This window comes from Pelobates fuscus, chromosome 10, assembly GCF_036172605.1.
Source record: "Pelobates fuscus isolate aPelFus1 chromosome 10, aPelFus1.pri, whole genome shotgun sequence".
NCBI classification, from domain to species: Eukaryota; Metazoa; Chordata; class Amphibia; order Anura; family Pelobatidae; genus Pelobates; species Pelobates fuscus.
The window spans coordinates 97,933,387-97,994,334 of record NC_086326.1 but is presented as its reverse complement, the minus strand read 5'-3'; the positions used below and the strand labels follow the sequence as shown (position 1 = coordinate 97,994,334).

The window sequence follows — 60,948 nt, the reverse complement described above, 5'->3', positions numbered from 1 at the left end:
AGGGCTTTCTAGTAGACTAGAGGCGGACTTAACCCTGCAATGTAAATATTGCGGTTCATGAAAACTGCAATAATTACACTTGGAGGGTTAAGGGTAGCGGGAGTTGGCACCCAGACCACTCCAATGGGCAGAAGTGGTCTGGGTGCCTGGAGTGTCCCTTTAATACCCAGGTGAATCTACGATCTACAAATATATACTGTTGTGCAAAGACTTTGGATTCTGCAAAATCTGGTATACTGAGTACAGCGTTAATTGCAGTCACAGGTTTATCTTTAAAACCACAATTCACTCTTTGCAGTAATTGTTTTACTATGATTAAAAAAATGTTTATACATGTAATTTTAACAGGCATTATTCACATACAGAAACATAACACTTTCTCAAAGAGACTTTTTGTTGACAAAGATGTCCTACATTGCTGCTACTCACACCCAGAATAATATCCATTAAATAAAACAGTAACTACTGAAATCTGCAATATACTAAATTAAATTACTCTGAGCAGCTGTGGAAATCCAAAAAGTATACACAAAACGACTTTATTGCACTCTCACAACTACTTAAATCTGTTCTCACATTTTGAGTGCTACATTAGACACTTTTGGTTCAACAGTAGTATTTTACATAAACTATAAGACTCTAGGAGAGTCCGTTTCTGATATTTTGATTGAAAGAAGCTGGATTTGCCCCAACCTTTTTACCATTAAAGTATCCAAAATAGCAGCAGCTAAACAAACAAAATGGCCCTCTATCATATGATATTGGGTGCGTGGCCATACAGCCTGAACACATCCAAAATCATGTCAGTATTAAGACAATTATTCACAGTCACGACTTCTGGAAAGGCATCCTTTAACGGTTGGATTATTTAGGCTGAATAAAAGCTAAAATGGTATATATTAATTTACCACGGTGGTGGTGGAGTTTTTTTTTTTTCTTTATTATTTCAAAGCTTCTGAAAATCTAAAGTTAATGGTTGGATTAAAACTGGACTTCGAACATCTGTTTCATAGTGATATAGTCCAGATTATCCGTGCAGGGGTATTGTTAACGCAAGTAAAGTACGTTTAGAATGAAAAGCCAGACTGGAGACCGTTTGCAAGTCAGCTATACTTCCAGTTCGGTTTCTGTGGCCTGACATATCTCACTGTAGTAGATAACCTTTATAAAGTGTTATGGTTGAATACGAAAACTTGCCGAATCTATCCTCTTTCACAGCTGCCTCTAGTGAAACTGTAACGTTGGACAATGTGTTGCTTTCTACAATTCTCGAGTTTCTGATATTGCTAACAGAACTGAATGTGCAGCAAGACTGTCTGAAATCCGGTATAATCACAGGAGGTATAGTTAGGAGAGTCACTTTTGGTTTTTGGCTTTCCAGTGTCCTACAATGGTCTAACATGCAAATTGAACCCTGGAAATACTGCTAGGTAATAGAATGCACAGAATTTAAATAGCAATTAAGTCTTACCTGGTTTAGGGTCTATGTTCCTTTTTCGCTAGAATTGTAATAAACATGAATGGGGAGATGCCTTTATTCCTAGAAGGATGCAGGTTTGTGTACCATTATATGCAGTTTGCACGTTAGACAGTAAAGGGAGGGGGAGAGAAGTACCACCAAACCAGTCTTGTCAAAGTTTGAAACACAGCATTAGCCCGTCTCCCACAGGCAGTATGCTTAGAGCAATCCGGGCATCCCTCAGAATGGCTTCACTCAGCTGATGCATGGCTTGTACAGTCACAGATTTACTGTTGAGTTTAAGAGCTGCTCCATAGCATAACACCTATCACAAAATGACAAACAATGTTAAACATAATGCTCAATTTTGTGTAATTTTTTTTTTTTTTTTTTTAAAAGCCACTTTTAATTTGCATAATACGTTCATCTTTTCATGTTAAAAGGTACACGTTGGGAACTAAAACAACTAATGTATGCAATATGTTTTGGCTTCTTTATAGGGCATATCCCCCCCGCTCATTGAAACATGGATAGTTTTTGCAAAAATAAATGTTATGCAGCGTATTGAATAATACAAGAGATATGTATATAACACACGTACACCCCAATAGGTAAAAGTATATAAAATAAATTTACCAGATGTATGAATGTAAGAAGAACCCTCTAATCTTGTTAAAAATATAAACAATACAATTTACAAAAAGAACTAAACATAGAAAAACATAGTGTAATAAATTCAAACACCAGAAGTGCGCTGATTCAAATTGCACTCACAGGATAAAAGTGCAGTACAGGCATATAGCGATCTTGTGGACTTGACGGATATCTGTAATCTTCTTTTTGACCTTATTGAAGAGGGAGAGACACACAGGACATAGTGCACCAGTATAATGTAAAACAATATTATTTATTAAATTGCACTCACAAGAAAGTGGTTGAAATCCAGCATATCAAACACTCAAGGGTTCACAGTGCCAACATCCTTCCTCCCGTAGCGAGTATTGAGAAAAGCCGATGAAAACAACATAAAACAATCAATAAAAAACAAATCAAATAAGAATAAAAATTCAATAAAGTGCTGTCGTAGTCCCTCCGCTCTACGCGTTTCGTCCTAAACCGGACTTCCTCAAGGGCAAATGAAGGTCTGTAATGAAGTAGCACGAGATACCGGATGTAACTGTGTGAACTGCTGATGTGAAAAAGAGGCTTGGAACTCATGAACTGGATACAGGTGATGCGATTCAATATGACGCAACGTGATTGGCCATTTAGAAGGCGGGATACTTAACATCTATTTTAAAAAGACGGACGGAGAAAACTTCATTACAGACCTTCATTTGCCCACTGAGGAAGTCCGGTTTAGGACGAAACGCGTAGGGCGGAGGGACTACGACAGCAATTTTTATTCTTGTTATTTGATTGTTTTATGTGGTTTTATCCGGCTTTTCTCAATACTCGCTACGGGAGGAAGGATGTCGGCACTGTGAACCCTTGAGTGTTTGATATGCTGGATTTCAACCATTTTCTTGTGAGTGCAATTTAATAAATAATATTGTTTTACATTATACTGGTGCACTATGTCCTGTGTGTCTCTCCCTCTTCAATAAGGTCAAAAATAAGATTACAGATATCTGTAAGTCCACAAGATCGCTATATGCCTGTACTGCACTTTTATCCTGTGAGTGCAATTTGAATCAGCGCACTTCTGGTGTATTAATTTATTACACTATGTTTTTCTATGTTTATTTCTTTTTGTAGATTGTATTGTTTGTATTGAATAGTAAGCCTGCCACCTTAGCCCAGTGTTGAGTGTGTTAGATTATGAAAGTGCTGTTTAGTAGAGGTTATATTTTAGATTTACGGAGATTGAACTGCATGAAATACATGATTTCACTAAGTGGAGCTTATCAAAAAGAGAGAAAAAAAAGTTTTAAAAAAAACAATGATGGGGGGCGGAGCTAACGGCGTTCAGGAGCAGACGCCATTTCACCCAGCTCCTCGATCATCGCCAGAGAAATCGCCAATACTCGGCGACACGCCATAAATCCAGAGCCGCAATAGCGATCCTTGCACTGGGATCCGCATACCGGACCTGTGGATGCCTTTTTTATGCCCGTCGGGCACGAAAATCCGGCGTAAAGTGCCTCGGGCCTACCGAGCGGGACTCCCGCGGCAGCCACGTATTACCTCTTGGGACGGAGACTTCTGGGACACAGACCCACAAGCAGCCGACATACCTTGGGGCATACCCGAACCCTCGATGGGCCGTAAATCACAAAAAACGGCTCCGGCCGTGGCTGCCTCAAACCATGAAATCAGCCAGATGCTGGCCTCGACGCCCCGCATGCGGCAGCCTTCATCCCCCCAGCGGGAAACTACAACTGACCCAGTGGTGGATGAGGTACCGGGGAATGGAGCACAGGCTACGCCTGAAACTGAACCACCTGTAACAAAACGGGACATCCATGATCTCCTGGCTCACTTCCAGGACATGTTCTTTGCAGAACTCAACCTGGTTAAAGCAGAGATGCAAGCCATAACGGAACGCCTCCGAGTATCTGAAAAGGACTATGCGGACATAAAAAAACACATGGCCACCCAAGGGAAATCTATAAAGCAGCTACAAACCTCCCACTCCCAAATAGCAGCCAGAATGGATGCATTGGAAGATAAAAGCAGACAAAACAACATCAAGATAAGAGGAGTAGAGGACACTGTACCAGCAGAAGAACTACCTCACCTCATCAGGCGACTCACCGCAGCCATCGTCCCAACTAAGCTCGCTAAACAGTTCGCCTATGACGGACTATACCGCATCGCAACACCCTTGCAAACGCCAAACTCCCAGCCTAGGGATGTTATCCTCTGCTGCCGATCCTTTGCGGACAAACAACGTTTACTGCAGGCACTGCGGGGGAAAACCCCATTCCAGTTCGAGACTCACTCACTCACATTTTATCAAGACCTAAGTAAAGCCACACTCCTGTGGTGGAAAACAATGCGCCCTATCACGCAGCCCCTGCAAACCGCTGGCATCCCTTACAGATGGACAAACTCAAGAGCACTGCTGTGCACCAAAGAGGGAAAAACCTTCAAAGCTACCAACCCTTCCGAGGGCCCGCAATTCTTACAAGCCCTAGGCCTGCCGGTGCCCGACCCGACGACTCTATCCCAAAGGGTATGGGACATGGACAACATACCTCCTTTCGTTGCCGGAGGGGAACGGGACACTGTTACTTGAATATGACCTGGACTGTATAAGGTTTCTAGTTTAATAATAGCACAACTGTTCGGAAATTTTCCACCATATGCCATTACATACATTAACGCACTTGGAATTGCCCCTATAGGCAATCTTGTTTAATGTTCTCTGACCGCTTCCACATTACTATGTTCTCATGCTCCTGACGCTACTACACAAACGACCTCAGAGGCCCAACCACTTGCTCAGCCACTACACACACTCACTCCTACGAGACCGTCTGATACCAACACCTGCTTATCCCCCCCCCCATATACCACCCCACGAATCGGGGGAACTAAGGCCCACACAACACACCTGGGCCGGAACCCCACAAGCTGAACTGGCAAACAGACCACTACAACCCTTGCAGAAACGCGACTACGGTTCCACACTGACGTCCTCTAGCCCCATTACATTTAGTTACCTGTGCCAATCAGAGAATGACACATTTACCTTATGACGGGATAGCGCATCCTATAATGGCTGGTTTATAAACATATTGGGCACTACACCTCATGTTCCCTACATACCTACGTTTACAACACACAGATGTAACTCTATAAAACTGTAATTCACCTCCAAACTTCTGGACCACTACCTTCACTAAATATAAAATGTGCTGTCTTATCTGCCATGTTACAAATTGCTACTGACATATTGTTAATGTACCCGCTGTTGTGGCGCTACAAAAAAATCTGTTACTCTATGCACAAATAAAATAAAGAATTGAAAAAAAAAAACGATGATTTTTTTTTCCTCTCCATATTTACCAACTTTCCTTTCCCTCATGTTTTGCATACCTGCCATAGCCAGCCACTCAATATCCTACCCTTAAGTATTGCACGTCATTAAAAATGTTTTTTGATAAATTACTCTCGGAGGGCGCCAGGGTACTCCTAGCACCGTAGCCACTACAACAGGCTGTAGCAGTTATGGTACTTGGAGGTGCTTTATAGTGATCTGCACCCAACACGGGTACATGCTCTCGAGCTATAAGACTGCGTCCTATTTCTCGGAAATCAAAAGTGAAATTAAAATTCCTCCATCAACATTCCATCCAACTTCAAGCCTGCTACATTCCAAGTACATCACTCCCATCCTCCGGAGCTTGAAAGATGCTCAGTTAATAAAACTGTGATTAAGCGAATAGCAGTCAGATGTATTGCTGTTCTACTAAGCTTATTGACTTTTTCCACTCATCATACTTGATGATTGGAACTGTGGTGGGGGGTGGGGAGGGAGGGGGGGGGGAGTTAAAGGACATATCCAATAAACCATGCTGGACAGAATTCATGGGAAGAGAAAAAAAAAAATAGCCATAGGACAAATTGAGAAGCGCCTACTTTTTCTGATCTAGTAGGGGGTTGTTGTAGCTTTGGAAATATTAAATTTTTAAAAATTAATTCATAGCATTGAAATGAAAGACTTTTTAATAAGTGAAGCCCCATTTCATCCCCTTACACTATAATAATATCCCATAATAAGATTCCAAACTATTGCTAGGGCAAAGAGGTACTAGCTATAGACCGTTTAGAAAAAGCTTTGTTCAGGTATACTATATGAGTCTTGCAAATTATTATGCTGGCAGCTGATCTATTTTTCAGAGATTTGTCATAAGAAGTTTTGGAGGTGACAGGTAGAGCGAGAAACTGGTCATCTATATTAAGAGCTAAAAAATTGGAGGCTTAATCTGACGTTTAAATATTCTTGCGGCGATAACCCACTTGAGCACAGCAAATTGCTTGGATTCCAACTGGATGAGCTGATTAGTCAAATGACTGACAGGAAAAAAGGAACACCCCCAATATAAAAGAAAAGTAGAACAGAAGATTTGTCAAGAAAATGGTCTTTTTTTTTTTTCTGGTACCCATTTTGTAGATTCAAAGCTCTCAGAGACCATATCACAGCATCTAGAGACAAAGGGAAGTTCTGCAACAAAAACAATGAGACATCAATGAGAGAGTTGTGATATCAGTGTGGCGGATATCATGAAAAGACCATCACACTATTCTGGCTCTCTGTTCCTCCTCCTCTCTTTGCTCCGTTTGCAGCTCATAGCATCCGGAGAACCCCTAACGCTTCAGTGGTACTTATCTGTGTTTCCCTTGGAACTCCGGCATGGCAAAAAGGATCACCTTGGCCTGGTCACCCTTCATCTCAGGGTTTTGCCCCTTTTCCAATGCCCAATTAGAGCACTCTTTGGAGAGGAGTTACAGTATATCAGAAGGAACAATGGCTACCTATGAGCCAGGTGGAGCCCCCCTTCCTCGACCGGCCTCAGACCCTGTTAATGTTACCGGCAAATGACCGTAACCACCTGGAACTAATTTCTTGACTTGTGGAAGTTCATAACTGTTTTCTATATGATTTCGCCTCTCTGTATGTGAGGGATAATTGACTTGGCGAGAGATGACTCAATTATATCCCAGACACAGAGGCGCCTGGGTGGGATCTGTATGTACTGAATAAAGACTGCATTTGGAACAATATACTCTCAGAACCATGTGTCTAGTTACTGGGAGAACAGAGCTATATTCACTGAAGGTTTCATTTCTATGAGAGGAGAGTTTAGCAGAGGTAACCAGTCAGGATACCCGGGTTCGGCTACAATCAGACCTTAGGAAGGAAGGCTGGAGTTTTTTCTTTTTTTTCTTTATGACTTCTGGAGAGCACCCACCCCTAAGGAATAAATGGTCTGTCATAACATCCATGCTGATTCCTTCACCCTTCTTCACATGCTCAGAAGTTCAAACAGGTAAATAGACAAGTAGAGAAAATCCACAAGCAGAATATGGTTGATTCAATGTTTTGTTTTTTCCTTTAACCCCTTAAGGACACATGACATGTGTGACATGTCATGATTCCCTTTTATTCCAGAAGTTTGGTCCTTAAAGGACCACTCTAGGCACCCAGACCACTTCAGCTTAATGAAGTGGTCTGGGTGCCTGGTCCAGCTAGGGTTAACCCATTTTTTTTATAAACATAGCAGTTTCAGAGAAACTGCTATGTTTATTAATGGGTTAAGCCTTCCCCCTAATCCTCTAGTGGCTGTCTCACTGACAGCCGCTAGAGGCGCTTGCGTGATTCTCACTGTGAAAATCACAGTGAGAGCACGCAAGCGTCCATAGGAAAGCATTGTAAATTCTTTCCTATGCGACCGGCTGAATGCGCGCGCAGCTCTTGCCGCGCGTGCGCATTCAGCCGTGGGGCGGAACGGAGGCGGAGAGGAGGAGAGGAGGAGGAGAGCTCCCCGCCCAGCGCTGGAAAAAGGTAAGTTTTACCCCTTTTCCCCTTTCCAGAGCCGGGCGGGAGGGGGACCCTGAGGGTGGGGGCACCCTCAGGGAACTAGTGCCAGGAAAACGAGTGTTTTCCTGGCACTAGAGTGGTCCTTTAAGGGGGTTAAACTGGTAGACTGGATGGTGTCCATTGATTTAAATGATTCTTACTTGCAAGTTCTGATATCACCAATAAGCAGAAAACACCCAAGATTTTATATCTGATATGAAAGAAGATGTCTCCACCTCCAATTCAAGGATTTCCTTCTGAAGGACATTTCAGTGGTGACAGTGATACCTAAATCGCACGGCTGGATTATCCACTGGGTCAGTTCCCACCTAGTTTTCTCAGTGAACACAGTTTTTCTACCAACAGAAAAGCAAAGCAAGTTGAAAGAGGCAATAAAATGTTATAGAAAGAAGACCTGAACACCTGTTTCTCTTCTTCAAGGGCTTTGACAAAAGATGTCAAAAATCAAACCAGCATACTGGTCAGGTGGATTAAAGAAGCCTTTTCACTGGCATTGAAGACATTCAGTCTATGTCCACCAATTCAAACTCACTCCAACAGGACCATAGCTACTTTTTTAGAAATGCAAGGCTGTTACATTTACTACATAAATCTTTAAATCAAATGTTCACCAATCATTACAGATTGAACATACAGACCTCCAAAGACTCTGATTTGGGGGCACAAGCTGGAAATAGTGAAATGAAGACATGACCTCACCGTTCAGTAACACTTATCAAATCCCTGTGGTTTTAGGTACTGCCTCTGTCTGTTGGGGGAAACGTTAATTTTACTTATTATTTTTTTTTCTTTAAGATTATAGGCTGTACAAGTTTCTTTTGCAAAAATAAAAGGCCATTTGTCCAGAGTGTAATACTAATACAGATTACACCCACCTGACTGGGTTTTAATATCGGAAGAGCTTTAACAAGCAAACACAACCATAAACCAGAGTCAAATAATAAACAAAAGGGACGGAACATTATCACAATAGCAATAGATCACAGGAAATTCTATTGTGGAACTTTAAAATTCCTCCTATACATCCCACACCTTGTGGTTCGAGGCCAGTGTAGAATGCAGTAAACTAATCAAGCAGTTGATGATCATGAATTTAAGCAATGACACTCAGCTGTGGTCTAAAGACAAGCAAACAGTTTCTAGCGTCCTATGAACCCTCAAAATTATTTTATTAAAAATCCTTTTATGAGTCACGTGAGAGCATTTATAGGTCATCAGAGAAGAGCATGTCCTGCACAATGCGTGATTTCAGTCCTACACAAAGCCATGAGCTACACTCTTAATTTGGATCAATCAGGGTCTATAATGTGGTGAATTAAAGCTTATATATGTGTTTCTTTGCATTGTTATTCACCAACGTGAGAATTTAAAGTCCATTTCAAATTTAAGGCCAAAATAGTAAAACTGGAAAAATTATCTAATTTACCTATACTTCCAGTTCGGCTACTTTGCCTTAAAATGTGAAATTCACTTTGAATTCTCCCTTTAGTGAAAAACCCTGTTGGTCTAAAACATATATGGTTGTTCTCTTGGTCTTATTTATTTTCCAAAGTGCCAACATGTGTCAGAAGGGGATTATGACATATGAAGAAATAATCTAAAACCTTATGGGAAGTTGGTAAAATTACTGATATTTGGGGACTACAGAACCAGGAGCTTATGCGTAATATAACAAAATGATATCCTGCCTTTTAGACTTTAAATTTAGAAGAAAAAAAAAAAACGGAATACCTTATCCACCTTGAGTTTGACTTCCACACACGTATCAATCATTCCTATAATGTGTTGTGTCAGTTACACACCCCTCCTGTATCTTTGGCACCCACTCCCCCATTTAACTCAATCTCCCCCTCCCTATGGCTCTGACCCCCTGTTGCATGGCCTAACAAACGGTGGTAGAAAATCTATTTTATCCTTGACTCTGTTTAATAGGAAGCTGCTCGCTGCTTCCAAATAATACATTTCGTAACTAAGGTATCATCTATAATGTCCTGAAACTCTTCTTGGTACACCTCATTGGTTTTATTAATTAATTAAACAAGGTTTTCAAAATGTTTTTTTAAATGACAGCATAACAGTTCATGTAAGTATTTGGTGTGCTTTCATATTGCATTTGAACTAGTTACCAGCTAAAGATCTACTAGTCTGCAAGGCGTTGCATCAAATGTTCATATTTTCCATATAGTCCAATATAAGGGAGTGAAAATGTTGAGGGACTCACCCCATCTATAGCTAAAATGCCTCCACTTCTCAAAAGGCGCAGAGATTTCTCATAACATTTCCTGCAGCTCTGCTCATCGGCCATGTTGATGAAGACTAGGTCAAACTTGCCAGCTTCCCCAGCAGAGAGCAGGTCATCTGGAAAGAGAGACAGTACTTCAGTGGAATGTCAAATCATTTTCAAATTGGCATGGATACAGCTATCTGTAGCGGTTATGGCGCTTTGAGTGTTGCTACGTCATAATTGATATGTACATTCTAATCTCTACTCCCCCCCTGACCCCTTCTTTCTGTACAAAATACCTGCTAGCTAGTATGACATGCCATTCAATACCTTGTCTTGTTGTTCCATGTCGTTATAATTTTAATAAACGTAAAAGAACACTCCAAATACCATTACCTCTACAGCGTGCTGTAGTGGTTTTGGTGCCAGGAAGCCCTAGTACAGTCCCAGTATAATCTTTCAAAGCGTTTCAGCACAGTGTGACACTAAACTGGGTACTGCAGGAGAAAACATATGATCATGTAGGTATTCATTTAGTAACCAGGAGCGTCAGTTGAGCTTTCTAAAGAATGAGATGAACAAGCTGTATTGAACGGCCAGTGGCTTCTCATGCTTAAAAAGGTTAAAAGCAGCGCAGGCACTCAGTGGGACCCAGGTAAGTGTCAAATCGTGCTCAAACTGTTTTATAGTTTGTACTGGCAGACGTCTGGCACCATAACCACTACTGCTGGATAGAGTAGTTATGGTGCTTGGAATGATCCTTGGTGGAATAATTTATTTCACTGTTCACTCTTCTGCTGACAGAATTACCGAGAGTCTGCTCTGCAGATTTCACTATTATTTCAATCTTGTTATCCACGCCAGCCTGGGGAGGAAAGACAGGACAAGTCTTAGTAAGAAAGCTCTGCAAGTTAGGAAATATGTCTTACACATAACTTACTTTAGAATTTCAAACTTTCCTTTTTTCCCCTTGTTAATGGACCAGGACTAGAGAAGCACTTTATACTATAATAATCAGATCAGGGCTTCACTGCTCTACTTCTACCATGTGGCAATCTCAATGACAGCGCTCACAGAAAGTGATAGAACGTTACATCTTTACAAAACTCTGGATACCGAGTGGAAAACGCAAGTGGAACCTGAAGCTGTCTCTAGTACAGCATTTAGGGCTATCTATCATCACCACAAGAGGTTTCTTCCCAGTCTGCCATTTACTGCCCAATCTCTGCTAATGCACAATGTTTCCCATATCACACACAGAGCTGACAAGAAGTGAAGCAACTAATCTTTGTAAATGTAGCTCTTGTGAATGTTAATTCCCACAATGCTCAGCCAGTCATCAGGCAGTGTCAACGTAGCATAATGGAAAAAGGAATCTATAACAACTACAAAACCAGTGTGAAGAAATCACTTTCAAGTTCTTTAGTTTATTTCCTTTTCTTTCATTCGGTATTTGTAACTACAGTACAGAGACCACCCCCTGGCTCGTTAACTTCAAAGCATACCTTTAATTAAACCCTCTCCCTGTGCGGCCGCCGTTCGTATTGTCGAACGCCACGTGGCTGAGAAAACGGCATTGTGCGAACAAAGGCAGCAGGACTTGATTGTCGAGTGTCTGGAACTAAAATCGGACACTTGACTTCCCGAACACTGGTCCCAAACACACGAACGCTGGATCTTCATTTCCCGAACAGCTAGGAGAACGCTGTTCTGTACTTTTGTTCATTTGTATGAGGGGAACAATCGCTGCTAGGATCCAGGGGGAACCGTTCGTGGATTTATTTGGTTTTTACAACTTTACGAAATAGACCGGCAAAACCACCCATACTTGTGTAACTGTTTTGGGCAGGAGCCTCGCTGTTAGCCGGTCACCTAAGACTTCCATAGAATTCGAAAACCCCTGGGGGGGCGGAGTCTGACAGCCGATCAGAGCAGACGCAGGGTAGATGGGCTCCGTGGATACCCATTGTAACCCAACGATTATCGGCCACCCAACCCCTAAAAATAGCACCCAGGCGACCCAGAACGGCAATGGGGAGGAAAACAAAAAAACAAAAACCAGACCGACCCAAACAGGGGGCCAGCATACGAGATCTCTTCCAAGATGGCCGCCGACCTCGAGGATTTTTCTGACTCCTCGGGGGATTTCTATCCAGATGACGCCACTATCAGCTTACCTCCAGAGAGACCCAAATAACCGACACCAAGCCCAGCGGCAGCAGAGCCGAAGCTACCTCAACGCGGCAAGCACAAGATATTGCAAAGCTCAAGCAGGAAATCCAGGCTCTTATACAAAAGCAGGCCAAAACCGACCAGCGCTTCGCGGCAATGGAGGATGCCAGGCGCCGCAATAATTTAAAGATACGCGGAATCCCGGAGGATATTCCAGCAGAAGAAATCCCACACCTCCTGAGGCGGCTCTCGGGAGCTTTGCTGACACCTAAACAAGCCAGGAACATTGGCTTTGAGGCAGCCTTCCGGATCCCGAAATCCCGGAGAGCCCCTGCGGCGGCCCCCCGAGATCTAGTGGTGAGATATAAAATCCCGACAGACAAGATGGCCGTTCGGGCAGCCCTGAAGGGATCCACCACCTACACCTTTGAAGATATGACATTAGCCTTCTACGCGGACCTGTCAGGGGAGACCCTGCAATGTCGCAGGTTCCTACAACCCCTCACCTCACTGCTGCGGGGCGAGCAAATTACTTACAGCTGGCGCAAACCATGCACGCTTTGAATCCAACATGACAACCAGACATACTCCATTTCGGACATTTAAGAAGCAACCGCCTTGCTGCCCCTGCCCACGGAGGGGCTGTCATCCACAGCTGCACCTGAGCAAACAACGGCAGCACAGAGATGGGACCCGACGAGGACAGTTCCCTTCATCCCACGGGGAACCGGGAAAGCCGCACTCGCAGCAGCTACCACCTGAGGGCCGATCAAAACTCCCCCACTGTAGGACAATACACTACAGGCGACAACCTGGTTCATTGTTGTTACTCTCCCCACCCAAATGTGAAACGCAACCCAAGGACTGGCCTCTAGGGCCCCTGTAAAGGAATGCTGCGAACATAACAGTAGAAGATGCCCCAATTACCTGTTTCATAAACGTCTGGTATTTATTATTGCCTTACACACGCAATGTTAGACATCAGGGAGTTCAAATCTCAGGGCACATCTAATATCACACACCTGCAAATGAAACACCACACAGCCCAGCTACATCAGTTACACTCGCAACCACTGGGCAGCCCGACAGACTTGGCCATCAAAAGCCCGTCCACTTTTTCACACTCCCCTCCCCCCCCCCGGATACCAAACCTACATGGCAGGCCAAAAACCACCCGAATCTCTCTCACAAGCACCCCACACACAAGGTCCGAAGGACGACCACACACATCGGGTACCGGGAATGCCATGTTTCCAGTAGTCATCTAGCCAAGGCATACACCAGCAATAAGAGACACACACACACACGACATTACGCAACTAAATCATCGCTCACTACACGACCTATGTCTTGCCATCACTTCTTGAAAGCCTTCAGAAACAATACTACTTAAATAAATATAAATTGTGCAGTCTAAACAAAGCCATATTATTGACCTAAGTTGAATGTTATTATTGCGCTTGAAACAGCTGTTGTGGCAGTTCAGGCATGTCTGTTACTGATTGCACGTAAAAAAAAAAAAAAGAAAAGAAGAATTCGAAAACCCCTGAACTGATCTGGGTGATTTTTGGATATGTTGGTCACCCAGATCAGGGCTATCAGGGGATAGGACTTTTGTGGGGGATACCTTATGTTTTAAGGGGTGTTCTGAAAGTTGGGTAACATTTTACTTTTTCTGCCTGGAGATAATGAAGTTATTACTTTATCAGCCCTAATTATCTCCAGGTCTAGGGGAGGGAATTATATGTTTGTACTGGGAGTGTTTAACTATTTCTCTGTTCATGATTGGTTATATGATTTATGTCTTGTGGGTGGTCCCCTTGCACAGGGACTTGCATAAAAGCCGGTGTGGCATCATTTAAAGTCAGTTCTGTTATACCCTTCTTCTAGACGTCAGCTGATGTTTAGGTATCTGTCTACTTCACTAAGGGAATCTACTTGGGAAGCAGTTATTCGTATGGAGATCGCTTATTTTATTTGTCGAACAGAGAGTTATAGTCACCGATACTCTGGCCGTTAGGGAGGAAACTACCGAATGGGTATTGGATATACCAGGTTTCCTTACAACCAGTTATTAGCAGAGTCATCTCACACATCCTCAGCCAGACATTAACCATCTTTTACATTATCTATTAAAACTTGTCTGTAATAGTGTATTTTAAAAAAAAAACAAACAAAAAAAACCTATATATTTGTATGACTTCTAAAAAAAAATTATAAATAAAGAGAGAAGAAAAATAAATGTGGCAATGGATTAAGGAGGTCTGGAAACGTATGGACACAATTCGAACAAAACCAGACACTTCTGACGTTTCGGGCATAACCCTAGCAAATTGTTTACGGTCAAGCAAAATGTAAACAAGAGCCTTTACCAACAACCACTCTTCTATACACGGCCGGCATATCTGCCTGTTAATAATGAGCAATCATTGAAAAACACCAGAGTCTTTTTTCATTTGTATGTAACCTGTGCAACTTTCTGTTTTCTGTCAGAGATGGGCTATAACAACCTACTATACGTATTGGATCACGTCTACATGGTTTATTTAAACTGGGGGGTGCCCCAAAAGTAGAGGTTTTAAAACTACAGCTTCCATGATGCTTTATCATTCAAAAGCATTCTTAAGGAAAGAAAAGCACTATGGGAATTGTAGGTCAGCAGCATCTGGGAATCTACCTTATGTGCATCCCTGATTGAAACCAGCTGTGCTTGGTTACAGTACATTTTTTAAAAAATGGAGATAACAGCTTGAAGAATTGATAGACACACACACTGGTAATCAAGCTGACATGGACTACAACTCTTCTAATGCTGATCCAGTCTAGGAAAACATTGCATCTGAAGTTCCGAGTATGGGGTACCTCTCTCCAGAATTCCTTTGCATCACTGGAATTTTCAGTCTCACTGAAACTCGCAGTTACCTTCCCATCAGCTGGCAGCACCAAGGCCAGGACCAGAGGATTGTAACCACAGCTCCTCCCTGTGGGGAAAAAACGAGATAGCAGAGGTTGGCAATAAAATAATTAAATAAAAAAAACTAAAACATCAACACAAATATCATATAGTAGTGATGAACAGTGGTGAATTACCTCAACTGAAATGCAACTTATATGGTAATTTCAATAAATGATATGGATTGGTAGAGAACCATTACAGCATGCAGTTGAAAACATATCTGGGGTCCACCAGGCACCCGTTGCCACCCCTAAACTCAATAATAATCCTTATTCTGGTGACTATAGTGTCCCTTTAATCTTTAGATTTATACTAAAAACAAAAGAATCCATGAACAAATCATTTTGTTCCATAATCTTACCCTGCCTTCAGTCTCACCTTACATGCTCCCAAAATACTGCTTTATATGACATTGTGACCATTTCTATAGTAGAAATGTGACATTTGAACTACAACTCCCAAAACCCCTACTGTGACAAATAACGATCTATTTATCCTACAAGGAATGACTGGATCTCACTGCACCAAGTTGCAAATCATAAGGATTGGTTCAAAGGCAGGGACTTCAAATGTGAGTTTCCTTTTTTTTTTTTTGGTGAATTTTTCCAGTTTACTAATTTTAAACCATATGATTAACAATATGATTAATTCAGAGAAATATAAAAGATATTTTTTCCACAGTGAGATAGAATACATAGCAAGGCGTGGATGTTAGGAATGCATCATATGAAAATAATTAACCCAGAGAATGCAGATTGTGAAAAAAGGAACTTCCTGGATATTTGTGGGTGAAACAAACATGGGAGTAAAGTCTGAGAGAGTATTTAATATAGTGCATGTCCTCGTTCAAAGAGGAACAGTACACGTGAATAGAACGGTTTATTCTACTAAATGTAGGAAGGAGGCCGATCAGCTGATTGCTTCTTTCTCCTCTCGATATGTACAAAGTCTACACACCTAGCAGAATTTTGCATCCATGCTGGTAGTGGGAAATTAACTAATTAACAATGTCTGTCTCTTTCAGCAGCAAATGACAGCACTTTGCTTGTGTCACATATTTAGTTTATGTTCTACTCAGGTCTATGGAGAAAGGATCTTGGTTCTAGCCCCTAAAGGCACCCAGAACACCCCATCAAAATAAAGTTGTGTTGGTGCAAAGGCCCTGCAGTTTAAAACTCCGGCTTAGTAGAAACAGCATTTTAGAATTAACGCACACTGTCTTTCTAACAGCCACTTGAGGTGCCTCCAGTTTTCAAACAAATGCTGTTCCTAGAGAAACATTTGATGGGTGCAGTGTAGCGATTTGCAGGCATACGCACTAGCCTACCAGTGCTTCCACTTCAGGAACCATTGGTTTGGCTGAGATCATTAAGATTGATTACCTCAACCAAAGAAGCGGGACTGGCAGGGAGGAGAGCAGTGTGGAGTGGAATGGAGTAAAGGTAAGTAAATATGTTTTTGTACACAGTGGGATTAATCTACCCCGCATATAAGAAATTGGTAAACACAGTTTTAAAGAGCAGGGCCCTCTAACCAGTGTGTAGCTATTATGGCAAACATTTATGTAACATCTCCTAAACATGTCTGTATTCTAGTTGTATTTTGCAATAAGAAATACCTCGGAGTGTCTCGACCCCTGATCTTTATATTTGCCCACAATATCACATCCTTTACTTTAATAAATGTGATGCCCACCCCAGCATCATTAGGGTGTCATTAGGCAACCCGGATTATTTTTTTTCCAGCCTGACTCATGTCAATTCTGTGCATATTAAACGTCTGGCACGCAAGCACAACCCTTTAAATAAATCTGGTTGCTGATAAAATCAGTTTTTTGCAAATAGCTGATGTTCAGAGGTGGACACCTTCTTAATTTTATAAAATAATAATGGCCTTTTCATCCTTATTAACTATCAATTGAATATCAATCTTCATCTTACTACATTTATAAATACCCATTAACAGAAAACATACAGTAGTCACTGGAGTATGATTTAGGGAACAAATCAATGAGTGTGAGATGTATGTGTGTTGGGAATATTGAGTACGGCATATACAGGTATTCTCACCAATGTCCAGAACCCTCCGAGACTTTATGAGCTTGGCGAGGTTTCCCAAAAGCTGCGCTGCATCACTGCTTACATCACGTGGCGTGATACTGAAGAGCTGCTGGAAATACACACAAGACTGTCTGTAACTCAGCTCTGTACTATACTATAACAGTAATTATTTTATAACGTAGTTACAGAAAAGGCCTGAAAATCTCTGGGAATCCATTGCAGATTACATTAGTTCCTATAAAAAGTAGGCCTAAATAATAACTGACAGAGGACCAAAAAAATAAAAATGTAATTTATTTTCACATACAGTTACTAAAATCAACCTTTATACATTGCACAGAAAGATTTAATTTGTGTATCCCAAGATATAAATTATCCATAAAAGTATTTGTCATCAAAATAATTTATTTATATAGTTCATAACTTCACTAAACCACGTGCTCATCTACAGTTTTTCATATATAAAATGATAATAAAATATTTGCATTAACGTGTTTCCTGTGAGCACACTGGCCATTCTGTATTACCGTCTACTCTGTATTTCCTATTCTACGCACATTTGAATATTGTTTGTTAAAAAGCACAGATATTGAAGTAAATGGTGGTGAACTGTGCTTTTAAGAAAGACCATAACTAAAAAATAAAGTGCAACCAAGTCCAGGTATAGTGAATAGATATACCGGTACATTAGAGATCGACCGATTATTGGTTTTACCGATATTATTGTCCAATATTCAGTATTTTCGGCAATATCGGTATCGGCCAATTCAGATACCGATATTGCCGATAATACCTCCTTGGACCGCCAGGCTCATTACAAACCCGGCGGTCCTGGGGGTGCCGGCAGCAAGCCTTTACTCACCTCCCAGCAGCTCCCCAGTGTAACTCTCGCGAGACCTGCGGCCGTCAGATCGTTGCCACGTGTTACCATGGCACGCGGCACGCTGGCCGCGAGAGTTCCACTGGGGAGCTGGAGGAGCTGCTGGGAGGTGAGTAAACGCTTGCTGCCTGCCCCCCCACAGCTCAGCCAATGCCACTGGACCACCAGGGATTGCTATATTATTTTATATTAGTTTATATAATGTAGTGTGTGTTTGTGTAGTGTGTTTATATAATGCAGTGTGTGTGTGTGTGTAGTGTGTGTATATAATTCAGTGTGTTTGCATAGTGTGTGTATATAATGCAGTGTTTATATAATGCACACTACACAAACACACTGCATTATATACACACACTACATTCACTATACACACACACACTACACAAATACACACACTCTGCATTCATTATATACACACACACACACTTTGCATTTAGTATATACAGCATTCACTTTACACACACACACACACACTGCATTCACTTTACGCACACTACCCAAACACTCTGCTTGCATTACATATACACTACACTAATACACACTGCATCCACTACACACACACACACACACACACTGCATCCACTACACACTGCATCCACTACACACACACACACACACACACACTGCATCCACTACACACACACACACACACTGCATCCACTACACACACACACACACACACACACACACACACACTGCATCCACTACACACACACACACTGCATCCGCTACACACACTGCATCCACTACACACACACACACTGCATCCACTACACACACTGCATCCACTACACACACACACACTGCATCCACTACACACACACACTGCATCCACTACACACACTGCATCCACTACACACACACTGCATCCACTACACACACACAGCTCCCTGTCTAAACACACTGCATCCACTACACGTGGCATGTATATTTTGTGCATTTACCTTTAGAAATAGTTTTTATTTTCCAAAATGGTAAATGTACAGAATATCAGCAAACTATATCGGCTATCGGCCTGAAAGTTCACAGAATATCGGTATCAGCTCTAAAAAAATCAATATCGGTCGATCCATAATATACATACATGTAGCTCTTTGAATTGTGAGTGTTTCCTTTTGTATTTGTTTTAACCTGTGCTCATTTTACAATTTCATACTGCACAATGATCTGTTTTTTTCTCCTTCCTGTTAAAGATATAGACTCCCTAAGTATGGTCATTGCCATATCTATGGAGATTATATATATATATATATACACAAATACACACACACACACACACACAGACTTGAATATAGTATGTTTAGCCAATTGTATCTGTATATTGCTGTGTTATTTTAGAGAGTTGTATGAATATAGTTGTATTTGGTGTGCATCCTTTATTCAGTTATATACTATATTATCTAAGCACTTGGGGAGTGCGTTATGCAGCTACTGGCTTGATTTGTTTGTGTACACTCCACAAACTACTGTACTGTAGCTTATGTAAACCAACATATTACTACAAAGTTGGGATAATTGTATTAAAGTGATTTTTGTAAAGAAAATTTTGAATGACAAAACATGCAGTTCTCTTATCTGCTGCCTTTACAAGCCTTCCCCTGCTAACCCCACCCAGGCTTTATGTGGCTGTCCAATCACAGACTTCCTAATGCAACTCAATGAGAAGTCTTTGCAAGGCAGGTGCTCTGGGCAATTACTGCCTTTTCAGTTTATCTCTACTGAGATAAGCAAACCAGGAAGTAACAGGACCGTTTGAATGATTGACAGCCAGGAGGGTATAACAAGGTTAATTTATAAAACTGACAATTTTTTTAATTAAAATCTGCATTTTTTGTAAAATGCAAAAACAGGACACACTTTACACATAAAGCACTTCAGCAAGCTAAAGTACTTCATGGCCCTGGAGTGTCCCTTTAAATAGATTGTAATATCAACATAGATGAGATCCAAGTTAAATACATCCAAGTTTTGCCTTCTTTTGGATCAACAGCAAAAAATAAATGTGAGGAAGGCTGAACTTGATGGACGCAAGTCTCTTTTCAGCTATGTAACATAGCTACCAAGGTGTCCCTATTTATACTTAATCAATACCAAAGGGATAAGGTTTTATACTAAACTGCAGACTCTTCTGGCTAAGTAAAGGATTCCTGATTTATGAAATGTGCAGTTGCCCAGGTTCTGGATGATTTCTTATTGTGGGGAGAGACTGGTTGCGCAGCATACTTATTGTTGCTATTATAGTATTAACACAATCCAGCCAGACTTTTGGTGGTGTATAAAACTTCAAGAGCTTGAGCGTTACAATATGAATCATAGCCTCGGCATTAAAGGGAAAACCTGAAATATCACACACTTGATGTACAAAATAATATATAAAGCATCTCTTATGCATTACAAATAGAATTAGGAGATCCTTGACTGCTGAGCAAATAAATTGGATGCGCAGAGACAAATAGATGTGAGAGGTGTGTAGATGCATGGCTACTAGATTAACTATGGTGAAGGGCATCCTGCATGAACAAATTTAGGGCCTACGCTGCTTGACTTTATTTCCTTTTTAGCAACATATTCATATACTGCCTGCTATTTAGTAATGGGCAGGAGGAAGCCATGTCTGTCATTTAGTGTAGAAACATAGAGGATGGAAGTTATACCATAGTTTATGTGGTCATATTAAACATTAACTAGATCATCAGATTCCTGTCTCCACTTATTAGCCTGTTCTATGATAGCAGCATATGTCTCTGCTCCATCCATCTAGACCAGGAGTAGGCCACCTTTGGTACTCCGGATGTTGTGGACTAGATCTCCCATAATGCTCTTGGAGTCATAATGCTGGCAAAGCATCAGGGGTGATGTAGTACATCTTACCTGGAGTGCCGAAGATTGCCTACCTCTGTTACAGACTATATGTATGGTAAGTTAATAGAACAGTCCAATAAGGCATGGTAAGAAAACAGATCTGTGCTACTAAAGACAAATGCTGCAGTTCAGTACATCCTGGTCACATAAAGGTATTAGTAATCTGGATAATAAGCTCCATGGCACAGCCAGATGTTCTGTACTCACCTGTCTTAGCTTTTTAGCAGCTGGATGTTCACGCAATGAGAGGCGTAGCAGGTACACTCTGCGTGGATCATCCTGACCCTCAAAAATCTTCTGGGACTTCTTACTCCGGAACAAAAAATACTTCTTTCCTAAAAGGAAATAAACAATTCATCAAAAATAAAATATATACAAATAAAAAGTAAACTGCAAACATAGTTCTGGGCACCACCTATATCTTTTTACAGCAAGTTGGTTTGATAAAAGATAACCTTAAAGCATTTTATATGCATTATATTAAAGTGACTGTCATTGAAAGTCTCCTCTAATATGTCCGCTATAATCACATACCCAAACCACAATGCTCTCACAGCCACTTCCCTTGTACAGCTCCCCATGACAAGATATAAATAAATTGCTTATGAAACATTTTTAAAGATTACATCATAAACAATTCAATATTCCAAAACATGTTAATACCATTATTAGTTCTATCAGACCCTTGTATGAATCACCAAAATATATAGAACAGCCAGGCCCTTTTTAACGCACAACACCCACAATACAGGTTCTAATATTGCAGCACCTTGTCACTCAAAGGAACACTCCTAAGCATTTTAAAAAAATAAATAAATTAAATCACTATTTAGTAATTGAGCATTTCTTAAAATCTTTGTTGGAGTTTATGCAAAAGATAGCATAAGACAAAGGAGGGACTACTTTGTCTTACGGTAAAATCATAAGTTGACAAAGCTTGACAAAAGGTGTAGCATTCCCAGTCACATTTTGCCACTAGCGACGGCTGTGGGAGTAAGTGGACAGCATCAGGTAAGTATAACTTACCTCCACTGTACTCCCAGGCACTGCACACGTATATATGCCAAGAGCCCAGGAAGTACACATTACATATGATAGCTGCAAATTTGTTGGTGACAAGGTTCAATTCAGGTAGACAATCCAATCAATAAACTGTGCTAATGAAATGCAAATATATTATTTTCTTACCTTCATTTGTTATCCTGGCTAGTTGATTGGACAGTGCTCACTCCCACTCACTCTCACAATGCATGTGGTAGAATTTAGCAGTGCAAAATAGCCTGTGTGTGTGTGTGTGTGTGTACGCGTGACTAATTTTCTCAGCATTATTCTAGACAGGGCCGGATTAACATAGGGGCTGATGGAGCTGCAGCTCCTGGCCCATGGAATAGGCCCATTTAAAAAAAACAAAAAACATTTTTTTTACATACTACTCTTAGGTTTTGCCACCTGACTGGTATTTTAAGGCACATCCTGTATTTGAGGCTGCCTGGCCGTGATGGTATTGCAGTAATACCGGCAATACAAATGCAAATATTTTTCTCAGTATAAACGGAGATTACTCTGGAATACCAGCACTGGCCAGTAGGGGGCACTGTGTATGGAGAGAGGCAGGTAAGTTACATATCCCTCCCTGCCTCTCTCTACTCACTGATATGCAGGGGAGCAGATACACAGCACAGAGAGTCCAGACAGCAGCTCCCAGCCTGCAGAGACAGACTACAGCTCAGGGAAGTGAGGGATGAGGGGAAAGGCATCAGGGAGACATGAGGACACTGGAAACTAGGGGTCACATGGTGACACAGACACTAGGGGACACTGGGAGATGTGGGGACACAGACACATGGGGACACTGTGAGACATGGGGACACTGAGACACATGGGGACGCTGTGAGACATAGATAGACACATTGGGACACAGAGACACTAGGGACACCATGTCTCCCAGTGTCCCCATGCCTCCCAGCCAGTGTCCCTAGTGTATCAGTGTCCCCATGCCTCCCTGCCAGTGCCCCAGTGTCCCCATGGCTCCCAGTATCCCCAAATGTCTGTGTCCCTATGTCTCCCATATGTCTGTATCCCCATGTCTCCCAGTGTCCACATGTCTCCCAGCCAGTGTCTGTGTCCCCATGTCTCCCAGCCAGTGTCCCTAGTGTCCCCATATCTTTGTGTCCCCATGTCTCCCAGTGTCTGCATCCCCATGTCTCTGTGTCCCTAGTGTCTGTTACCCCATTTCTCCCAGTGTCCCCAAATGTCTGTGTCCCCATGTCTCTCAGTGTCCCCATGTCTGTATCCACAAGTGCCCTCATGTCTCCCAGTGCCCCCACGTCTCTGTGTCCCCACGTATCCTAGTGACATGGGACACACTGAGACATGGGGACACTGGGAGAAATGCGGACACAGACACTGGGAGACTAGGGGACTGGGCGACATGGGGACACTGACACTGTGATGCATAGGGACACTGATGCCAGGCTGGCCTTCCAATTCTTTGGACAGACATACCCCCTTTTTGGGCATGTTCACCCCTTTTGGCAGTTCTGGTCATGTGATTTGCATCAGTGGCCTACTCTTTTACCCCGCCCATTGGCTTCCTGCTTCACTGGACACTGCTGTTGGTATGGATTTACTTGAAAGATGAAAGCATAAATTAGATAAAGAGATTAGCATAGAGTATGTGTTTTCTTATAGCTGCATCATTTGAGTTTCCCTCCAACACCAACTCCATCAGATACATGACGCTTGAGAGGTATGACTGTTTTAGTGTTTTTGGTCGATAAGATTCTGTAATTAGGCCCATCATAATTGTCAGCACCAGGCCCACTGGGCTCTTAATCCGGCTCTGATTCTAGATTATCTACACAAAGTTAGGAGATTGAATTTCTAACAAAGTAAAATGTTCCCTTTACACTTGCTAGCAAAAGATTAAATGTCAGCCTATTTTAAGTTTAAAGGAACACTATAGGGTCAGGAATACAAATGTGCAGCACTGACCCAGGAGGCACCTCTAGTGGCTGTCTGAGTGAAAGCCACTGGAGGTATCTCTGAAAAGACAGTGTTTACTGTCTAAATGCCAGCAGGGACAGACTATACTCACCAAAACAACTATGTTTAGCTGTAGCTGTTCTGGTGACAATAGTGTCCTTCTAAAATGTTTAATAGTTGTATAGGTGACCAACATAATGTATCCCAAAAGCACTCAAACACTTAACCCAACCGTATTATTATGTTACCTTTGTTGTCAGCTGGGCAAGCAATAAAGTAGATGGACAAATCTATTGCTTTAGTTAAGATCATAATTTTCATAATTATTCTGCCATTTTTTTCTAATTCCAAGTAAAAAAAAAACAAAAAAACAGCTAGTGCAAAACAAATCAAATTTAGTATAATGGTAGAAGTAACAGTTCAATCCAAAGTTGGGGAGCAGGCGCCCGTCACCTCTGCCTCCCGGCTTCCATTCCTATCTGCAGTGCAGTACAAGGTAGGATTAATCAGCGGCTGGCAGGCTAACACTTCCTCGTACTACATTGCAGAGAGCTGGGAGGCACAGGTGTGCTGGGCGCCGGAGCTCCAATGGTTTAACTCATTGGTGCCCAGTAGATCCCCAGATGTTTTAAAACTACAGCTCCCATGATGCTTTGTTATTCTAAGGGTGTGCAAAGCATCATGGGAGTTGTAGTTCTACAACATTTGGGGATCTACCTTTTGGGTACCCCTGGTTTAAACCATAAAATACGAAGGCACCTGGGTCTCCTACCTCATAACAACTTAAAAAAAGCTTCAATTGTTATGGGGGAGTATTCCTTTAAAGACATGATTACTCATCAGCATTAATGCCAAAGGAAACATGAGAATTAACTGTCACAGTTCAGCAGCCATTTTGAATTTGTGATTTATTTCTCTATATTCCCAATATCTATGTATGTGCTGGGTCTATGGTTTACTCTGCTATTTGCAATATGAATAAAGCCTTTATGTCTTGCGGCCATGTTGGTTTATATGACTAATGTTGCAAGATGTGAAATATGTTAAAAGAACCCAATCTTTGTTATTTGCATCGTTACAGTATCGACTGATGTGCTGCATGCATGTCCTTATGCTTAGCCACGTTTATTGGTCAGTCATGTGGTTTCTCAGCCTGTCCTGATAACATGCAACCAGGTCCCTTATATCAGATACAAGACTGAGCCTGTCCTAATAATATGCAGCCAGGTCCCCTATATCAGATACAAGACTGAGCCTGTCCTGATAATATGCAGCCAGGTCCCCTATATCAGATACAAGACTGAGATGGTCCTGATAATATGCAGCCAGGTCCCCTATGTCAGATGTAAGACTAGCACTGTTTAAGCCTGTACTGATAATGTGCAGCTAGGTCCCCTATGTCAGATGTAAGACTAGCACTGTCTGAGCCTGTCCTGATAGCGTGCAGCCAGGTCCCCTATGTCAGATGTAAGACTAGTACGGTCTGAGCCTGTCCTGATAACATGCAGCCAGGTCCCCTGTGTCAGATGTAAGACTAGCATGGTCTGAGCCTGTCCTGATAATATGCAGCCAGGTCCCCTATGTCAGTTAGACTAGCACTGCCTGAGCCTGTCCTGATAACATATAGTGAGATTTACCTGCAATATCTGTAATATAGATCTTGCGAAAAAACTGCATAAACTATTTTGGTGCAGTTTGTGGGAGGTTGCAGTATTATAAAGTAGTATTCTAAAATTTGCAGTATTTTTTATATATATATATATATATATATATATATATATATATATATATATATATACACACATACATACATACATACATACATATACACACACACACACTGGGGATACACACACACACTGCGGATACAGATACACACACACACACACACACTGGGGATAGATACACACACACACACACTGGGGATAGATACACACACACGCGCACACACACACACACACACACTGGGGACAGATATACACACATATACACACACACACACACACACTGGGGATAGATACACACACACACACACACAGGGGATAGATATATACACACACACACACACACACTGGGGATAGATATACACACACACACACACACACTGGGGATAGATATACACACACACACACACACTGGGGATAGATATACACACACACACACACACTGGGGATAGATATACACACACACACACACACACACACACACTGGGGATAGATATACACACACACACACACTGGGGATAGATATACACACACACACACTGGGGATAGATACACACACACACACACACACACACACTGGGGATAGATACACACACACACACTGGGGATAGATACACACACACTGGGGATAGATACACACACACACACACTGGGGATAGATACACACACACACACACACACACTGGGGATAGATACACACACACACACACACACACACACACACACACTGGGGATAGACACACACACACACACACACACTGGGGATAGATACACACACACACACACTGGGGATAGATACACACACACACACACACACACACTGGGGATAGATACACACACACACACACACTGGGGATAGATACACACACACACACTGGGGATAGATACACACACACACACACACACACACTGGGGATAGACACACACACACACACACACTGGGGATAGACACACACACACACACACACACTGGGGATAGACACACACACACACACACACACACTGGGGATAGACACACACACACACACACACACTGGGGATAGACACACACACACACACACACACTGGGGATAGACACACACACACACACACACACTGGGGATAGACACACACACACACACACACACTGGGGATAGATACACACACACACACACACTGGGGATAGATACACACACACACACAGGGGATAGATACACACACACACACACACTGGGGATAGACACACACACACACACACTGGGGATAGATACACACACACACACTGGGGATAGACACACACACACACACACACACACACACACACGGGATACACACACACACACTGTATATCTAGCACAATACTCACCAATGTACACTCCAACCGCAAAACTAACCCCTAGCAATGCTACACCAACAGCAGCATCTCGGTGTATGTTAGAAAAGGACATGGTACAGCCAGGACTAAGTCCAAAGGATATCATGTATTACAAAGCATTGCTCAGCCTCATGTTACCATTGTAAAACCTTCCTGGTCACATGACTCAAACAGCCAATAAGAAGCAGGCATTTATACCAGGGAAGCAGTAGGTACTGACGAAAAAGAATAGTGCTGTGCTGCCACCTCGTGTCAAAATGTAAGTAATGCTACTAGGCTTTTAACAATTGCAAGTCAGTGCAGACTAATGGTTATTGTTTATTGCAAGATTGGTAATGTCCATATAGATGTACTTACTCCGATGAGTCACTATGTAATAAAATGAATGGACTCTGCACACTGAATGAAAATTAATAAAAGCTATGGTTTTAAGAATGCAATGTTTTAACCCTTAAGGACCAAACTTCTGGAATAAAAGGGATAAAAGGGATAAAAGGGATGTCATGTGTCCTTAAGGGGTTACAATTGAAATACAGAGGATTTGCATTTTTATAAAAGTACAGTGTAATGAGCCAACACTACCGAAGACACGAAAAATACATAAACTGTAATAACACTTCCCAACTCTAACAGCCAACTCCTTCAGTTTTAATTAACACATGTCCCGGTCCCACTAGGGTACACTGGTAAAATGTCATACTGGCATTGCCACTTTGCAAAAGGCAGATACAATTCCAGCATTCAAAACTCCCTTTAAATCTTCAATTAAAAGAAGCTTCAAACGACACCCATCGTAATCAGAATTAGTCAAGCAGTAATTTAATCTCCAGTATAGTAAATAGTCCACGCCTTAACCCCTTAAGGACACATGACATGTGTGACATGTCATAATTCCCTTTTATTCCAGAAGTTTGGTCCTTAAGGGGTTAAAGGACCACTATAGTGCCAGGAAAACATACTCGTTTTCCTGGCACTATAGTGTCCTGAGGGTGCCCCCACCCTCAGGGTCCCCCTCCCGCCCGGCTTAGGAAAGGGGAAAAGGGGTAAAACTTACCTTTTTCCAGCGCTGGGCGGGGAGCTCTCTGCCTCCGATCCTCCTCCATTCCGCCCCGTCGGCTGAATGCGCACGCGCGGCAAGAGCTGCGCGCGCATTCAGCCGGTCGCATAGGAAAGCATTTACAATGCTTTCCTATGGACGCTTGCGTGCTTTCACTGTGATTTTCACAGTGAGAATCACGCAAGCGCCTCTAGCGGCTGTCAGTGAGACAGCCACTAGAGGATTTGGGGGAAGGCTTAACCCATTTATAAACATAGCAGTTTCTCTGAAACTGCTATGTTTTTTTTTAAAAAAAAAATGGGTTAACCCTAGCTGGACCTGGCAACCCAGACCACTTCATTAAGCTGAAGTGGTCTGGGTGCCTAGAGTGGTCCTTTAAAAAAAAAAAAAAAAAAACCTCCATATATAATTTTAGATAGTAATATCCCCAGGGTATTTAACTAATAACATTTTACCTCTTTTCATTTAACCATTTCATCTGCAACTTCTGCCAGATCTGCTGGTACATGTATTCCTAATGAATATTTCTACCAGTTTAGATTATTTGCCCCACCCAGAATCACTACCGTAGGATATAGTGGTTCTGGTACATATAGCGCCTCTTTAGCCCTCTGTGTTTTACCTCAACGTATCATTTTCTTGGAGAATTTTGCAGACAGTTTGTGTCCCACTACTGTAAATACCCAAAATCTGTATTCTGCCACTGCTCCAATACAGTAATATACCTCATGTACCCCATTACACGGTCATATTACAGACATAATAATTGTCACATTTCAGATTTTCATTGATTGGTTTACTGGGTCTATGCCACTTTTTGGAACAAGACATTAGCCCCCCACCTGCACTTGAGATTCAAGTAAAAGAATAGGAAAATACCCAGGAGATAATATTTAGAGTGTAAAATAATAAATTAAACCAATAGATAAATGGACATATTACAGTAAAAAAGAAATATAATTCAGTATGGTACATGTGAGGGAGCCTAAGTAAACGAGAAATGGTGGGAGAAAATGATGGGTAAAAAAACATATATATAAAAAATAAAGAATAGAATAAAAAAAAAAAAAGAATATATAAAATATACTAAAAATGAATCATATAACAGTCCCATAAGTCCATAAAAAAAGTTCACAGTGAATGTAACAAAAGGGTCTGGATACTAATCCCATAACCCTGCCATGTAAAACTCTTCAGTTTCAGAGAAATTACATTAGAAGGTTAAGACTGCTTTTAGTGGCGGTTGACCAGACAGCCACTAGAAGCACTTCCTGGAGTTTCACAGAGTTTGACTTTGTGAAATGACACTGGGCATTCTTATGGGGAATCAATGCTTTCCTATGGAGAATCAACGCTTTCCAATGGGGAAGGTCTAATCCTCTGCTGCGCATTCGGTTCCCTCTGACTGCCGACGTCTGAGGAGGTGGAGATGGAGTCAACACAGAGGGACATCGGCGCTGGAAAGAGGTAAGTGTTAATAGGGTTTTTTGAACCCTTCCAACACAGGGGGGAAGGGACACACACACACACACACACACACAATAATGTTAGTGCATAGGAACACTACAGTGTTAGGAATACCTTTTTGTATTCCTGACGCTACAGTGTTTCTTTAAATAGTTCTAATTCAATCTGCTATTTAGCTTCATTGGAATATATATTAACTATTCCATTTTGTATATAAAAAAGCCACATTTAGTTCTGGGTTATTGCAAGAACAAATGAATTAAAGGGAAGAGAATAAAGTATGTCCAAACAGTATTTTTCTTAATGATCACTTCCCTCCCCCCTTTCTTTGGCCTGGAAAATGTGGAACGCTCTTAGAGATCCATTAGCTAGGTTAACCTTGCAATGTCTCTGAGCCAGGCACTACATCCAGCTCACATCTGCTGTGCTGACACTGGACCAAGTCACACCAAAGTCTCTGGAAAAGTCAGCCAACCTCAGGTACTGCTTCCAGGTCTAACAGCACCTGTACATTACAAGCTGAGTACCTGGGCACTGTCTGCAGGTAATTCGCACATTATACAAGAAGAGCAAAATGCTGGTTCACATAGCACTGGGCAATATTAACCTGTTCGCTCCAAAATAATGAAAATAAATACAGAGAATCAAATTTATAAACGGACAGATATACAGGGTTACTCACTAAAGGGAGAATTTAAAGTGAATTCAAAATTTAAGGTCAAAATGGCTGAACAGGAAACAAAAATCTCCAATTCCCTTGTGCTTCCAGTTTAGATACTTTGGCCTTAAATTTGAAATTCACTTTAAACTCTCACTTTGCTAAAAACCCTTATAGACATATAGACAGACAGACATAAATAAACATGTTATTCAGGCTGAAAATGAAAAACAAGAAAAACAAACAAACTCTGCTCAAATAAGTCTCTCTCAAGCGATAAAGACATCTATCGACTATTTGGCAACTAGCAAAACAAGCTGAAAATCTGCATTCTGACCTTCACTGTGATTATTTGTTAAAACCACTAATGGCAATACATCAGTCTTTGATATCACTACAACCTAGGCCTTGAAGACACAATTCCGCCACCTTTGTAAAATCTAAGATTACCAGTACCCCTTGATTACCCTTTGGTAATCTGAGAATCTTCAAGACTAGCATGTCTTCTAGATGTTTGAAGCCCTTCTGTGACTAGGGTATATGTAATAATCTATTTATGATTTAGAACACCGGTGCTCAACCTGTGCTACGCGTACGCCAGGAGTATTAGCACCACAAACAGGGGGTACGCCGAATACTGGTCAGCTGACCACCATAGGGGCACCCAGAAGGTGGCCAGCTGTACACACCAAGGCAAAGTGGGCACCTGCTTACTCGGACGGCAGGTGGCTACACTTCCTGAATATGCTGTGTTTGGAGAGGAGGATGAAGGCTAATATTGGTGTCTTTCCAACTTGCACCCTTGCGCCCTGCGGGGATGCTGGGAGCCGGGTTATGATGTCTCTCCAGCCACAGCATCACTAAGCAGCACACAAGGGAGCGTTGCTGGAAGAGCTCGAAGAGGACACTAGCCATACTAGATCCCAGGGAAATGATTCACACCAGCTATCCCAAATGTAGGAAGGCTGGGTGGACTTAAATATTAATAATACATAAATAAAAATGTGCGAGTGTGTCTGTCAGTCTTTGTCAAATCAGTGAGAGAGTGTGTGTCTGTGCGTCTGTCAGTGTCCTCAGTGTGTAAATATGTGTCAGTTTCAGCTGTGGGTCGATGTGTGTGTCAGTGTCCTTTGGGTGTAATGGTGTGTGTGTCAATGTTCTCAGAGAGTAAATGTGTGTGTGTGTGTGTGTGTGTGTCAGTATCACATGTATGTGTGTGTCAGTGTCCTCTGTTTGTATTTGTGTAACTATTGTGTGTATATTTTATTTTTGTGACTTTCAAACTTCAGATTAATAGTTCATACACTCCTCCTTACATACACAATATATTCCCGTTATGTCATATGCATTTTTTAATTATTCTTTACTACTTTTAACCAGGCTTGTTCTCCAATATGGGATTTACTTAAATATCAGTATAGAAGGGATGCAGGGAAGCAGTGTCTTATAGGCATCCTCAAATCCAAATAGGGGCGAGGTAGTATGGAAAACAAAAAAAAAGGAATGGAATATAATGTAGTATTTCAATAGTTCCGGTGAATTAAATAAAAGAAATACACGTATAACTTTATGGAGCTTATGATCAGCTACAGATCTGTGCGCCTGGACGGTACAATCCCCACCTGTGACTTCTGACTATAAGGGTTTGGGAATTGTTCCCTTAGGTGCACAGTAGTGTTACAGCAGGAGTTCACCGGTATAGACATGTAAAATGAAAATAAAACAGAGTATAGTGCTCTCTGTGCTGGGTGAATAAAAATAATAAAAGGAGATAAACTCACAAGTGGAGAGCAAAAGAGGTTGTGCTCAATCCAAACAGTGTCAGTGGTATATTCCCCACCAAGGAATTCAGAGATGAGAATTCTCTGGATAAAATCTTCTGAATTAAATCAGGAAGGTCCTAATTGATTGAAAAACACTAGAATTTTGTCAACAAATAATTAAATCAGTATACAGGACAAAACACTAACGTGTCTCGCCAAATTTTAGGCTTTCAAAGTGTTTCACAGTATAGAGTATACCTTTAAGGCTACCTTGCATCAGTTCTATACAAGATCTACTCACAGCCAGAAAGGAAGAGAGACTGTTTAGGGAAGCCCAAGCCGCCACATCTGCACTAAACAAACGCTATAAATCTCACATATTAGATCTACTTAAATATCAGTGTCCACACATTTCATTTGGAATTTAAATCAATAGAAATTACTTTCTGATGGCAGGGGTATATATATATTTTTTTATATACCATAAGGGTATTTTTCCATAAAAGGTTGGCAAACATTGCTTTAGAACAGGGGTAGTCAACCTTTTTCTACCTACCGCCCACTAATGCATCTTTCTTGATGGAAAAATTTCCTTACCGCCCACCAGTTTTCGCGCAAGTGCGGAATATTTTTTAGAAAGGAGGGTGTTTTTAAAAATAAAATAAATGTATGTACATTTATCTTTTTATTTCTACTTTATCCATGTTTATAATGTTTTTTTTAACTTTATAAAGTTTAATGAGAAAACAATAAAGTAAATTGAAATTACCTTTACTAGTGATTAATGAGGTCCTTGAGGTTGATGCTGCGAGACTAAATATTATCTGGTTCGATTTTCGTAAGGTGGATGGGGGGGCTGTAAGGTGGGTAGGTGTTCTGTAAGCTGGGTAGGTGTTCTGTAAGCTGGGTAGGGGTTCTGTATGGTGGGTAGGGGTTCTGTATGGTGGGTAGGGGTTCTGTATGGTGGGTAGGGGGACTGTATGGTGGGTAGGGGGACTGTATGGTGGATAGGGGGACTGTGAGGTGGATAGGGGGACTGTGAGGTGGATAGGGGGACTGTGAGGTGGATAGGGGGACTGTGAGGTGGATGGGGGACTGTGAGGTGGATGGGGGACTGTGAGGTGGATGGGGGACTGTGAGGTGGATGGGGGACTGTGAGGTGGATGGGGGACTGTGAGGTGAATAGGGGAGCTGTGAGGTGGGTAGGGGGGCTCTATTGTGGGTAGGGGGGCTCTATTGTGGGTAGGGGGGCTCTATTGTGGGTAGGGGGGCTCTATTGTGGGTAGGGGGGCTCTATAGTGGGTAGGGGGGCTGTGAGGTGGGTAGGGAGGCTGTGAGGTGGGTAGGGGGCTCTATAGCTGGTAGGGGGCAGTATAGTGGGTAGGGGAGCTGTGAGGTGGGTAAGCGGGCAGTATAGTGGGTAGGGGGGCAGTATAGTGGGTAGGGGAGCTGTATAGTGGGTAGGGGGACTGTGAGGTGAATAGGGGGGCTGTATAGTGGGTAGGGGAACTGTGAGGTGGGTAGGGGGCAGTATAGTGGTAGGGGAGCTGTGAGGTGAGTAGGGGGCAGTATAGTGGGTAGGGGAGCTGTGAGGTGGGTAGGGGGGCTCTATAGTGGGTAGGGGGCTGTAAGGGGGGGTAGGGAGGCTCTATAGTGGGTAGTGGGCTGTGAGGTGGGTAGGGGGGCTGCATAGTGGGTAGGGGGGCTGTGAGGTGGGTAGGGGGCAGTATAGTGGGTAGGGGAGCTGTGAGGTGAGTAGGGGGCTCTATAGTGGGTAGGGGGCTGTAAGGGGGGGTAGGGAGGCTCTATAGTGGGTAGGGGGCTGCATAGTGGGTAGGGGGCTGCATAGTGGGTAGGGGGGCTGTGAGGTGGGTAGGGGGGCTGTGAGGTGGGTAGGGGGGCTGGTAGGTGGGGAGGGGGGCTGTGAGGTGGGGAGGGGGGCTGTGAGGTGGGTAGAGGGGCTGTGAGGTATGTAGGGGGCATTATAGTGGGTAGGGGCATTATAGTGGGTAGGGGGCTGTTAGGTGGGTAGTGGGGCATTATAGTGGGTAGGGGGGCATTATAGTGGGTAGGGGGGCATTATAGTGAGTAGGGGCATTATAGTGAGTAGGGGGCATTATAGTGAGTAGGGGGTCAGTATAGTGAGTAGGGGGTCGGGCTGTAGGTGGGTAGTGGGGCATTATAGTGGGTAGGGGGCATTATAGTGGGTAGGGGTCAGTATAGTGGGTAGGGGGGCTGTATAGTGGGTAGGGGCAGTGAGGTGGGTAGGGGCAGTGAGGTGGGTAGGGGGGCAGTATAGTGGGTAGGGGGCTGTGAGGTGGATAGTGGGCTGTGAGGTAGGTAGAGGGACTGTCTGTGAGGTGGGGGCGTTTGAATGGTGGGTAGGGGGCTGAAAAAGGTAAATACCTTTCAGTGTCCTCTTGGTACGGTGGGCAGCTTCCCAGTAACGTGTGGGGGTGGAGCTTGAGGGCAGGAGGCAGAGCTTCTGTTTGGGGGCGGGGCATGCGACCGGAATGATTTTAGAGTGTGCAGGGAGACTGAGAGGTCTCCCTGCAGCTGCTGGCAGCCACACCAGCCCCCAGCTCCTCCCTCCTTCCTCCCCTCGGACTGACAGGCTGGCACAGTCTGAGGGGAGGATTAATCAGAATGATTAGGTCTGTCAGCCCAGCCCCAGCCCCAGCCACACCAGCCCAGCCACCCACTCTCTCAAACAGAGGATTTAGCCGCCGAAATCCCTACCGCCCACCTGGAATCCTGAAACGCCCACTAGTGGGCGGTAGGGACCAGGTTGACGACCCATGCTTTAGAAGATATACTGCGCTAGAACTGCAACAGTATTGTAAATTCCTGTGTTTTATGTAAATGCCTGGGCATGCCCAATGATATGACGCAGTGGGTGAAAGATGTCAATCTGTCTTATGAAGCACAGTAAACTTGCTGGAGTTGACCCACCTGGTCTTGTAAGCTTACCCTTATTCTGTCCCTGAACTTAAGGTAGACTGGCCATAGCTGTGTCATTTCCTAAAATTTAAGTTATTTATTTACACATATTGTATATTAAAATAAATTGAAATTCCCTGGTCAAGCAGCAAAAATAAAAACAACTTTTAGTAGATATACCGAAAGCATGTATTTAATTATATGTGTTTTTTCATTACGGGAATATCTAAAAATTGTTTGCAAAAGCTGCAAATCTTTTGCATTCAGCCTTTGCAAGCCCTCCCCTTCTTCCCCAGCCCAGACTTTCTGTGACTGTCCAATCGCAGACTTCCCAATGCATCTCTATGAGAAGTCTTTGTAAGGCAGGTGCTCTGAGCAATTGCTGCCTGTTGAGCTTAGCTACACTTAGCTAAACAAGCAGTAAGCAACAAGACCGACTGATCAACAGCCCAGGTAATGTAAAATGTAACAAGATTAATTTCAAGAAGTGCCAACTTCTATCAATACCTAAACTATTTGTAAACTTAAAAAAAAATATAAAAAATAATAAATTTAAAAACAAGACATCCTCTTCACACACAAAAAACTTCAGCAAGCTAAAGTGCTCTAGGAATCTAGAGTGTCCCTTTAAGAAAGCTGGAAGAACGAACTGAACGGCATGAACCATTTGACCAGATTTTGCCATAGGGCCCTAGAAAAAGCCAGTGGCATTGTAGCATCACCTTAGCTTGCTTCTATTAAAAGAAATAGGAACATTTTAGAGTGTGGCTGAAGGTTAGTGCACAGCTACAACAATAATTGTACACGTCATATTTTATCACTGGCTTTTCTATCAAGAGACCTACGCATATCCAAGCCATTGTTACCAAACTTGAAATGCTCGATCAGTGCAATACATTGTGGTGCAGAAAGAGTGATTCTTGGGTTGACTCTTAAAGGGACACTATAGTCACCAAATCAAATTTAGCTTAATGAAGCAGTTTCTGTCTATAGATCTTGCCTCTGAAGCCTCACTGCTCAGTTCACTGCCATTTATGAGTTAAATCACTTTTGTTTTGGTCTGTGCAGCCCTAGCCATACCTCCCCTGGCTGTAGCTGCATAGACTGACAGCTTGCATGGAAATAAAATGGTTTATTTCAATCAGATGTAACTTACTTGAAAAGTTTTTATCCCCTGCTCTGTAAATTGAACTTTAATTACATACAGGAGACCTTTCCAGGGTCTAGCAAGCTAACAGGGCAGGATATACTAAATGAAATAGAATTTGCAATAAAGTAAGTATAAACATTAGATGACTTTTAACAGGAAGTGTTTAGGAAGACTGTGTAAGTCACATGCGTGGAGGTGTGCCTAGGGCTACATAAACAAATGCCAGATAATTTAGCAGTAAGACTGCAGGGGAATGACTATACACCAAAACAGCTTCATTAAGTTGTTTTGGTGACTATTCGTCCCTTTAAGTAAAAAAAGGTTGAAACTCTAGAATATGATGATACGTTGCAGCACCACTTTGATCAAGGACAAAAATGGATGAACAAGAAAGCAGGTTATTATACCAAAGGAGGAATAGTGTAGTACTGTCTGTCATAGCTTATTTTCTCTTTTAACTACATTCTACGGCTTGTGAATCCAGATGTAATGCTCCATAAAAATATGAATCTGAAAGGCTGTAACAGGGGTTAAGAACCTAGATATGATGCATTTCAGATGCACCTGGAACTAAACAAATTTAAAATTCCTATCTGCTACTCATTTTAAAAACATTTCTAGTCTTCTAAAAAGAAGTGTTTTTTTTTTTTTAATGATAATATAAAGAATGGTCCTTTAATCTACTGCATCATTAAAAATATGGATAAAATTCCCTCTGATGGTGAAAATCAAGAACACCGCTCCCATTAAAGCTCTGACTCTGGTCCCAGCTTGTTAAAAAAGGTGATAGTGTGTAATGTGTGTGTGATTACAAACTGAATGGCTCTATTTATTCCCATTTGCGGTTTCATTACCTGTTTGAAGGTATTTGCAGAGGGCACCTGAAGATTGCACACATGATAATGGGATTCTGAGAACTATCTTGTCCATCTGCTCCAATCTCTGGCTTTGAGTGAGTGAGAACAGCAGTACTTTGTACACAAGATGCCAACATGCTAAATGCCAGATGAGGTTCATTCTGAGCCAGGGATAAACGGTAATTGCCCTCAGTGTTAGGATGGAGTGGAGACATTTTATCTCTTGAAAATGACCATAACTTCATCCATTCTCTCTTAGTTAAACATTTTATTGCGAAGTCCTCCCATATTCCTATTACAAATAAAGAAAAAACAAAAAGGAACCAAATCACAACATTTATACCGCTGCTATGAAATCTCTTTTCTCTCATGATGGATAAATGAGCACGTTGCAGGGATTTCAATTTTTCTGAAATGATTCTCCATCAAACCTTAACATACATATGCTCTATCTGAAGAATGCCTTGACAGACTTTGAGGTGCTTTGCTGCGAGGATAAACCTCCCCGAACAGAGGATTTTTGTTGTACAGTTGTAATCAAATTATTGTCAAAATTTAAAGACTTTCAGCTGTTTGCAATTAACAAATCAAACAAAAGCAACCAAAATAGCTCAATACAATGAATGCTTCAAGTGGCTTCCCCAAATTCAACTGAAAATGAAACTTATAATGACATCTCTAGTCTCAAACTTATTCAACAAAAGATGTGGAACTGCACTCAATCCCCTCAGTAATATGAATCTGGCTGCAACCAGACGGGTCCCAGTACCAGGAAATCAATTGCTTGATAGAACAAATGTAGAAAGGTCCAGGCACTCCAGAATTCCAGAAAAAAGGCAAATTATTAAACCCACAGCCAAGTCATAGCGTTTCAACCTATAGGGTCTTAAGCTTGATAAAGACCGTATAGGTCGAAACGTTGTGACTTGGCTGTGGGTTTAATAAATTGACCTTTTTCTTGAATTCTAGAGTGCCTGGACCTTTCTACATTTGTTCTATGAAACTTATTCATCCTCCTGAATAGAATCCCTCACAACAGCACACATGCAAAATAGGTGTTGTTTAAAACACATCTGATGCAACTAACTAAGGGCTTCACCAGACGTGCTTGAGCTGTAACATAATATATCTGAACTGGCTAGGGGTTTGTTAAGTGTCATGATTTTAATATGGCTAAGTTAAAAGGATGATCCACAAAGTTAAGAGAATAGATCATCGCCCTTCACAAACAAGGAACAGGATACGAAAAGATAGCAAAGGCACTACATGTCATCAAAGAAACACTGTTGAAAGCATAGCTCGCAAGTTCAAAGTTGGAGGAACAGTGGTCACACTACCTTGACGGGGCAGGAAAGGAAGCTATCAATAGTGGCAGATTTCTGAGAAGGCAGGTTGTGAAACACTCTTGAGTGACTGCAAAAGACCTGCAGCAAGACTTGGTGGGCACAGTAAGGTGCATACTAAACCCAAAAGGTTTCCATGACAGACATATACCACTACTGACTACTGTGGAGTGATGAAACACAACTGGAACTTTTTGGCCCAATGGATCAGTGGTATCTCTGGAGGAAAAAAAAAGTGGTGGTAGCATGGTGGTAGCTCGGTGATGTACTGGGGCTACTTTGCAACCTCTGGCACTGGAAACCTGCATCGTGTGGAGGGCAAGATGGATTAATTGAAGTATCAGGAATTCCTAGGAGAAAATGTCATGCCGTCTGTGAGGAAGCTGAAGCTTGGGTGTCATTGGAACTTCCAACAAGACAATGATCCCAAGCATGACTAGAAAGAAGTATATAAACACACACACACTACTGTAAAAGTGAATTAGTACACACTAGTAAACAAAATTCACAAGTGGTACGTGATAAACTAGGTGTTACCCAGGTGTACCTCACAAACACCTAAATACAAATAGGAACAAGGAAAAAAAGAGGGAAAACACCCAGTATATAATAAATTGAATATAACCTGGGAAGAAGGACCAGGATAAATAAAATAAATGATGTATGTAGATATGTAACAGTAATGAACATTACATAGCGTAATACAGTTACAGTTAAATAAAAATATGTGTTATACAGGAATCGTACTTACAGACATAGGTGTAAAAGAGCTTCTCACCCCACCAGGGTTTAAAACGATAAGGAAAGCTGTTGGATTCCAATCCTCATTGATTCGCCATGGGGACCAAGTTTGCCCACAGCTTTGCTAACTTATCGGTGTCCCATTGGGAGCAGCACCATATATCCCTTGGAGACCATATGAGGGGCAGGCTGGTCCTATGGCAACGCTACATAGATGATGTATTGATGGTTTGGGAGGGAGATGCCTTAGGTCTGGATAATTTTTTCAAAGAGATAAATAGGAACGATTATAATTTACATTTCACCTCCAAATCAGATGCAACTTCTATAGATTTTCTTGATCTTACCATTTACATTGAACAAAACCAATTAAAAACAAAAACTTTTTTTAAACCCACGGATTGTAATACTGCTATAGAGCGCTCCAGCTCTCACCACCCCTCTCGGCTCGCTAATATTCCCAAAAGCCAACCAATCCGTCTAAGAAGAAATTGTACTGATATCCACACCTTTTCAGAGCAAGCCCATGTTGTTAAAAAAACCTTATATAGAAAAGGGTTACAACCAAATTAAGTTAGAAATAGACGAACAGACAGTCATGGAAACTGACAGGTCTCTTCTCTTGCAGGGGAACAGCGACCTACAGCAGAGAAATAAAACCAAAAACAATATAAAATCATATAACAATAATAATAACAACAATAAATTTAAGTTTGCATTTATAACTCAATTTAGCACACAGGCAAAAAGAATTGAAAAAATCCTTAAGAAACATTGGTACATCCTAAAGAAGGATGATATCTTGGGGGAGTTGTTACCGGATTTTCCAACGGTGATATATAGAAAGACAAAAAATTAATTAGCTCCCAGCCTTCTTCCTACTGAGAAGAACACTATAACTCCAAATAAATGGCTTCACATTACTTTATATGGTTTTTACTGCTGCGGTTGCTGCTCCATCGAAAATTTTAAAGGCACATATACACAAGAAATTTATAAAATAAAAAAATATATTTAGTGCTCCTCTACCTTTGTAATATATTTGTTACAATGTAGTTGCGGAGCCCAATATGTGGGTCACACCACACGAAAACTTCATGTGAGACTCCTGGAGCATTTCAATAATATAAAAAAGGGTAAAATGGACCACAGCGTTCCAAAACATTGTAATACATGTCCCCAATTTAGGTGGGAAAACGTCTTGGCTTTTGGTATAGACAAGATAGATTTAGGATGGAGAGGGGGAAATAAATTGCAAGAACTCATTCGCCAGGAGGCCTTTTGGATATAAAAATTAAGAACGTTATATCAAGGTCTAAATGCAGAGATAGACCCACAAGGTCTATTATAACAGTATTTTTTCCCTTTCAGTTCTTCATGGTAAATGAATTGTATTAATTATATATAACCATCTGTATGTATTTGTGACACACATATGGAGATACACTAATACTGGAATTTTTTAATTTTTAATTTGAGCTTTTTATTTATTTTTTTACTTTATTTTTATATATACTTTTATTTTTTATTATTTTTTTAATTTATTTTATTTTTTTATTTATATTTATTTATATTTTTTATAATTTTTATATTTGTTTTTTCTATTTTGAACCAAAATATCTAAATGCATGTATATGTATTAAAAGAGAGTAGATAATTTAATATCACTACTCTCCACATATTCATTAACATCTTTAATTAATCAATTCTTCTTATCCCTAGTACTATATACACATACATATAAAAGAGGCATTAACATACAGAACTCTATTGGATATATAACTTTAATATATCTAATATATTTTTTTGAATCCCAGTTTTTGGTGTATGTACAGTTATCTGTGTCAAATGGTACAAATTCCAATTTGTATATTTCACTGTGCATTGGAGGAGCCTGGTTGCCCGCCTGCTGCCTTTAGACTATGGCCCCATGTTGAAACGCTTGATTTTCCCCTGCAAAGACATGAAAGCCGGGTCATTCGGTGCTTGCCCTGTTTGAGCGGTGATACCCCAGATAGCTATGCCATGGAGCCCATTCGTATAATGAAAGACTATGGGAAAGACTTTGGCTCCATGGCAATTGAACTGTATATGTGTGGTCTGAGCGCCATTCAGTAATAATGTATGCTCAGACCTAGGCTATCTGGGGATATGTTGCATGTCTGTATTTTATGTAATAAATGTAACCTTGAGTATTTTACTGCCTTTTTACTGCCATGTGCTTAATGGAGTTTTGCCTCTGTCCTTGGAGATAATTGGATTACTTCCCAATTATCTCCAGGATAGAAGACTCTGTCGAACTGGTTTTGGGCAGAAAAGCCATGCTTCATTTGGTCACAAAGGACTACGATCTATCTTTTGAACCACTGGACCAATTTGCATGATTTTGATGCATGTTTGTATTTGGAGTATGCGGATTCTGAAAATGTTTTATGTGAATGCGATGCATACTTTTAAAGTTATGAATAATGTGGAAAAACTGTATTTCTCTGTCTGTGATAATTACATTACCCATTGTGTAAGGTAATTGTATCACAGGCAGAGGGGAGGATTTTGTGTGGGAGTGTCTGAGTGTATTGTATGTGTTTATTGGTTGTTTTCCAAAACCCTGTGGGTGGTACTAATGTGTATATAAGAACAATAAACCCACAGCTCTGTCTGTTCACTGCTTGACCCTCAACACGGAGCTTTGTCTTGTTTTTGGGGGGATTTACTGTATGCTGTTCCAGTTGGACTGCTTGGAGTGTAAACCTTTCGGATGGTTTTTCCTATTCGGCTGTTTACAGCATTCGTATAGTTCCGGTTCGGCAGTTTACGGCATTCATATGCTTGTCCGGTTCGGTGGCTTGGTGTCTACAGTAGCTGGAAGGGGAATATCCTCTAAACGGCTGTTAACCCCTTTTATGCCCGGGCTTCCGTTACAAGTATGTTCGTTCATTTACCCTTACTGATGAAAGACATTACACACATGCGCATAGCGTTCGTCTCCTTTTTTCCGTTCGTCTGTGCGCATGCGTTGTATGTCTATCTGTAAGTTGCATTTTCTCATGTCTATGTCATATGTCTCTTCCCTGAGTCGCACGGCATCCACATCACTGCGTTCCACGGATGGAACGCACACCGACATGTGGATTGAATTAATGAAGATTACTAACAGTATAAGAAGCTTGTCCATAGAAGAAGCACTCCAGATCCCTGAGGAAGCCCCCCCCCCATTGGATGAAACACGTTGGACTACATTACTTGGACATTTTATGGACTTTTATTTTATTTTGTCTGTTGTTTTTATTGTCTCCTGCTGGTTGTGTGAGAACTACCACGCTTCATCTAGTTCCACAGTGTGTGGATACATACCCAGATTGTCTACCTGCTTGTAAGTGCAATCTAAATACATTTTTCTAAGTTTTAACTATACTTCACCATGTATGGCTCTCTTTCCTTCACTTATTAAAGGAATCAATGAGGATTGGAATCCAACAGCTTTCCTTATCGTTTTAACCCCTAGTGGGGTGAGAAGCTCTTTTACACCTATGTTTGTGAGTGCGATTCCTATATAACACATATTTTTATTTAACTGTAACTGTATTAGGTTCATTACTGTTACAGATCTACATACATCATTTATTTTATTTATCCTGGTCCTTCATCCCAGGTTGTATTCAATGTATTATATACTGGGTGTCTCCCCACAATGATCCCAAGCACACCTCAAATTCCACTAAGGCATGGTTGGAAAAGTGGTCCTGGAAAATTCTACAGTTGCCATCACAATCACAGAAAATCTCTGTTGGGATTTGAAGAAAGTGGTTGCATCACACAAACTCAAAAATATTACTGAATTGGAGGCCGTTGCTCATGAAACATGGACGAAGATTCCTCAGGAACGCTGGCAGAAGCAGGTTTCTGGCTATATATCTCATTTACAGCAGGTCATAACAGCAAAAGGGTTCTCTACCAAGTACTAACAACGCTTTCAATGAAGGGGTTGAATAATTATGTGACTGAAGAAGTCATTATAAGTTGCATTTACAGTTGAATTTGTGGAAAACCACTTGAAGCATTAGTTGTGTTGAGCTATTTCAATTGCTTTTGTTCATTGCAAACAGCTGAAAGTCTAAATTTTGAAAAAAAAAAAAGAGAGATTTTCATTGGGAGTTGAATAATTCCGATTACAACTGTATGATAAATTTTGATACAAATAGAGTTTACCCTTCCCTCTCCATTTATGTCAATGTGGGAAGAGACCTATTTTCATTTACAGATAAAGAATGGAACCCCACAATTGAGCTGAAGCAAAAATACTTCCTTGATGTCAAAAAGCAGGCATTGTCTTATAAACTTTTGACACACTGGTACTATACTCAAAGGTCCCCTTACAGACAATGCCCAACTGCTTGCACTGTGGATCAGATGTGGATAGCCTTCTCCATATATGGTAGCATTGTCCTGTAATTTAGGGTTACTTAAAAGAGATACACTGACATGGTGGAATGTATGTTGGAACACACTTGCCTTTTTTGGCCTAGCCCTTCTCCTTCATTATACCACAGCACAAGTAAAGACATCCTTAAAGATAAAAACAAACAGTAAAGACATTAAAAAAAAACAAAAAAAAACCTTACTCCCTAGATTGCTTAATGCATAAAAATCAATAATTTCCTTGTTTTGGCTACACTGCCCTTGACTCCATGGGTTTCTTTGGTGGAAGAGACGACACACATGGAAATTATGAGTGTGAGTGACCCCAAACAGCAAGAGGAGTGTCTACATAAATGGTTCTACTGGATAGATTTCCTGCTCTTGTTGGAATTTCCAAATTCTAAGCAAGTAGATACTACAGGATATATCCGATTGAATTTTGGCTGCCCTTTGCCCTGGGGTCGTGTGTAGGTAGGTAAGTTTTTTATTTTTCAATTTTCCTCCTCTCGCTGTCTGTCACTCCATTTTTTTCCCTCTCTGGCCCTTGTCCCCTTATTGCTCTAATGTATAGTGCACTAGAGCTACCTCTTTGAATAGTATTGGGAAGGGGGCACACCTCCATTGGTTGTCTGGAGCCAGCATGATGGTGTCAAGATGCCAAATTTGCACAGGATTCACATTAAACATCCAGAACTTTTTTTACACCTCGAGCAGCAGCAGAGGAATTAAACTCTGTACATGCAGCGTTACATAGCAAAACGCTGCACATACAAATGCCAGACACCATGGTGTTTGGAGTAACTTTTAAATTCCTCCATTTATAATATTGCAAAGCTTTGCGGAATACACTGGCACTATGTAAATGACAATAATAATAATAATAATAATTTGCAGTAATATAATTCTATAATATTCTCTGTGAATAGGAGAGATTTGCATATAGATACATAGGTAGATCTACCCCTGGTGGCCCATCACTGTAGATCTAACCCTGTTCTGTTTCGGGATTTTAGTGGGGGCTAGGCTGTTCCCTATGCACCCCCTGTTCAGATTTTTAAAGAGTTTGTTATGGGCTTGGAAATCATACGTGTGTTACTGGAGCAAATGAAGTTCATTGCTGTGCGGTTGAGAAACATGCTCTGTTTAATGTGCAAACCCTCTGGCACTGTAGCTCTAGCTGTCCAATTTGCGAAACTATTCGCACAATCACAGCACACGGTCCCAATTTCCCTACAATTCATTCCCAGCACATGCCATATAAATCCGTCTCCTTTTATTTCTTCAGGGTGATTCTAGGTTTGACCTCAGCTTTCTTTAATGCACTGGAGCCCTTTTGGAATATCTATAAAACTAAGAATCTGTAAAGTCTATTAGAGAGAAGCACATCTGACCTGCTCTTGTAATAACACAGCCCAATTAATGTCAGCTTTGTTTTCATGATGAATTGGGCCAGACAAATGGATATGGCTATTCCAAGGAAACTGAAAACAACACACAGAAAAAAAATTAAAAAAGGCCTTTTCATCCAGAACTGACAGCGAAATGTGTTCCACCTCCCTTAAACTGAGGGTGTTATTTCTGAACTGTTGTTGCTCAATTTTAACACCCCATTTCCTGCGTTCTCACCTTACCAAACCAACATAGGGGCTGTTCTACGAGATCTGGTTAAGGGATTTCTGGTTTATTGGCCCGAAAATTCGTTTATACAGATGGAAACACATTAACTTCATTGCCTTAATAATATGAACTGAGAATTTGAGGAGCCTGGTAATAATGGAGGCAGTGTATGTATATAAAAAGGATATAACAACAATTTATTATCAACAACTGTAAATGCTCTCTACTCATATATAGAGTATTTTCCTTAATTAAGTTTAATGCTCGCCAAGTTACACATAAACGGTTAACTATGATGACAAAGACAATAGAAAAGGTTCCTTGTGCAAACTCTGTATTTTACCCTAGTATCTCTAGAAACACTGAAAAGTAGGTGGCGAACAGTAGGACTGTAAATGGGGGAGTAGAGAACAGTGATTCTACATAGCCACCAGCACCCCTTCCACTCCCTATCACATAGTGGTCTTGACTTAGATATAGTAAAAGCAAACCCAGATCACCCATAAGGCAGCATAGGCAGTCGCCTAGGGCCCGGGCTAAGTCAGGGGCCTGCTGGGCTCCTGTTTTGGCCTAGTGCTCCAACTCTACATGTGTGGGATCCATGTCTGAGCCACATGGGAGATTATTATTAGTATTTATATAGCACCAGCTTAATCCACAGCACTTTACAATAAAAGGGGCATTTACCAAATGAGACAATAACAAAATGTAACAGGAACAACAGGTAGCCGAGGACCCAGTAGTAGTAGCAGTACTTGAAGTGAGAGTGGATTGTTTTCCTATTGGAGAGAGCGAGAGGAAGGTTAGAGAGATAGAAGTTAATCTTGGAGGCCATTAGAAATCCTGAAAAGATGGGTTTTGAAAACAAGTACAGCTACAGCTTATTGTATTTGTTCTGGTGGGGGTAGAATCATTACCTTCAGGCTTTTTGCTGTAAGCACGGTCTTTTCAGAGAAAATGCAGTGTTTACATTACAGCCTAGTGATAACTTCACTGGCCACTCCTCAGATGGCTGTTAGAGATCCTTCCTGGGTCATTGCTGCCTAAAATGCATCCAAACATTCAGTGTCTCCTCCCTATGCATGCAGACACTGAACTTTCCTCATAGAGATTCATTGATTCAATTAATCTCTATGATGAGATGCTGATTGGCCAGGGCTGTGTTTGAATTGTGCTGGCTCTGCCCCTGATCTGCCTCTTTGACAGTCTCAGCCAATCCTATAGGGAAGCATTGTGATTGGATTAGGCTACCACTTCGGATGATGTCAGCAGGCAGTGGGCAGGTCTCAGGGAAACAGGGACAAAGCATGCAGCTACAGACTTGAATATTAGTACGATTTTACAATATTTAGGGAGGCATGTGAGGACCAGGGTGGCTAGATGGTGGCTTTAACCCTATAGGGTCAGGAATATATGTTTTTGTTCACAAAAGCAAGAATTTGTGTGTTTTCAAGGCGCTTTCAGTTAAATGATAGCATAAATAATAATAGCAGCTACCACAAAAATAGGGACTCTCTACCCTATAAATTAGTACAAAAAGATCAAGTGTACACTCAGTATTGGAAATTAATAATAAAAACCACCACTGGTGTGCATGTGGAGCGCTTACAAATTTGCTGACTCACCCATGTGGGTTAACATACATATCTCGTAGCAATGTGTCTGAAATAGATATAAATGCAAAAAATAGTGCAGATAACGTTTTAAATAAATGCAGTGAGAAAATGTTCTATATGGTCTCACTCACATGTAGCAGAGCCCTATAGGATAGGCTCAGATCTCAATGGCCTGCGTGTACTTATGGTGACACAATACCCAATCGATCCTCTAGGCGTCAGAAGATCCTTATGCATACATGAGAGAGAGAGAAAAAGCAAGGGGAAGAGGAAAACCCCTAGTGTAATCAATCCCAATGTATAGTGCCAAATAGCACAAAAAATGGCTTCTCACCTGATAAGGAGCCCTATACCTGGCTCCTGGTGTATAGGTATCTGTGCCTTTAAGGAGGCTACCACCCTTCCTTTAGCAGCAACAATGGAAGATGGATTCAAGGATATAAAACAAAATTTATTCAATAAAGTATTAAAAACTTACAAAGAAAATATAAACAAAATTGTATGAAGTTTATAGAAAGTGGAATCTTCAATCCTCCAGCCGAAACGCGTTTCACTCTGCTCAGCTTTTTCAATCGGTGATATAGTTGCTGCTGTTTCTCGTTTAAATACTGTGTACTTCCTCCTGTGTGGTCCTTCAATCTTCCCTTCCTCCAATCCGCTATCGTTCTCTTTCGTAAACAGCTGTGTTGCGTTAGTAATGAAAATGCTCCGGTCTCGGAGCAAATCACGTGACCTAAAACGTCACGTGCCGCGTCACAGATTGGGCGAGTTCTCAATACAAAGCTTACAGTTCCGTGTCGTCCATTTTGAAGTTGGGCAAATGCCCTTCCTTTAGCAAAAGTCGGTTCTTATTTATAAACCAGATGCTCAATTTGAGTGGTATGCAAACGAAACTTAAAGGGAGAAGGAAGGACAGCATTATTATATATTCTTCACAAGTTAATTCATAAAATATACATATCAAGGTTAAAACCATCTAATGTTTCCCATTTAAAGTGCCAGTACATGCATAAAAACAGGTGGTAAAGAGGAGTGTTCTCTTTTAGGAGAATGCTAATTATTAATGAATAAGTCTCTGTTATGCTAACAGTCTAGGTTCAATGATGATATCAATATTAAAATGTATATGTAAAATAGAAAAATATAATAATAAATATTTAAATATTTAAAAATGTATGTAACATGCTAATAAAAATCGTTTTAGGTTAAAAAATGACATAACTCAAAATCATTATTGAGACCATTAATCTGCATGGTATTCAAGTTAAAAATCCATTGCATCTCCCTTTGACCCAATTTTTTAATGAAATCTCCCCCTCTCCAGTCGGGTAGTATCCTCTGAATTGCGTGAAATTCCAACAAGGAAGGGTCACTGTTATGTTTATTTTTAAAATGTAAGGAGACACTGTGCTTTTTATAACTATTCCTGATATTCCTAATGTGTTCTTGTATTCTAATGTGCAAATTTCTTTTAGTACGCCCTACATATACAAGTCCACATGGACATGTCAAGAGATAAATGACTCTCGTAGATTGACACGTAATTAACTCGTTAATTTTAAACATGACTTTTTTATTTTGAGGATGTGGAAATTATTTTATTAGTCTTTTCCTACTTTTGGAGTTCTTGCATGCACCACAATACCCACAGCCATAAAATCCTTTTGTTTCGTTAAAAAAATCCCTATTTCGTCTTTTTGGGGGTATTTGGTTAGATGTTAAGGTGTTTCTTACATTTTTTACTCCTCTATACACAATCTTTGGTTTCTCCGGAAGAATACTGTTAAGGAGGGGGTCATTTCTTAAAATTGGCCAACATTTAGAGACTATTTTCCTGAATTGTTTACTTTTACAGTTGAAGTCACATACAAGTCCTATTGTTTGTGGTTCTCCTTTGTTTTTAGTATTATATTTAATTAAATATTTTCTATCCTTTAATTTGACTTCTTCCAGGGCTTTCTCCAACAGTATCTCTTTATATCCCTTCTCTCTAAAATCTTCCATAATTTTGTGGGATTGTTCTTCAAATTTGCACTCCTCCGTGCAATTCCTCCTTATCCTGAGCAATTGCGCTTTGGGTGCATTCAGTAACCATGGGGAGAAATTACAACTATTCTCCCCAATGTAGCTGTTAACATCCACAGGTTTGAAAAAGGTACATGTTTTCAAACCTGCGTCCTCAACTTAAATTTGGAGGTCCAGAAACTCCACCAAAGTCTTGCTGTAATTTGAGACTAATTTAATTCCCCAATCATTATTGTTCAAGTGGTCCAAAAAAGATATCAGGGATGTCTCATCCCCTTGCCAAATGAAAAAAATCTCATCTATGTAACGGCGATAGGCAGCGAGGTTCGCGCTCCAACTACCATCTTGGTAAATTAAGTCTTGTTCCCATAAAGCCATGAAAAGATTTGCATAGCTTGGCGCGAACATCGTGCCCATTGCCATTCCACATATCTGTAAATAAAAAAGATCATTAAACCAAAAATAATTATTATTCAGTATCCATCTGATACTTTTTACCAAAAAATCAATTTGTCCACTAGGAAATGTTCCTGACTGCTGTAGAAAATGTTCTGTCGCTTGACACCCTTTATCGTGAGAAATAATGGTGTACAGCGAACTAACGTCAGCTGTCACCAAAAAACTCCCCTTAGTGGTCCTTATACCCCTCCTCCCCTAGTGGTCCTTATCCCTCCCCCTCCCACCCCTAGTGGTCCTTATCCCTCCCCCTCCCACCCCTAGTGGTCCTTATCCCTCCCCCCCTCCCCTAGTGGTCCTTATCCCCCCCTCCTAGTGGTCCTTATCCCCCCTCCCCTAGTGGTCCTTATCCCCCCCTCCCCTAGTGGTCCTTATCCCCCCCTCCCCTAGTGGTCCTTATCCCCCCTCCCCTAGTGGCCCTTATCCCCCCTCCCCTAGTGGTCCTTATACCCCTCCTCCCCTAGTGGTCCTTATCCCCCCTCCCCTCGTGGTCCTTACCCCCCCTCGTGGTCCTTACCCCCCTCTTAGTGGTCCTTATGCCCCTCTTAGTGGTCCTTATCCCCCTATTAGTGGTCCTTATCCCTCCCCCTCCCACTCCTAGTGGTCCTTATCCCTCCCCCTCCCACCCCTAGTGGTCCTTATCCCCCCTCCCCTAGTGGTTCTTATCCCCCCCTCCCCTAGTGGTCCTTATCCCCACTCCCCTAGTGGTCCTTATCCCCTCCCCTAGTGGTCCTTATCCCCTCCCCTCCCCTAGTGGTCCTTATCCCCCCCTCCCCTAGTGGTCCTTATCCCCCCCTCCCCTAGTGGTTCTTATCCCCCCTCCTCCCCTAGTGGTCCTTATCCCCCCTCCTCCCCTAGTGGTCCTTATCCCCCCCTTCCCTAGTGGTCCTTATCCCCCCCTTCCCTAGTGGTCCTTATCCCCCCCTTCCCTAGTGGTCCTTATCCCCCCCCTTCCCTAGTGGTCCTTATCCCCCCCCTTCCCTAGTGGTCCTTATCCCCCCCCTTCCCTAGTGGTCCTTATCCCCCCCCCTTCCCTAGTGGTCCTTATCCCCCCCCTTCCCTAGTGGTCCTTATCCCCCCCTCTTCCCTAGTGGTCCTTATCCCCCCCCCTTCCCTAGTGGTCCTTATCCCCCCCCCTTCCCTAGTGGTCCTTATCCCCCCCCCTTCCCTAGTGGTCCTTATCCCCCCTCTTCCCCCTAGTTGTCCTTATACCCCCCTCTTCCCCCTAGTGGTCCTTATACCCCCCTCTTCCCCCTAGTGGTCCTTATACCCCCCTCCGACCCCTAGTGGTCCTTATACCCCCTCCGACCCCTAGTGGTCCTTATACCCCCCCTCCCCCTCCCCTAGTGGTCCTTACCCTCCCCTCCTGCCTATGTAGCGTGGCCGGGCGGCGCGGAATGCGGGACAGGAACTTCTGTTTCCTGTACCCGGCCACCGGCGGACTGAAGGGAAGCGCTCACTGAGTGAGCACTTCCTGTCATTCTGCCGGCGGCCGGGTACAGGAAACAGAGGTTCCTGTCCCGCGTTCCACGCCGCCCGGCCACACTACATAGAGAGACCGGCAGGAGGGAGCGCTCTGTGCTTCCATCCTGCCGGTCACTCAAACCCGGCCGCCCTCACACAGCAGTGCTGCGCCACCTGGGGCTTGTTAAAGCGCTCTGGCGGCGCAGCATGAGGAGCGACACCGGGCACAGGGATCCGGCACCCCCTGCTAAGTTGCGCCCTAGGTGGCTGCCTAGGTTGCCTTACAGGTAGCGCCGGCCCTGCACATATGAGACCAGTAGTTTCATACAACCTTGCTTTATTGCTGTATAATCAGTCTGCTGTATAATCAGCACTGCATCACACTCACTGACTCAAGATGGCTGCCATGCTCTTTGACCTGTGAGTCATCACAGGGTGCAGCCACTAGTTAAAGGGAGAGGGAAGTGAGAGGGCAGTGTCCTACATAGTATTTTAAATTGTCACCTGTAGGGGACAGGAAGCCAGTGTAAGGATCGACAGAGGGTTTGGTGTGAGATGAGCGACAGGAGAGAAAGATCAGCCTGGCAGCGGTTTTTGGGGAGACCAATTAGGAGAGAATTACAGTAATCGATGCAAGAGATTACTAGAGCATGGACAAGCTCCTTGGCAGCATCTTGCTTAAAGGAACACTATAGTCACCTAAATTACTTTAGTGAAATAAAACAGTTTTAGTGTATAGATCATTCCCCTGCAATTTCACTGCTCAATTCACTGTCATTTAGGAGTTAAATCACTTTATTTCTGTTTATGCAGCCCTAGCCACACCTCCCCTGGCTGTGATTGACAGAGCCTGCATGAAAAAAAAACTGGTTTCACTTTCAAACAGATGTAATTTACCTTAAATAATTGTATCTCAATCTCTAAATTGAACTTTAATCACATACAGGAGGCTCTTGCAGGGTCTAGCAAGCTATTAACATAGCAGGGGATAAGAACATCTTAATTAAACAGAACTTGCAATAAAGAAAGCCTAAATAGGGCTCTCTTTACAGGAAGTGTTTATGGAAGGCAGTGTAAGTCACATGCAGGGAGGTGTAACTAGGGTTCATAAACAAAGGGATTTAACTCCTAAATGGCAGAGGATTGAGCAGTGAGGCTGCAGGGGCATGTTCTATACACCAAAACTGCTTCAATAAGCTAAAGTTGTTCAGGTGACTATAGTGTCCCTTTAAGAAAGGGGCATATGCGGGCACTGTGGCGTACACACAATTCATGGGGCACCGGTGCAAAACTGATCCATGGTCCCCTCCACCCCTCCCTCTTATGATGTGTGTTAAGGATGGTACAAGACAAGGGATGAGAGCTCTGATGAGGTGGGAAGGTACTGGATCAAGTGGACAGGTGGTGGGACGAGAGGAGAAGCGCAGCCACCTCCTGTTCAGTAGCAAGAGGGAAGTCTTGGAGGGTAGGGATGGTATGGTCCAAGTGAGGTTGAGATAGAGATGGGAGAATTCATTCCTTGACTGTTTAATCTGGTCAGTTAAGTAACATGCAAAGCTATCAGCTGAAAGATTAGTTTGTGGGGTGGCCACAGCAGGGCGAAAAAAAGAGTTAAACGTGTTAAAAAGATGCCTAGGATTGCAGGAGCATGAACTAATGAGAAAAAAAGTAGGACTGTTTAGCAAGGGTGAGGGCTGCACTGTATGAGCGCAAGACACATTTATAGTGTACATAGTCTGACAAGGTGTAATATTTCCTCCAGCAGCATTCAGCTGAATAAAAGGATCTCTGCAGGTAGCGGGTTGACTTAGTGTGCCACGGTTGGATGCGCGCCCTCTTTAAGGGGTATGCTTGGAGTGGGGCTGCAGCGCTAGGGCAGAGGTGAGGGTAGCATTAGGAGGAGATAGCCAGAGAGGGACAGGAGAAGGTAGGGATGGATGAGAGTTTGGAATGGAGATCAGCTGAGAGTTGCTGGAGGTCAAGAAAATTCAGATTCCGCCTGCATTGTGGGGGGTTAGGTTGAGGGTATTGGTTGTGGAGGCACTCGAGAATAAATGATAGGAGGTGGTGGTCTTAAAAAATGGTGTATTACAAAGATTGGAGACTGAGCATGCATTTGAAAAAATAAGATCTAGGGTGAGCGTGAGATGAAGAAGTCACGGATAGAAGTAGATTTAGTTCTGTTGCACACAGAGTGGGCATTCCATAGGGCAGAATGGAAGGAGGGCTTAAAAGGAGATTTACATGGGATGGATATAAGATTGGAGAGGTTTCTGGGTTGGACACAAGGTAGGTAGGTAGAGGCGGAACCAGGGTTTGGAGAGGGGTCACCAGCTGCCAGGAGCAGAAGCATAGAAAGTAAGAGAAGTCGGGAGTAAGATTTAAAGGTTTTGGTTGAATGTTTGTATTTTGAGATTTCAGAAGGAGTAGGAGGATGGGGGTTCATCCCTGAGCAGTGGGCAGTTGGGTGGCGCAGTCCAGGGGGGGGGCTCTGAGTCCAGCAATGGCAGCATTTCACCCGTTAGGGCCAGGAGGGCTGGGGGGGCTAGTGGTGAGTCACGACGCGACCGGTCCACTTCAGATAGCTCTGCGGGGGAGAGTGGTAGAGCCCCCAGGCATGGTAGACGGGGGCGGTCATCGGGTAGGGATGGTAGGAGTCGTAGTCCCTGGGGGGGCTGCCTGGGCCCCTAACGCACACGGCAAAAGGGCCACGCAGCGGGAGGCTTTGGTGGCTTGCAGGCACTCCCTGGGGCGGGATGGGAGGGTGGCAAGGGAACGATTCACCCTACCCAGGACTTCTTCTCCTCGTTGCAGGTCTCAGAGCCGCTCCTCTTTAGTGTTGGCAAGGCACCGGGTTAGCTCCCCAGTCGGCGGGGCATTGGCGGATGTCGACAAGTGGCGGTAGACACTGCAGCCCCGGACGCTCCTGGGACGAGGGGCTTGGCCGGTGAGTCCTGTGAATCATTGCATTCCAGCACGTTAGTTACCACACTACAGACACTACTCCACTCACTGGGAGCGGGGGGTGGCGCGGGGGGAAGCGTAGGACAGGTGTGGGCGCAAGGGGCTGCGGTCGTGGGTTCCAACAACGGTGTGGCCGCAGGGCCCGGTTCGAGTACGGTCGTCGGGGAGGTGGCTGGGACAACGGATGCGGTGAGTGAGCGGGCTGAGTTGACCGGCGGGGGGGTCCCCGAGGTGGGCCGGCAACATGCATATGTGTCGTTTGCGGGTCCGCTGGGGGTACACCTCAAACTGGAGGTGAAGAAAAAGATCTGGAAAGGGGAATTCTGTGAGATCTTTTCCCTTCTCCCTTTGGAAGAATTTATCGACCTCAAAGAGGAAGAAAAAAAAAAAGATGAGAAGAAGGAGGAGGAGGAGAAACGGAAGCGATATCGGAAGATACCGAAATCCTTCGGGAACTGGTTACGGGCGTTTTGCGTGCTGGCCAGTGTATTGGGCGAGAAATCCCCAGGTTTATGCTCCTCCCTGTTCTGCTACTTGGATGGAATCTGGGAAGCGTACCGCACCTATGGCGGATTGGCATGGTGGCGGTACGATGAGCAGTTTCAGCAGCGGCTGGCGGACAACCCAGGTATAAGGTGGGACCAAATGGACCTACCTCTTTGGATGAAACTAATGATGGCGCAAAAAGCGCAGCCCTTTCAGCACATGGCCTCGTCGGCCGCCTTGCAAATGGGCGTCTGCTGGCTCTTCAACGAGGGCCAAGGCAAATGGGGAGCCACCTGCCACTTTAAACATGAGTGTTCAGGCTGTGGCGGCTCCCACGGGTTTAACCGATGTTTTAAGAAGGGGAAGTCGGGGAACACCGGAGTCCCTACCGCGGCCGGGGGAGGTGGGGCTTCACCTGCCTCGGGGCTTCACACCGGTGAGGCTCGACGCGATGGAGCCTTGGCTAGGCCGCTACAGTAACAGGGCGGATGCCGCAGAGCTCAAGGAGGGCTTTGAGCACGGGTTCTTTATCCCCTTCCGGGACAGGGTTGGGACGGGGGGACTGCGCAACCTAAGGTCGGTGGCGGAGTTCCCTGGAGTAGTACGGGACAAATTGGGTAAAGAGGTGCAGCTGGGTAGGATGGCGGGACCGTTCCCGGTACCCCCGTTGGAGGGTCTCAGGGTTCCCCCCTTGGGGTGGTTCCCAAGAAGGAGCCGGGGAAGTTTAGGCTCATTCACCACCTCTCCTATCCAAAAGGAACGTCGGTGAACGACGATATCGACAGGGATCTGTGCTCGGTCTCTTATGCATCATTCGACCGGGCGGTCGAGCTGGTAAGAAGGGCCGGCGCGGGGCACATTGAGGCCGCGTTTTTTTCTGCTCCAGGTCCACCCGGCTTGTCATCACCTGTTGGGGTGCTTCTTCGAAGGGGGATATTACGTAGACCTATGCCTCCCGATGGGTTGTTCCATCTCTTGCGCTTACTTCGAGAAATTCAGTTCCTTTCTTGAATGGGTGGTGCGGGTGGAATCGGGAAGCAGTGCGGTGGTGCACTACCTGGATGACTTTCTCTGCGTGGGGCCGGCAGAATCCCCGGCGTGCCTGCACGTGCTGAGAACTGTCGAATGGGTGGCGGGCCACTTCGGGGTACCGCTGGCAACGGAAAAACCGGAGGGCCCGACGGTCTGCCTTAGTTTCCTAGGACTGGAGATAGATTCTAGGCTCGGGGAGTGTCGGTTGCCGGTGGCGAAATTGGAGGTTCTGCGGGGTACGGTGGCAGCGGTAGCGCGAGCTCGCAAGGTTACCCTGCGTCAACTGCAATCGCTGGTTGGGATGCTCAACTTTGCATGCCGGGTGATCCCGATGGGTAGGGTATTTAGCCGCAGCCTGTCGGCCGCGACGGCGGGAGTGCGCTCCCCACACCATTTCATTCGAGTGTCGACATCTATGCGGACCAACCTGGCGGTGTGGGATACTTTCCTGCGGGACTTTAATGGGACGGTGTTTTTTCAGCAGGAGGGTGTATCTGCGGCGGAATTGGAACTGTTCACCGACGCGTCGGGTAGCATTGGTTTTGGGGCCTACTTCGGGGGGAAATGGGCAGAGGCATGGGGGATGAGCCCCCTCATGCGTAACCTGGCTTTCTTGGAACTGTTCCCGCTGGTCGTTGCGATGGCTCTGTGGGAAAACGGGCTGAGGGATCGGAAGGTGATCTTCTCTGACAACATGTCCGTAGTGCACGAAGTCAATAACCGGTCCACAGCGTCGAAACCGGTGGTTCGGCTGCTGCGGCGTCTTGTTTTGATGTGTATGTCACTTAACGTAGTCTTTTGCGCGCACCATGTGCCCGGGTATTTGAATGAAGTGGCTGACGCTTTATCTCGTTTTCAGGGGTCCCGATTCCGGAAGGCAGCCCCGGAGGCACTGGAAACGGGCCAGAAGTGCCCAGACGAGATATGGCAACATGGAACGTCTTAAAAGAAATATCTACAGGCAAATAGTAGGCGCTATATATTTAGTGATAGTGAATACAATTATTTATTTATTCCAAGTGAAACAATCTTAAAAAAGCTGCACCTTAACGTGTAAAATAGCTCAGAAAAACACCACTATACAATTGCAAGAAAAATAAGGTGCGCTATGACTTTAAATAACTTAATAGTGTACAATACAATAATAATTCTCAATATTATTGTTGAAAGTGCATGTGCAATGTGCAACACGTGAAGAAAAATGGGGTAGCAAATCCACACTCACAATTTTAACGCCACTGGCGTGGATCACCCCTCAGGGCTATGCAAATATGTAAAACAAACACAAAAAGACAGAGATCATAGGGTAATATGTCTTAAAACTCAAAGTATATGTAAGGGGAAATATTCACACTTACAAAAGTAGAGCAGTAAAAGTCTGCTCTAACTATGATGGCAGAAGTCCTCTTATCTCAGGACTCAGAGACCTTTAGTATTCAGGACAGCAGACAAATCCTTCTGAAGCACTTTATTTGAAAATAATTTTAAAAGGTAATTCACACAAAGTGATAAAATGTATAAAAAATAGCTTCTAAGTCACCAGTCCAAATGATTCTCCTCATCCAGCGGTCACGATATGTGCTGTTTGTATCCGCCGGTTGATAGATATTACCACCTCGAGTCAATACTTCCGGGTTCCGGAGCGATCACGTGGTGACGTCGTGCGTGATGACGCGTTTCGCCAGATTGGCTTCTCAGATCACCTTATTAGCATTTGCAATGGCAGACTTGCATCGCATACTGTTGCCTAGTTTGTAATCTATAATTGTTCCCAAGTCCTTTTCATTTACTGTTATCCCTAACACGACTCCATTTAATGTATAAATGGCGTGTGGATTTCTGATTCCGAAATACATAAGTATGCCTTTATCTTTATCTGCATTGAATCTCATCTGCCACTTACTGGTCCAGTCCCCTAATTTATCCAAATCCCTCTGCAGAGAAGTTATATAATTTTCACCGTTTTTTCTTACAACGTTTTGAGTCATCTGCAAACACAGACACATTTAGGTATACTGCGTGTGACAGGGCTATGAACCGTGCAGTGATGGGACTACATAGGGTTGTTTATGAGGCAAGGTTTGACGAACTAGATCATTCTATGGATCAATTGGCTGAGGTCCTCCAGATGTTGTTAAATAGGCTTGCGTTCTTATCCCCAGAAAATCCTGCATATATGCCCTCTCAGACCATCACAGTTGTTTTGGAAGCTTCCAATGCCATTAACCCCTTCAGGACGGAGTCAATAGTGCACGTTCTGATCAAAACAAAACGTAAACAAAAACTGGAATTTGCGCTATATGTCTGTTCAACCGTAATTCACCTCTTTCATATTAAATGCACCCACACTTATTATATATCATTTTGTTCAGGAGAAACAGGGCTTTCATTTCATATAAAATATTTATATATGAAACAATTTATTATGAATAAAATAAAAAAAAACTGTAAGAAATTAGAATTTTTTTTTTAATTTGTAGTTCCGCCTCACATTTTAGCTGTAAATGTCATAATACTGTTAGGTTTTACTGCAACAAAATGCACATATTTGTAATCAGCGATGTCTCACGAGTACAACAGTACCCCCCATTAACAGGTTTTATGGTGTTTTGGAAAGTTACAGGGTCAAATATAGAACGTTCCATTTTCAAATTGAAATTTGCCAGATTAGTAATGTTACCTTTGAGACGGTGTGGTAGCCCAGGAATGAGAATTACCCCCATAATGGCATACCATTTGAAAAAGTAGACAACCCAAGGTATTGAACGTGGGGTATGTTTAGTCTTTTTTAGTAGCCACTTAGTCACAAACACTGGCCAAAGTTAGCGTTCATATTTGTTTTTGTGTGAAAAAAGCAAAATACTAATATTTGGCCAGTGTTTGTGACTAAGTGGCTACTAAAAATGACTGGACATACCCCATTTGCAATACCTTGGGTTGTCTACTTTTGCAAATGGTATGCCATCATGGGGGTAATTCTTATTCCTGGGCTACCATACGGTCTCAAAGGCAACATAACTAATCTGGCAAATTTCAATGTAAAAAAAATGAAATGCGAGCCTTATATGTGACTCTCTAACTTTCCAAAAAACCATAAAACCTGTACATGGGGGGTACTGTTATTCTCGGGAGATTTCACTAAACACAAATATTAGTGTTTTAAAACAGTAAAACATATTACAACAATAATATAGTCCATAAAAGTGCCGTTTGTTTGTAAAAAATGCAAAAAACGTCACTTTTACTTAAAATATCATCGTTGTAATACAATTTACCAGTTTTAAACACTAATATTTGAGTTCAGCGAAGTCTCCCGAGTAAAACAGTACCCCCTATATACAGGTTTTATGGTGTCTTGGAGAGTTACAGGGTCAAATATAGTGCTTGCGAATTAAATTCTCTGCACTTTCTCCCTGTGTTGTCAGGCATGTCAATCAAATTTTAATTAATTAAATGACATAATTATGTTAAAAAATTACTTAAATATACACGTAGAATTTTAATATATATGCATTTATAGGTATTTAAATTCTACGTGTATACTAATGTAATCTTTCATGTAATTATATGTATTTATCTATCTATATATATTTGCGGTTATTTGTATTTTATATATAGATAGATATATATAGAATGTCATTCTAAGTGTATTCTGTTTCCAATATATATATATTAATAACAAAATACAGTTAGAATGAAATTACATATGAATATATAATTTATTTTAAATTTTGTTTCAATATTTTATTTATTTATTTTATTATTTTATTTATTTATTATTGTAATTATACGTATATATATATAATATATATATGTAGATCTATTATATATATAATATATATATACATATTATATATGTAACGTCATTCTAAGTGTATTTTAATACTAATATATATACTAATATTAATATTAAAATACATTACGTATGACGTTACATATATATAATATGTATATATATTATATATATAATATATATACATATATTATATATATATATAAATACTTGTATTTTATTTTAACATGTGTATTTAATTTTTTTTTTACACTACCTACCAGCAGGGGGACTCTCTAATATTTTAGACAGTCCCCCTGCTGGCAGATCCATAGCCAGCTATAGGGGGCCATGTGATCGCTCTTTGAGAGCGATCACATGGCCCCCGGGGGCCTCATTTGCCGGAGGGGGGCTGCCTGGGCTCTCAGGCAGACCCCCAGAAGAGGATCGCGGCGGAGGTAAGTATAGCTTACCTCCTGGGGGCTTCAGCCGTTACGGCGTTCTATGCCGCCGCAACGGCTTTAAAGCCCTTTAAAGCCGCGACGGCATAGAACGCCGTAACGGCGTTAAGGGGTTAATATGTCCACTAATCTGACACCGCTTCCTATATATAGAGGAAACCCAAAGACATGCAAAGGGTTTATTGACCAATGAGATTTCACTTCAAGATGTCTCCTACATCCTCCCCCACAGATAGGTTTTCGGAAGCATCAATTGGTCGATAAAAAATTAGAATGGGCCTATCCATTATGGGAAGTTAATAGGCCTTTGATCTATAACTATCAAAGTTTTATCTCTGACATTCGTAAAGTGTTTGACCCTCCTGGTAGAAATAAAAAGGACTTTCAATATCCACTTCAAGGTCATTTATAAATAAATTAAAGAGACGTGGACCGAGTAAAGAACCTTGAGGCACTCCACTTACCACTTTTGTACAATTTGACTTCACTTCATTTGGCTTTCCATTTACAACTATTCTTTGCACTCTATCTTTAAGCCAGTGTTCTATCCAAGAATGCAATTTTTCATCTAAACCAACTGATTTCAGTTTTACTAGTAACCTTTTGTGTGAAACTGTATCAAATGCCTAAGCAAATTCCAAATAGATCACATCTACTGGAACACTCTGATCTGCAATTATTTTAACATTTTTATATATCGTACAAACGAAATACCTCCCTGGAGGATACTTTAGCTCATTCTGCTGAGGAGAATAATTTCTTAAGGGGTATTAAGTTTGCCATCTGTCAGGATCTTACCTGATGTGGAGTCCGACATGCAGAGTTAAACGCTCACCCTTGCAAATAAACAGAGATCAAGGTCACCTGGGCTGTGAGTTAATTACCGATATGCTTCAGGTTGACCGAGATAAAAAGGAGCAGCCACAGGATACGTCCAGCCCCCAGTGCTGGAGACAAGGCAAGAAAAAACATCAGGCTGAAACAAGAACTGAAGTGTGTCTCAGAGGCAAAACAGCAGGCCCAGGACACAGAAGGATCCAGGTTCATATCCCCTGTTGGGCACTTCTGGGGTGACCATGTCTTGCTGTATGGATGTCACAGAGAGAACTGTGACACTATCTTAGTGAACCCATTTGAATTAGGGAAACCTACAATAAAGTCCATAAGTTTGATCATAGTTTCTATTGTATAGGAAATGGTTGTAGTAATCCACAAGGGACTCTGTGCAAGACCTTACATTTAGCACAAGTCTAAACATATTTTCTCATGTCTCCAGTCAGAGACTGCCATGTATACAAAATGGATTGCATAGTCAGCAATAGATCTTTTTCAATTTCTGATTAGCATCAAAGCCTTGGCTGCATTTTTAACTCTACCAGGAGTGTCAAATCCTTTACAAATGGAAGAGATTAGTAGTTATAGGTCAAAGGCTTA

At 42.4% G+C, this 60,948-nt stretch overlaps 1 protein-coding gene across 2 annotated transcripts; it reads right to left on the bottom strand.

The window, feature by feature from the left end:
• Positions 1-232: 232 nt before the first annotated feature.
• COMTD1 (catechol-O-methyltransferase domain containing 1) lies at positions 233-27,382 on the bottom strand. Of its 2 annotated transcripts, none has more exons than XM_063435350.1 (7): positions 27,218-27,382; positions 21,371-21,498; positions 17,431-17,530; positions 15,268-15,386; positions 11,044-11,098; positions 10,231-10,367; positions 233-1,784 (listed from the first exon to the last, which is right to left on the bottom strand). In XM_063435350.1, the coding sequence occupies exons 1-7, from the start codon at positions 27,330-27,332 to the stop codon at positions 1,632-1,634; spliced, it is 807 nt and encodes a 268-aa protein (XP_063291420.1). In that variant the 5' UTR covers positions 27,333-27,382; the 3' UTR covers positions 233-1,631. The 2 variants fall into 2 exon arrangements, with proteins under 2 accessions (XP_063291420.1, XP_063291421.1); XM_063435351.1 differs by having other exon boundaries at positions 17,431-17,527.
• Positions 27,383-60,948: the final 33,566 nt, after the last annotated feature.

Bases quoted from the DNA above. Each gene is read 5' to 3' on its own strand.
- COMTD1 (XM_063435350.1), bottom strand. From the start codon at position 27,332: ATGATATCCTTTGGACTTAGTCCTGGCTGTACCATGTCCTTTTCTAAC. The intron at 21,499-27,217 runs GTGAGTATTGTG...ATTTCCTTTTAG, and splicing joins TGCGGTTGGAGTGTACATTG to GAAAGAAGTATTTTTTGTTC. The intron at 10,368-11,043 runs GTAATTCTGTCA...CTCTCTTTCCAG, and splicing joins ATCTGCAGAGCAGACTCTCG to ATGACCTGCTCTCTGCTGGG.